This window comes from Arachis hypogaea, chromosome 19, assembly GCF_003086295.3.
Source record: "Arachis hypogaea cultivar Tifrunner chromosome 19, arahy.Tifrunner.gnm2.J5K5, whole genome shotgun sequence".
NCBI lineage: Eukaryota > Viridiplantae > Streptophyta > Magnoliopsida > Fabales > Fabaceae > Arachis > Arachis hypogaea.
The window spans coordinates 15,499,929-15,560,876 of NC_092054.1; the positions used below are offsets into that span (position 1 = coordinate 15,499,929).

The 60,948-nt window shown below is 35.0% G+C and overlaps 2 protein-coding genes and 2 long non-coding RNA genes across 5 annotated transcripts; 2 read left to right on the top strand and 2 right to left on the bottom strand.

Annotated features, from left to right (window-relative positions):
* Nucleotides 1-13,322: 13,322 nt before the first annotated feature.
* On the bottom strand, nucleotides 13,323-17,202 carry LOC112776958 (NADH dehydrogenase [ubiquinone] 1 alpha subcomplex subunit 2). Its single transcript, XM_025821238.3, has 4 exons — nucleotides 16,935-17,202; nucleotides 15,800-15,892; nucleotides 15,561-15,667; nucleotides 13,323-13,809 (listed from the first exon to the last, which is right to left on the bottom strand). The coding sequence occupies exons 2-4, from the start codon at nucleotides 15,883-15,885 to the stop codon at nucleotides 13,706-13,708; spliced, it is 297 nt and encodes a 98-aa protein (XP_025677023.1). The 5' UTR covers nucleotides 15,886-15,892; nucleotides 16,935-17,202; the 3' UTR covers nucleotides 13,323-13,705.
* Nucleotides 17,203-17,817: 615 nt separating this feature from the next.
* LOC112777670 (zinc finger CCCH domain-containing protein 62) lies at nucleotides 17,818-21,657 on the bottom strand. 2 transcript variants are annotated; one of them, XM_025822067.3, is made up of 9 exons: nucleotides 21,349-21,657; nucleotides 21,157-21,248; nucleotides 20,341-20,455; nucleotides 20,190-20,251; nucleotides 19,686-19,737; nucleotides 19,310-19,421; nucleotides 18,883-18,981; nucleotides 18,650-18,777; nucleotides 17,818-18,553 (listed from the first exon to the last, which is right to left on the bottom strand). In XM_025822067.3, exons 1-9 carry the CDS (start codon nucleotides 21,501-21,503, stop codon nucleotides 18,052-18,054), a joined length of 1,317 nt encoding a protein of 438 aa, XP_025677852.1. In that variant the 5' UTR covers nucleotides 21,504-21,657; the 3' UTR covers nucleotides 17,818-18,051. The 2 variants fall into 2 exon arrangements, with proteins under 2 accessions (XP_025677852.1, XP_072083031.1); XM_072226930.1 differs by having other exon boundaries at nucleotides 19,253-19,421; nucleotides 21,349-21,639.
* Nucleotides 21,658-44,533: 22,876 nt separating this feature from the next.
* LOC112776685 (uncharacterized) lies at nucleotides 44,534-47,499 on the top strand. Its single transcript, XR_003190127.2, has 4 exons — nucleotides 44,534-44,698; nucleotides 44,791-44,844; nucleotides 44,922-45,078; nucleotides 47,221-47,499. It is a non-coding gene; the product is annotated as an uncharacterized lncRNA (long non-coding RNA).
* A 5,170-nt stretch (nucleotides 47,500-52,669) lies between these two features.
* LOC140182013 (uncharacterized) lies at nucleotides 52,670-55,636 on the top strand. Its single transcript, XR_011877810.1, has 4 exons — nucleotides 52,670-52,836; nucleotides 52,929-52,982; nucleotides 53,060-53,216; nucleotides 55,358-55,636. It is a non-coding gene; the product is annotated as an uncharacterized lncRNA (long non-coding RNA).
* The last annotated feature ends 5,312 nt before the right edge of the window (nucleotides 55,637-60,948 follow it).

Here is a 60,948-nt window from a genome sequence, read left to right on the forward strand (position 1 = left end):
TTTTTTAGCATATTTGGTAAATTTTTAGTAGTAAAAATAAAAGTATTAGAAAAAAAAAACATCTTTTTGAGAAGCTATAATTTACATCTTTTTTTAAAAGATCTTTCTTCTTAAAAAAAAGATATTTTTTACGTAATAAATAAAAAAATATTTTTACTTTTATATGGTTATACCCAAACATAATTGATATATAAAAAGATCTTTTTGCATGAGATATCTAAATATAAAATTATTTTTATTTTTCTATAAGATCGTTTAAAAAAAGATAACTTGAAAAAAGATATTTTCTTAAAAGTTTACCCAAATAAATCCTATAATAGACATTAATTTAAGAATTAAATTTAAATATTAATTAAGATATAAAATTATATTAGACTTTTTAATTTGGATAAATACAAACTAATTTTAAAAGCTGTCTCTTAAGTACTTTTAAAAACACTCATAAATTTTAAAAATTGTAAGCATAATGTTACGGTAAATTTTAGAAGGATAAATTTAACAGTATTTATATAGTTTTCTGGAGTGTTTGAGAATGCTCTAGATGGTTCCGAAACGTTCTAGAATATTTCCTAGAAGGTCCCGGAATACCCTAAAAGGTTCTAGAAGACTCTGGAAGGTCATAGAGTATTCTAGAAGAGTGTAGATGTATATAGAAGTATAAAGAGTGGTATGGAATAATCTAGAAATATTTAGAAAGTTGTGATAGGATAGATATTTGTAAAGAAGGTTCTGGATGATTAATCTGGACCGTTGATTATATTTAATCCTAACCATCCATTGAGGAGGTGGATGGCTATAAATAGGGGTGAGAGTTAGAGTTTGTGTATGTGTGAATCATTTGTAAGAAACACTTGAGCAATAAAGTGTTCTTCCACCAAAGCTTCATTTCTCTTGTGTTCTCTTGTATTCTTAGCTTTCTTGCTAAGTATTGAGGGTTAGGCTGACTTGATCTTAGCTCAAGAGGTTGAGTAAGTTCGAGTGCCGGTACAGTAGCGTTGGAGTGTGTCCAAGGCCGTACGTGACAATTTGGTATCAGAGCCTGGTTCGAGAGGGAGCACAAGTCGCTTGTGGGTATGGCTTCTAGTATCACCATGGAGCATGTTGAATCTCAAAGGGGAAGGAATGCTATTCCTTCTCAATAGGGAGGCAAGAAGGTCCGTTCTTCAAGTGAGTCTAGAGGTAAGGACTCTAACTTCTTAGAAGAGAGAGTTTCTATGTTGGAGAATGTTCTATCCTCTGTGGATGAGCGTTTCCAAAGGATAGAACATGATAAGGAGACCCTCGAGGCTCACGTGTTAGGAAAACTAGATGCTTTCAAAGAAAGCATGCTCCAAATTGAAGAGAAATTTGAGAATTCCTTAAAGCTATTTGAGGAAGTTCGAGTTTGGTTTGAGGAGGCAAAATCTCGACCAACCATTATGAGGGAGACGACAAAGATTGATCTCCCCAAGCCAAAGGAGTTCAAGGGCGTAAGGGACGCTCACAAGGTGGAGAACTTCCCATGGCAAATGGAGATGTACTTCGAAGGCCAAGGGGTGGTCGAAGAAGCAATAAAGGTACGCACTGCAGCTCTCTACCTTTCTGATAATGCTACTTTGTGGTGGAGGAGAAAGTGCGTAGATATGAAAAAGGGTACTTGCAACATAGACACATGGAAAGATTTCAAAAGGGAGTTGAAAAGATAATTCTTCCCTGAGAATGTGGTTTATGAAGCAAGGAAGAAGTTGAGGGAGTTGAAGCACAAGAGTATGATTAGCGACTACGTAAAGGAGTTCACTACTCTCACGCTTCAAATCCCCAACTTAGCATCAGAGGATGCATTTCTTCTTAATTGATGGACTCCAATCTTGGGCAAAGCAAGAACTACAAAGAAGGAATGTTAAGGATGTCGATGAGGCCATCGTGGTGGCCGAATCACTCATTGAGTATCATAGGGGAGACTTTAAACCCAAGTCTTCCTCCAAGCCTAGTTCTGCTAAAGGTAGGGGAGACAAGGGGAAGAGTTTCTCAACCAAGAAGAAAGGAAAATACTCTTCAAAGAAAGAGTACGAAGAAAAGAAGAAGGCTTTCGTGCCCAAAGGAGGATGTTTCGTGTGTAAGGGACCACACCAAATGAAGGATTGTCCCAAGCTAGGGACTTTGGCATCTATCGCCGAGGAACGAGAAGCTCAAACTCAAGTAACTGAGTGTGTTGGATCTATCCAACACATAAATGCTGTGAAGGGCAAAGAGGCAAGCACTGCAGAAAAGAAAGGCTTGATGTATGTCAAAGCCTTTATCAATGAAAAACCTGTCATGGCTATGATCGACACTGGTGCTACACACAACTTCATCACGCCTGATGAAGCAAAGAGGCTTGGGTTGAATATCACCGAAAAGAATGGCTAGTTCAAACCCGTGAATACCAAGGGTGAACCCCTTAAGGGAGTAGCAAAAGGGGTTGAGACGACTCTTAGTTCTTGGAAGGGCCTTGTGAATTTCTCAGTAGCACCCATGGACGATTTTAAAATAGTCATCGGGCTCGATTTGCAAAGGAAGGCAAATATAATACCTATGCCATACTACGACGTAGTATGCGTCATGGAGAAAGGGTCTCCATGCATGGTCCCTACAGTCTCTAAAGTTGGCGGACCATCGATACTTTCTGCTATGCAACTCAAGAAAGGGTTCAAGAAGGGAGAGATTACATATTTAGCTCTATTACAAGAGGAGTCAACATCCGAAAGAGAAGATGTCCCTCCCAAAATCAAGGAAGTCTTTGAAGAAAATAAGGATATAATGCCTCCCGAATTGCCAAAACAACTACCACCTAGGAGGAAGGTGGACCACAAGATTGAATCGGAGTCAGGAGCAAAGCCGCCCGCCTCAACATCGTATAGGATGGCACTGCCAGAACTCGAGGAGTTGAAGAAGTAACTCAAGGATTTGTTAGATGCTGGGTTCATCCGTCCATCGAAGGCATCTTATGGCGCACCAGTCTTGTTCCAAAAGAAGGATGATGGTTCATTGAGACTATGCATCGACTATCGAGCACTTAACAAGGTAACCATCAAGAACGAATATTCCATTCCTTTGATAGCCGATTTGTTTGATCAACTTGGTAGAGCCAAGTGGTTCTCAAAGCTAGATTTGAGGTCAAGATATCACTAAGTAAGAATTGCCGATGGTGATGAGCCTAAGACCACGTGTGTCACGAGGTATGGATCGTATGAGTGGTTGGTGATGCCTTTTGGCTTGACCAATGCTCCTGCGACCTTCTGTACCTTGATGAACGAGATCTTTCGACCTTACCTTGATCAGTTTGTAGTGGTCTACTTGGATGATATTGTTGTCTATAGTAATACCTTGGAGGAACATGTAGAACACTTACGAACCGTGTTCAAGATCTTGCGAGAGAATAACCTATATGTGAACAAGGAAAAGTGTTCCTTTGCAAGGGATGAAGTCCACTTCTTGGGACCCATCATTAAAGATGGAACTCTCTGTATGGATCAAGGAAAGGTGAAGGCTATCAAAGAGTGGGAGTCGCCAAATAAGGTATCTGAATTGCGGTCATTCATTGGGTTGGCTAATTACTATCGGAGGTTTATCAAGGGATACTCCGCCAAGGCTGCACCATTAACTGATATTCTCAAGAAGAGTCACTCTTGGAAATGGTCAAAGGAGTGTCAAAAGGCTTTTGATGAGTTGAAAGCTGCTATTACAGAAGGACCAGTACTAGCACTACCCGACTACTCAAAGGTATTTGAAGTCCACACTGATACTTCTAACTATGCTATTGGAGGGGTTCTGATGCAAAAAGGACATCCGATTGTCTTTGAGAGTCGCAAGTTGAATGATACAGAGAGGCGATACACTGTCCAAGAGAAGGAGATGAACGCGGTAGTGCATTGTCTGAGAACTTGGCGTCACTACTTGCTTGGTTCACACTTCATCGTCAAGACAGACAATATAACTATAAGCTACTTCCAAACTCAGAAGAAGTTAAGCCCTAAACAAGCTAGGTGGCAAGATTTCTTGGCTGAGTTTGATTTCGAATTTGAATACAAGTCAGGCAAGACTAATGTCGTAGCAGATGTGCTGAGTCGCAAGGCTGAGTTAGTGGTCATTTCTATGGTTGAAGGAGATATTATGCATACCATCAAGGAAAGGTTGCATCACGATCCATTAGCCAAGAAGTTGGTTGAGTTGGCTAGAGAAGGTAAGACCAAAAGATTTTGGTTAGAAAACGACCTTCTCTACACTAAAGGGAGAAGACTATACGTCCGTAAATGGAAAAATCTAAGAAAATTAGTGAGGGAATGCCACGACACCAAGTGGGCTGGTTACCAAAGTTAGCGAAGGACCTTGGTACTCATTGAATCTTCTTATTATTGGCCTCAAATGAGAGATAAAGTGGAGAGCTATGTGAAGACTTGTCTTGTGTGCTAACAAGATAAGATTGAAAACAAGACACCAAGCGGGTTGTTAGAACCTCTGCCTCCATCAGAGCAACCGTGGGAAAGTATCTCTCTAGATTTCATCTCTGCCTTACCGAAATCCGAGGGGTTTGGATCTATTCTCGTGGTAGTGATCGATTTTCGAAGTGCTACCTTTATACCTGCCCCTACTGACTGCACTGCAGAGGAAGCAGCACGACTATTCTTCAAGAATGTGGTGAAGTACTGTGGATTGCCTAAGAGCATCATTAGTGATCGAGATCCACACTTCATAGGACAACTATGGACAGAGCTGTTCAAACTCCTTGGGTCGGAGCTTCATTTCTCAACAAGCTTCCATCCTCAAACCGATGGGTAGATTGAGAGAGTGAACGCTTTACTTGAGTGTTACTTGAGCCATTTTGTAAGCGCTAATCAGAAGAATTGGACAAAATTTCTAGACATTGCTCAGTTCTCATACAATCTGCAAATGAGTGAGTCTACAGGGAAGAGCCCATTCGAGATTGTGACTGGACAACAGCCACTTACACCTCACTCTCTTTCTTCCTCTTACCCAGGGAAGAGCCCTGGAACTTATCATATGATTAAGTCATGGGAAGAACAAGCAGATGTCACTCGTTCTTACCTCGACAAAACTACCAAGAGAATGAAGAAATGAGCAAATAAGAAGAGGAGGCTTGCAAGCTATCAAGTGGGAGACAAGGTAATGATCAAACTTCTTCCACAACAATTCAAAGCCTTTTGCAAAGTTCATAAGGGTTTAATCCGCAAATACGAAAGACCATTTGAGATCATTGGACGTGTTGGGGAGGTTGCTTACAAAGTACAACTCCCTCCCTCTATGAAGATCCACCCGATCTTCCATGTGAGTATGCTTAAACCATATCATGGAGACGAAGACGAACCGAGTAGAGGTGACTCGAGTCGTGCTCCGCCTGTGGTGATTAGATCCTTTGATAAAGAAATCGAAGAGATCTTAGCTAATCGCATCGTGCGACGAAGAGGGGTACCACCAAGTATCCAATACTTGATCAAGTGGAAAGGGCTCCGATAACCGAAACTAGTTGGGAAACTCGTGAAGATCTGTGGCAATTCCAAGAACACCTAGGGCGCTATCATGAACAGAATGCGACGAGGATGTCTGCGCATTAGGTGGGGGAGAATGTCACGGTAATTTTTAGAAGGTTAAATTTAACGGTGTTTGTATAGTTTTCTGGAGTGTTTGAGAACGCTTTAGATGGTTCCGGAATGTTCTAGAATGTCCTAGAAGGTCCCGAAATACCCTAGATGGTTCTAGAAGACTCTGGAAGGTCATAGAGTATTCTAGAAGAGTGTAGATGTATATAGAAGTATAAAGAGTAGTATGAAATAATCTAGAAACATTTAGAAAGTTGTGGTAGGATAGATATTTGTAAAGAAGGTTCTGGATGATTAATTTGGACCGTTGATTAGATTTAATCCTAACCATCCATTGAGGAGGTGAATGGCTATAAATAGGAGTGAGAGTTAGAATTTGTGTATGTGTGAATCATTTGTAACAAACATTTGAGCAATAAAGTGTTCTTCCACCAAAGTTTCCTTTCTCTTGTGTTCTCTTATATTCTTAGCTTTCTTACTAAGTATTGAGGGTTAGGCTGACTTGGTCTTAATTAAAGAGGTTGAGTAAATCCGAGTGCCAATACGGTAGCATTTGAGTGTGTCCAAAACCATGACAACAAGCACATAAACTTTTTGATTTACCAAACCTAAAATGAAATACTTGTGCACAATTTTATCTTCGAAAAGTTTTAGTGAACCAAACCTGTGTTTGATTTATTATTTGCATCATTTAAATAAACGTTTATTGGCTTAGAATGATGCGTCTTTGTGTTTGAACATTTTTTATCAACATCGATCAATGTGAATTTGGGTTTTAAACAATCGTTTTCTCAATGTAAAGCTTTAAAAAACTTGTTTTGACACAGATTTTTTTCGTTGCTTACTATAAAGTAAGAATTAGTGTCTTTTTTGGTAAGTGTAAGAATTAGTGTCTTAACTTTCCAAATTTGACCTTCATCTATCGCAACTTACTCAACTTGTAACAGGTAGAAATCAGGAAGAACTTCTTTTAGTTTTCAATATATACACGCAAAGTGAAGATTTTTTTTTTATTTGGATCTTCTAAAATTTGAATTTCACTTTAAAGAGTAAAGTGTGATCTCTAATAATTTTTTTTTATATTTATTCTTGGTCCCATCTATAAAATTAATGGTAAAAGATCACACTTTACTTTCTAAAGTGAATTTCAAACGTTAGAGGAGCCAAATCCATTTTTTTTTTTTAAAGAAAAGCAAAGGTAAGAAAATACATCGAAGTTTTGTTCTAGTATTTAAAATTTAATAGTGAAAATAAAAATTATACAAGTATTATAAAAGTTAAATTTATATAATTTTGTGAAATACTAATATTCATATAATTATTTACATGCCTTGAAATATTAGATTTAAATTAAAATACATAAATTAATCCCGTTAGATGTATATTTTTTATAGTAAGTACCATTTTGACAATAATATTTTTTTAACAACGATTAAATACTGACTTTTTATTTTGTTAATTAAAAAATTATTTAATACACAATTAATTAATAATAATCGTATTTTTATAGAATATTTAAAATGTTTGATATATGAATAATATTTTTCTATATAAATCAAATAAAAAATATATAAAATTATGTCCTTTATATAGTAATTTTATGCTAAGAGTAATTTTAAAATTCTCATCCAAACAACATTCATTTTTCAATAAATCACATTCGTAATTGGTTAATTATATTTTCTCATTTCTAACAGGAAACATTGTTTTTTGACTTTTTTCCCCCCGACAAATTCTAATGCCCTCTCCAAAATAAATAAATAAATAAATAAATAAATAAAGAGTGTAATGCTCTTAAAAGTTAACTTATTATTATAAAAAAAATTAAAATATCTTTGTTGAATTTAAAAAATAATAACTTTATTTTTTACAATAATAAATATATATTTAATTGAATTTAAAAGCTCAAATACTATTTAATAAGTATTTTATTTGTGCTGCCAATGAATAATAGCTCAAATGACATAATCTCCTCATACTCAATTAAGAGGTTACAGGTTCGAGTCTCATATCTTTGGTTAAAAAAAAAAAGGTATTTTATTTGTGCTGACCATATAAAATTTTTGATATAGAAAAGACCTAGCCTTTCATCAACTCATATTGGGCAAACAATGAAGTAAGGTACTCCAAGTACATGAACCAAAATTAACCTACAATGTGGACCATAGATGCTAAAATCTACATATGCACTTAATTCGGATGTAGCACAAAAGTAAGAAGGAAAAGTGATTTTTTTTTTTATCTTTGGCACTAAAATTTTTTCATTAAATTGTGATGGTGAGAAAAGATCAACACTTTGGAGTAAAAAAAAAAAAAAATCAATAATCAATAGTACTGATGTGGTTGTTACAAATAAGGATAAAGTGCTACCAAAAAAAAAAAAAAGCAAACAACAAGGAGAGTAAGGACAACACACACTTTATTTATAGGTATTCAATCCGATTCAATTTGGTAAGACAAAATTGTCAATCTAGATCTATAAAGAGTAAAATAGGGTGCAGATCGGGTAAAGTGCGGGTTGAACCTTAATTCTATCCAACCAACTTGAACCATGTATATGTATATATTATATATTTATATAAAAATATATTTTAAGTGGATGTTGAACCAAAAACTTCTCACTAAATGCAAAAGATACTTAGTCATTAAGAGAAGATCAATAATTAATAATTTAATATGTTTTTTTTTTTACATAAAAGTCAGTTCTATTTTAAATTATCATCAAATTATATAATAATATTGCACCTTTTTAGTAACTTGCGCCTTGCGGGTAAAGTCGGGTACTCACGGATTAAGAATGGATAGGTTAGGGTCAGAATATTCTCAGCTCGCAGATAAATAGGGTTAGGGCTTGATCCAAATGCTACCATATCATACTCATTACCACTCCTAACACTCATATTCCTTTGCTACTGCAACTTTATTCCTTTGCGTTTTTGCACTTCTGCTATCCCTAACACTCTACTTTTAGGAGAAGAATACAACTACGTTCCTGTATTTTGTGCTCAGATTTTATTTGCAAGAAAAGCATTAATTTTTGGAAACAATATACCTATACAAAAAGAGTATAGGAAACATTTCAAGTGCATCGAGGAGTATCGGTGCACCAATTATTTTAACCGTTGATTTCAATTAATATATATTATATATATTTTTTATAATTCAGATCAACGGTTAAAATAACTGGTACACCGATACTCCCGGTGCACATGAAATATTTCCAAGAGTATATATTATGCCAAACTTTGAGGTTAAGAAAAGAGCACAAATTTAGTTCTTTTTAGAGCATTCTTGCTTTAGATCTTCTTCTTCATTATTTACTTGAATGTTATACTTTGCTAGTTTATTTTTCTTTGTTTCAAGAAAAAGGCTAATATGTGAATGATGAGTTTAGAAAATTTGAAATTATTGTGATGATCAAACATTGTTAAAAATATTAATTAGAAAAATTGTTTATTTGATTTTTGCTTCCAATTATTTGTTTAATGATTTTGTTTAGTGTACAGATTTTGATTATTGGGCTAAAAGTAACATAAGCCCAATATGTTGAGGAAATATTCAGCCTTTGTACAAAAAGAATTTTAAGCATTGTGGCTGAATTATTTTGCAAATATTATTTGGACCAAATATCATGTGAATAGTCTAAATTAATTTTTGTTGTGAGACTAACAAGCCTTGTTCCGAAATTGAAAGAAGAAAGAAAGTAGTGAAACATGCTTTCCACGGTTACCTTTTTCCATGGGTTATGGAATTCAAAGTTTAATTAAATTAAATGCATGCATTGGTAACAAGAAAGAGAAAATTCAAATTGATTTAATTGCATTAAATGTTCCACACGTTATTATACATAGGGGAATGGAAGTGGGATTTAATTTAGTTTAATTTCATTCATTGCTTCCAAAGTTTCTTCTTTCTTCTCTCTCCTCTCTCTCTTCTTCGGTCATGTCAACAGGAAGGAAGAAAGAAGAAGTTATCAGAAAAGCAGTGAAGCTATGAAGAAAGAAAAAAGGCTAGGGTAATGGCTTTAGCGAAAAGAAGATCTAAAGCATGGCGTGGCTGAGATTTTTGCCACAAAAGGCAAGATGTGAAGAAGAAGCCTCAAGATCTCCACGCCAAAAATAGAAGCAATCGGCCTTGGTCAGAGAAGAATATCTCTGTGGTGAAGTTCGTTTCCACTTTTGTTCATCCAAGACAGAAGGTAGCTACTGTAATTACATGGAGGAAGAAGCAAAAATAGAACAGATGGAGCTGTCAAGGATCAAGAGTTCATTAAGGGTCAGAATTCTTTCTTGGGGACAAAGTCAAGATGGAAGGCTCAGATTGATGAAGTTTGATGAGAAGGGATGAGAGAGAGGTACATGCATGTTGATTTGCTTGCGGTTTCCCTCTCTCTTCTCTCTGTCCAAACCGGTTGTATGTGATGGAGAAGATATTGGTAGCTTGGTTGAACTGGTTTCAACCTTGGAAGCTTCCCCTTCTATAATAAGGGTGAACGACCAAGGGTTGAAGTAAGGAGAGAAAGCACAAAGTTTTTGTTTTCTTTTCTTTAGTTTTGTCTGTTTGAGTCTCATGTTGAAAAAGGCAAACAGAGTGAGGTTTGTAAGAAAAAGTCAGTGAGAGAAAAAAGGCTGAAAGTGCAAAATTAAAGAAAAAACCATAGATGTCTAAGAGTTCCTTTGTACATCTGTGTTGTGTTTCATGATCCTGTGGGAATTCCCTTACAAGTTGGGTTAGCACTTTGCGGTTGAAAGCTTGGGAGTTGTCCAAGTCAAGTTTAGTTTTGGAGATAGATTCTAAACTTGTCCTGGATAGGAATGGGTAGTTCCTAGAGAAGAATTGGTGTATGTAATCAGTTGATTATAGTGAAATTTCGTCACTGTTGTGATGGAGACTAGATATAGGCGGTATTGCACTTAGCAGTTGAACCATGATACTTCTGGGTGTGATTCTCTCTTTCTCTTCTACTCCATTTCTGATTCTGTTGCGTAGGAGACAAAATTGAAAAATATCTCCTAATCGGTTACGAGACAAAAAGAAAAAGTCTCTTGACTTGTTATGAAACAAAAAGTAAAAATATCTTCTGAAACTATCTTAAAAGGCAGAAAGTTATACACAGCAAAAAGGGGCTAAAATTCAATCCCCTTCTCTTAGCCACCGATTACCATAAGTGAGAAATTTATAAAAGTCAATGAGAGAATAGGCAAAAAAGATATACTTGGAGAAGAAGTCATTGATTATGTCAAATCCTTTTAATATAATTTCTATTTTGTGTCATGAGTTTGACAGGTTCTCCTTGATAAGTTGAGAGAGTACTTAATAGAGAAATTTAAGTTAGGCTAACTTAGTAGTGACAAGCTTGGTTAAAAGCTTGTGTCTTTCATTAGTAGGATTACAAGAATCTTAGGGAGTTGGTAATTATAATTTTTCTGAAATTATAATGAAAATTCTATCATTATTATGGTGGAGAATGGATATAGATCACATTACTAAGTGGTTGAACTAGGATATACAGTGATGCAAGCTCTTCTTCTCTGCTCTATCTTTTATATTGTCATTATGAGACAAAAATAATTGTCTTATGCTAAATCATTTTAATAGACACTACAGTAACAAATTTTCAAATGTGTTTTGGTATTCCTTTTAAAAGAGGTCCTAAATTCAACCCCTTCTATAAATCATTAAAAATCTTCAATTAGTATCAAGAGACAAGGTCTCAAACATCGAGTCTAACAACTTGGATAAAAGATTCAAATGACCAATGTGAAATCAAATATGGTGACTTACACACTCATCGAAGGGTAATCCAAGAAAAGACCTCCATTCTTTAATAATAAAAGCTACACCTATTGAAAGAAAAGAATAAAAATATTTGTGTAATTCATGAATTACAACATTTAAAAGATAATCATGAATGTTCCTAGGGGTGTCCATGGATCGGATCGTATCCGCAGATCCGCGGTAAATATCCACATCCGATCCGAAAATTGCGGATACGATCCGATCCGCAAATTGATCGGATCGGATCGGATCTGATCCGCACCCTTTGCGGATCGGATCGCGGATATCTGCTCTACATCCGCGTATTCGATCCGCGGATCCGCACTATAATAATTAATAAATAAATAAATATATATATATTTGGTATTATATTTACTTGTTGTATGTTTTAATTTGTAATTATTATTTATATATTGTATTATTTTATTTTTGTTATTTAGAGAGAGTTTGATTAAAAATATTTTAGGAATAAATAAGTTTAAAAGTATGAAAGAAATATTTTTATCGAATTTTTTACATAGAAATATGATTAAAAAGAGAAGGTTTAATTATGCGGATATATCCGATATCCGATCCGATCCGATCCGCAAATGTGCGGATCGGATCGGATCGGCTCCGGCACTAAAAAGTGCGGATATCATATCAGATCCGATCCGATGAAAATTGTGCGGATCGGATCGAATTTTCGGCCATATCCGATCCGATCCGATCCGCGGACACCCCTAAATGTTCCAGACATTCCAAAGAAGACAAACAATGAAGGAGATGTGGTTCCAAAAGAAGAGAATAAGTGGGCTAATGAAAACAAGAAGAAAGTGGAGCTCAATGCAAAAACAATCAACATGATGCACTGTGCTATTAGTTTTGAAAATTTTCAAAAGATCTCAAAATGTAAAACAATAAAAGAGATTTGGGATAAATTCTAAATCACATATAAGGCACAAAACAAGTGAAAAAAACAAGGATTAATATGCTAAGAAAAGAGTATAAAATGTTATCTATGAAGGAAGCATTAATGAAATGTTTGAGAGATTTTTAATCATCTTCAACAACTTAGATGCTATGAAAATGACACATTTTAAACTAGTGTTAGAAAAAAAAAATTCTTAAAAACCTTACAAAAGAGTGGAAAACGAAAAGTACTGTCATAACCGAGAGTAACAACCTTGACAAAATAACCTATGATAAGTTGAGAAAAAAAATTTTAGCTTATGAAATCACACACTTTATCCAAGACACAAAAAAAGAGTGACTATAAAATTCAAAATAGAATCATTAGAAGATGATTTCATTTATCTAAAGACGAAATTGTGTTTTTCTTTTTTCATTGTTTGTCCAATGAGTCCAAGAAAGATAAGTCTTTTTAATATTAAAAAATTTTAATATATGGCTGTACAAATAAAACACTTATCAAATAATATTTAGATTTTTAAATTTAACTAAATATATGTTTGTAATCACAAAAAATATAGATGTTTTTTAAACTCAACAATTAGTAAAATTCTAAATTATAAAGTTCGAATTTTAAATTCTAAACCATTTATATAAAAAATATAATAAAAAATATTTAAGAATAATTTTTTTCTCTTATTTTAAAAAAAAGAGTGCTAGAAAGCCAACAAGTTTTGTGATTTGTAACCATCAATTAGCCATCATTAGTATTTTTAATGGTATGAAATTTCATCAAATAGTATGAAATTACTCACTTTTTTTTTTGCTGGTTAAATACTAAGCAGATTTTCATAAAAGTGCTGACCCCTAGACTTTTTCTTTTACATTAGTTGATTAATTTTTTTCTCCTTTATCCCCCCTTCCCACCTTTTTACCTTTTTGGAAGGAGTTTAGGGGAATTAGTTAATAAAAATAAGCAAGCCAAAAAGTCACAAAGAAAAATGAAAAATCCAAGAAAACAAAATATAAAGCAGTTTACACGAACCATTAAGAAAATGACTTAAATAAAGACTAAAATTTTGCACAAAAAGTTGCGAATATTTAGAATATTTTTCCCAAAAATATAAATTGGTCCATGCTTTGTTACACCAGATTATGAATACATGAAAATTTAAATATGAGTTCTTAATAAATCTCTCATCACAGGTGTGCTCAACATGCAGAACCCAGGACTATCAACCTAACAGGATGATACCTTCTTTTTCTTTTTCTTTTTTTCCCTGACAAGAACAGGATCATACTTGAAATGACTATAAGATACAGAGAGACAGACTGAGTCAGATAACATTACACTTTTAAAGGGGGAATACATCTAGCTTATTAAAAAACAAATGCAATCTTCAATTAGAAGTGCAGCATGAGAGCATTATTCAATTTCAGATGGCTGAGAAGGTGCAATATCAGGCTTTCAAGGACTCTCCGGCTTTCACTAAATCTTCAAGTGCCTTGGAGATCTGTGCCTCCGACAAGCCTTCCAGTTTGATTCCTTTCTCAACACCAAAATCTAACATAAAGCAACAAATTACAAAAAAAGGAGGGCTCAACTACGTAGATAATCATTTCAAAATATAAATAAAATAAAAAAATCATATTAGAAGAAAGTATCAAAGGCTCACTAATGATCGATATCATGACAGTAAATATGCAGTGTAATTAACCTGAAATGTGTGGATTTATTTCTTATACACATTTTATGTCAATGGAATCCTTAAGCACTCTTCAAGGTCCTCCAAAATCTGTAAATAATGGTAGGAATTTGTTATCTTTATCCCGTTTCTGAGTTATTATTATTATTATTATTATTATTATTCACACAAGGTATCAAGATGTCTTTGTATTGAATTGTCAGACTCTTCATTAGTTCTTATCTGTGGTGCACAATTTGGTGGAATGTGAGAAGACAATATATCAACTAGGATGTTATTGTCAAGATCCCCTTTAGTACAACAACAACAACGACAACGAAGTCTTATCCACTAGGTAGGATCAATTAGATGGATCAAATGACGTCATTGTGTCTTATTATATATCATGTTTATAGTAAGACCTTTTACACATCAATCTCCTTTAACCACCTCGTGTATGGTCTTCTTTTGGTACGATTAAACATTTTCAAAAATTTAGTATGCAATAGCAAGAAATAAGAAGAAATAATGAGATGTGAGAATAAAAGGTAGTAAGCAATGTGTTCCAACATAACAGAGCGCTAGTGGTTGAAGATCAAGGCAAATACTAAAGCAAGAGAAAAGAAATCATAACCTACATAAGATTCTTGACTCCTACCAAATATAGCTACCTTGTTCACTTAAGGCTTTTCCAAGTGTATAAATATAAAGACTAGAAGAGCATCTGATCAAAAGGGTAGACAAGATGAGAGATAGCTCCCTTAGTTAGGGACAGAAAAAGACCTAAAGAGACCATGAATAAGGTGATCGGAAGAAATCTGAGCTAAATAAGCTAATTCTGTATATGATTCATGACAGGCTGTAACTGCACCGTCTGATCCATGCAGTTGACACCCATATAGTGGATAAGGATTTATAGTTGTTGATCAATATTTAAGAAAAGAAAACAATATTTTATTTTCTTTCAGCAATTGTTCATATGGTATTTTTTTTTGAGCAACAATGTATAATTTCAGAACGGGGATAGATTTTGCAACTAGGAAGATGCAAATTTATTTTGTTTTATATCCAGTTTGCTGAAAATTGGAGCATCTCAGTTTTCAAAAGATGTAAAAACTCATCCCCATAAAATTATTCTCTCTCAAATGTGGTTATACATTATGTCAAAATGATAGGAAGGAGGGCGATTTGCAAATTGGGAACCAGTTCGCAGGAATGAGCTTACTCAGCCAGAGTGCTGAGTAAACCAACAGCTAGTTAATCAAGTAGGCCACGCATCACAAGATACGTAAATTGGAACGCAAGGAGAAATGACCACGAGTCCCAACTAAATGGAGGCAGTTCATTCACAGGAATGTTCTGCTGCTATCCAATCTGATCTATCAAATTCTTAAAAATTATGTCTCACATGATATGGAAGGAAGAAATCAGCAGCAATGAAGATCATTGCTAATTGTGATTGTAATTGGCTGTTCAGTGTGGATTCTACTGTTTCATTTGTTTTCATTCATTTCATCCTAGATATGCTTGTTCTGTTACATATTATTCTAAAAGTCAAAATTATTTTTTATTAATAATATGGTGACGAATTCAGATTAAACAGATAAGAACAGGACATAGATGGTGATACCATATCTTGCCCATAGTTGGGGTTCCGCTCCACTGCATTCACGGATCAGTATTGGCAATTTCGGGTTCAAAGTCTTAAGTTCCTTATAGTTCTTTTCCACAAATGTCCTAAGATAATGAAAAAAAGAACATTAATTGATACTCACCTATCTATAAGATGTAAGTAATCAAATCACACTAAGATATGTAAATAATAAAGTGGTGATATTTCCCCCCAAAAAAAGTGAATATAAATATAACCTTGCAGGTGAGCTTGCAGGTGACGACTGGCACATCAAAAACCTAAGCTCCCTTATGTTCTTTGAAAGATGTCCTCTCCATGCCATGGATTCCCTAGCTCAATTTAATAATTTATTTCAGATTTTTCCTCATCACGAGGCAATAAAGAAGGGAGGTAAAACTAAAACCCACAAACACAATGTAAGATAAACTAATACAGGTAGAACTGCCCAAAGTTGCAATGCTAAGCTACAAAGAATTGACAATCAATTAAAAGGCCCCAAAAGTATACACAAAATTCTACTACTTGGAAGTTGGAAACATACTTGCAGTGTTCTTTCATTGCACATAGATGTAAAAGTCTACATGCCAATATTATGAAGACTGATCTCAAAAACAAAAGTTCCAAAAGCAAGAGAATTTTAAAGTGTCTGAACCCCCAAGCATTCACCCAGACAACAACTAACTAAACTCGGGTTAAGATTTCATGATTATTATCATTTTCAGCCCAACCATTATTGAGTTTTCTCCCAATAAGCAAGCAATACTGAGCAATATGATCTAGCAGAAGTTCTACTGCCCAAATTTGGCCACTTATTTACTAGAATTTAAAAAACTTGAAAGAAGAAAGTAGAAACTGCATATTCAAATCATATTACAAAAGTACAACCCTATACCTAGACCCTGATTGCAGAATATCCTTGAAATTCAATAAAATCATAAACAAGAACCATGATAAAAATTTCATAAAAAAATACATAAATACTTGGGAAGACTTACAACAACAGATCCAAGGTAAAATTGGATACTTCTACACAATACTAATTTCTGGAGAACAATTACAGCGAAAAATTGGAATGTACTGATCCAGGGAAGAAAAAATAAAATGAAGCAGCATCTCCACAAACTATAATGAGAAAAAATTATAGACAAAAAAATTACAGATAAAGAAATTAATCAAATTATAGCTAACAAATCTTTGAAAATCAGTATGAAAATGACATTTATTCTTATCATATTCCAAAACCCCGTATCGAATCCTCTAGGTTTTGAACTTGATATCAGTATCAAGAAGCAGGGTTTTAGATTAGACATGTATGTATACAATAAGAAAATCAAACCAAAATTTTGAACAGTTAATGTGTAGTTAGTTTACCTGAATGTAATGACAAAGTTTGAATGGCGTTGTTGCGTAAGAAGCCACGAAGTGATGGATACTGTGATTGTGGTAACTAACTGGTTTCGCTTCACTTTTGGATGAAGAACCAAAGCTAACAGGAGGGTAGGCTTGTCATTTCCTTGACATTTATATTTGTTTTTCACTTTTTCTTAACGTATCTACTGGTTCGGACTTCTGAAACGTGTGGGTTTGGACTTTGGTGTATAATGTTTTTTCAAAACAATATTCTACTATATATTTCCATGACATTTATATTTGGTATTATTACTATTATAACTTTGCAAATTTAATAAATAAAAACATAGAATAAAATATTAGTATAAAATAAAATAAACAGCATTTTTATGTGAATTTTCTAAAACGAAATTGATTATATTTGTATTTTTATTGAGTATTTTGACTTTTCTACAAACAAATATTGTCCCGATTTAAATAGTGTAATATGTTATTTATTGAAATATGATAGTCGGAATTTGTTATTGACTACGTATTGTATTTTTTAAAATTAAAAATAGTAAAACAGATATTCACTTTTGACAAATTGTATTTTTAAAATATTAAAAAATAAAAAAACATTTTGCCATCGACGAATTCACTTTTCAAAAACTAAAAAAGATAATTCGTCATGGACAAATTGCCAATGCGCTGCCAAATTCACCTTTTAAAATTTACAATTCGCCAACAATGAATTCTATTTATTCTCATATTTTTAAAATCACCAACAATCTCCACTTTTCGATATTTTACCTCCCAATAATCATATGAATTTTTTTTTACTTAGAAGAATATCATCTTTCCAAGTATTATGATTTCGCCAACAAGAAAGAGTGACATTTTGATTAACATATGAATTAACTAATTTAAAAACAACACTCTATATACCACTTTTCATTGATTTAAACAATATTATTTGATAGTATCAAACACCTAACTCCACCTATGTTGCATAATCAATCTCAAGTCCGGATAAAACAGAAGGGTTACGTTAGGCTCTCGACAGGCAGCATAAAAGCTTAGTCGAATCTTCATGACATATATCAAAGATACATGATAGGACGCAAAAACATAGTTTGATCCATGTAGCTGACTTTATCTAGTGGATAAGACTTTGTTCTTGATTTGATAGTATCAAATCATGTACAAATTTGCAATTGTCCCCAAAATAGCACCGCCCACGAGCATAATATCTACATAGCTGCTTTTGCTTGTGGATTTCTCTGTTGTTCAGCAACGGAAGAAGGTGATTAGCACTAGTCAAAGGATTTCTTTGTGCAAACCTGTTTCTCTCACTAGGATGGTATTGGTATTGGTATTGCTCTTTTTGTTTGGAGTGGAGGTCACCAAGTTGAGCTTTAATGATTGGGTCAGATGAGTGCTTCCAATCTTGCTGGTTATTTACATGGTTAACACCAAAAGATGTCGATTCATTCGATCGTCTAGAACTAACGGACTTACCCCCCTGTTCAGTCACTACTGATGGGAATGGTGGTTTTTCTTGATTAATGGCAGATACAGCTGAACTCTTAGATGGGAATGCTGGTTTTTCTTGATTAATGGCATGAGGATGATGTATTACTGAATGCTTTCTGGAGACCCTGAATATTTGTAGAATGTAGAATGTAGAAAGGACATCACATAATTTTACAAACATAAACAAGAAGGCTTGAAAAGTCCAGAATTATTTAAGGTACCTGTTTTCCACAATTGCTTTTCTGTTCACTTTTTCTTGTACCCTTGCTTCTCTATCTTCCCGAGCAATAGATCCCCTCGAGTGTTTCTCCGTCAATATTTTCTGCCTTTCCCCTTCATCCTCCCATTTCTGAAGTGGAGAATAGAGACACATATGGTAATAAAGATTAAATGATGAGAGGAAGAAGGTTAAAAAAGAATGATGGGGGAAGAAGGTCTGTCAAACAATGAGAACCTGTCTCAAAGTCTTCAACCTATAAAGGTTTCGACCCTTAATCAATAGGGGATGAAGTGGAGGAAAAGGCTTTTCTCCTTTGCTCCATAGTACTTCAATCTACATCAGAAAGAAAAAAAGATGCACACATTGTTACTGGAAGGAAAAGGAAGAATGAATGGTTCAAAATGTTGAAAAAAAAAATAGTAGCTTAATTCATGAACTACGGGTTTAACAACTATGATAATAGCATTCTTCTACTTGGAAAATAACCTCGGCTTAAATCATTGATGACCAATGCCACCATAAAGTCAGCATCATGTAAGAACATTTTTCTTAGGGAATTTCTTAGGTGAAGAGTAGAATTGGGTGAACTAGGAAAAATTCTCACTAAAGAACAATCCTTTTCTTCATTGGACGGTACAATACACATTTCTCTTTTTCTTACTGTAAAAGTATGCTGCTGTTTGGCAGTGCCATAGCTTTCTTTCACTATGCGGCCTGCAACAGTCCTTTTACCACATGATGGACCGCTGGCACTTCTAGATGCTATGTTGAACCTGAGAAAACCAATTCTGATAAGGAAACAGGAAAAAGATGGCAGTAATTGTAACATCAACAAAACCAATAAGGCAACTATATGTACTTATGTGTCAAATTTAAAATAAATGAATAAATAAATGCTGTCTATTAGACGTATTGTATGCTTTCTTGTGTTGTAAGCAAGGTAGATCTTTATTATCAATCACACACTGAAAGTTATTTGAAAAAGGACAAAAGAAGTAAATAAAGAAACAGAAACAGAAACAGAACAGCTTACATACATTTCATAAACATTCTGCTCAAACAAAACAACATCCCCAGTGCATGCATCACCTGCATTACACTTTTCATTAGATTCTGAAGACCGTGATATTTAATTATTCAAGAACTATAAGAATATGAGTGGCATAACCACCATAGTTACAACTTTCCAGTCTATAGTGAATTATAGAAATTGTCTTTACATCCTCATTGACACTAGAATTGTAAAGTGTAAATTTCACCAACTGGTGAAAGGGAAAATATTGGAGTTGATGATGAGTAAAAAACATATACTTTTTAAAACAAAGTACTTAAGGGGCAAAAATGGAGGGGAAAACAAACATCTACAATGTTTCTTTTAATTTTTAAACATATTAGTGAGTATTATCATATTGTTACTTGTAAACATCCCTGACAAAAACGAATTCTACAAAGAGGTTTAAAATTTAAATCAACATATCTCACCAAAGAAAAAAAGTTCAACACAAATTTTTTTATTTTGAAAATTATTAGTATTCACTCACCTTTACAGTCCAATACAAAGCTAGAGGGTGGGTACTTTCTTTCCCCTCCACCATTTATGATCCTGGAAATATAGCAGAATCAGAAATGCCATGTGGTTTACCAAAGTAAGCAATTGTTTTATTTTAAATAATAATAATTATAATAACTTACTGCAGATGCTCCTTAATACGCTGGACAAGTACATCCTTATTTCCAGATAGCCTCAGACAATTCTTTCGCAAATACAATTTGCATTCGTCAACTTTCAATCTCTCTAGCATTCCCCCTGTCAGCCAACACAACAACAGAACATCAAGGAAATCTTTCAAAACTAATAACAACCCACCTCAGTGGCTAACAATTTAGCATTTCAACATCTCTTTGGCAGCTATTGGTTATTGTCCCGAGACAAAAGAGACAAGGGCATTGAGGACAAAGATATGTTTGGAGAAGGGAAACAAATCAACCAAATAATTCCGAAAAACCAATGAAAAACCTGAAACATGAATCCAATTAATTTAAAAACCAGTACAGAAAAAACCACAGCCCTTTCATTTAAATTCTGAATATGCCTCTCCCAAACTAAGTGCCATTAGAATTCTTTCCAGTTCCATATCTGACATCATAATCTCCAGAGCAGTCCCCTACTACCCTGTCCTTTCTTCGCTTGATCCACTCCCAGAATTTTCAAAATAATTTCTGCTCTTCCTAATAGAGGAACACAATAAACATATTCCAGGACTAATTTTAAGCTAATTTCATTATATCCAAGAGGAATGGAGACAGGAGGCATATCTCTACTATCTTTGCACAAGGGAGACTTGTTTTCACTACATGAGTAACTAATAATAGCTTAGGGTTTCATTGTCTGCCTACATTTCCTCTATTTTAATTTCGCTCATTTGATCATAAACATGAAGAAATCAAGAAACAAATCTCAAAATTATATATATGTATGACGGAAGAAATACTGAAATAGACACCAACCTTTGATTAACCTTTCAACCCTCTCAAAATTCGCTTCGTTAAAAGCAGGTGTTGTTATCTCTATCTCTTGTGGATTTGTACCATCAACAACTCTGAAAGCAAACACCAGATTAAGAGAAGCTTACCATCAACTTGCATATAGATTCTGAATCATGATTAGTTCAAACGGGAGAAGATCAGATAAATAAATACCTTGCTTTTGCCTTGTTCGTGGAAGGTGAGAGTGAGAGGTACGAGAACTTGTTCTCCGTTTCTTCATAACAAGGATCTCCTTCGAAATCGTCACAGTAGGAACCCTGGTCGCTGCTGAGTTCGTGTGGCTCCAAAGGTGAATGTTCGTTCGTCATTGATTCTGTTTCCTGCTTGAGGCTATTCGGTTCAGACTTCAGAGTTCAGAGTTCAGAGGGTTAATAACAATATATATGAATATGATTTCATGACCGTTGCCAGAAAGACTTCACAATTCTAGGAAGGAAAAATTCTAGGGGCATCAATTTTATCAAATTCTGGCATGTAACCATCAAAATCAAAGAAGAGTGAGTTATTGGATAAAATCTCACATTAATTTTACACCATTAAAAACTTCATTGATGGCTATTTGATGACTATAAATCCTAAAAGTTGCTGGCCCCGTAGCATTCCTCTTCTAGGAATAATAAATAGGACAACAATTTAATAGAATTAGGCGTAGAATGCGCTTGAAATTACAATTTTGTCTCCAATAAATATCGCCCGTCTCACCGAGGTTATTCGTAGATTGGAAGAAGTTAGTGTCTGTTTGGATTACAGGTTGTAGATTGTACAGAAGTTTATATAAAATTAATTTTGTAAATTTAATTTTGATAAAATTTAAATTTGTGTTAATGTGATTTATGTTTGACAATTTTTATATTAAAATAGATTATAGTAAAATAAATGTTATTTGAATTATACTATTTAAAATTATTTTTAAATAAAAAATTATTAAAAAAAATATCAATTTAAATAATTTTTATATTATCCTATCATTTTACTTTAGATATTTGAATAAATCTTATTAATTTATTTTATAATAAAATTAATATTTATTTACTGAATTAAAATAACATATAAAATTTGACAAAATATATTTTAACACATAAAAACACTAAAGAGAGTACTATATATTTTATAGGTTTAATTACTCTATTGATCTCTATAGTTTTGCGAAATTTTCAATTAGGTTTCTATATTTTTTTTTTCATTTTAATTGGGTCCATGCACCAATTTTTTTTTCAATTAGGTTCTTCTTGGTAGTAATTAGCTTAATTGTATAGGGACCCAACTAAAAAAAATTAGTGTAAGAACTCAAATAAAAAAAAGTATAAGGACTCAATTGAAAAAAAATTTGGTGCAGGGACCCAATTAAAAGGAAAAAAAGTATAGGAATCTAATTGAAAATTTTACAGAACTATAGGAACCAATAGAGTAATTAAACCTATTTTATAATGTCAAACAAAAAGAAAATGTTCTATAATCTTTTTAGTACCGTTAGTATTCTTTAATTTAGTATCATTTTGGACTATAAATTTTTATTATTCATGACTTTTTTGTTACTTATAATTAGTATATAATAAAACAAAAATAAAATACAATAAGAAGTACAATAAAAAAAATTTTATACAAACGTAGTATATAATAATTACAACCAACATATATCATATGAACAAAAAAATTACCATAAAAAATAAATAAAATTCATATGAGTAAAACCAAATAAAAAAATAAAAAATTTTATACACAATATAAATATAGTACAATAAAGATAGAAAAAATTTATATAAACAAAAAATAATAAAAATAAGAATTTATATTAACAATAAATAAAAAAATACAATAAAAAATAACATCAGAACACTAAAAAAATAACATCAGAACAAAAAAATTTAATATAACAAATATTTATCATATAAATAAAAAATATAATAAAAAACATAAAAATCAAAATATGAAAGAGAATACTAAAAGTAATAAAAAAAATTAAAATATTTACCTTGACAATGATTGAAACAAATCTTAAAGATTTTGATGAAAAAAAGTTTGAAACGAAGAACATACACAAAGAACTACTGTAAAAGTTATATAGTTATTTGCTTCTTTTTTATAGAAGAAAATGAAGGGGATGATTGGTAGAAAATGAATAAATTTCTCATCTAATTTCTCAACGGTGATCAGTCTTCTCCAACGTGAACGCAGAAGTTAGAATTTTTAGCTTCACGTGAACGTGAAAGCACTTTTGGGTTGAAAGTTCTAAAAAGCTGCTAAACATACAAATGGGACATTCAAGACACTCAAACGGGCTTCTCTCTTTTCCAAAATGAACCCTAAATACACCCTTAAAAGTTGAAAAGTTCACTCGAGTTTTTTTCCCCCAAAAATTAGGAGTGAGATTCGAACTTGAGATCTTAAGTAAGGATGAGGAGACTATATGTTATTTGAACTATAACTCGTTGTCAAAGACTCAAAGTTCACTCGAATTTTTAACTGACATTGAACTCAATCACTCATTATAATAAAATAATAGAATTAGCTAACGTGTCTAAAGTTAAACTCAATATAATAAAATAATGGAATTGAATAAACTATTATTTATATTCATAAATTTTGTACATGTTGATAAAAGTACCAATTAAACAAAGAAATTAACGTTGTATTTATAAAAGATGGATTCCATATGACAACAATTTTAGTTTTTTGTTGACTTTTTAATAAAGTTTTCAAATTATGCCCTTTACTTTCTTCTCAAAATTTCAAATTTTCACAATTTTTTCCACCACTAAATCTTCTCTGATTACCATTGTCTTTTCTCCCTTTCTCCACTGCCACTACTCACCGTCACCACTATTGCTGCCATCATCCTTACTCTCTGTCAATTGGTAGTATGCAACACTCAAAAACTCTCTTTTTTACCACCACCTCCCCTGATTTTAGAGTATTTGAGGACAAAATAATTACACAGGGGCTCGTAGAGATCCAAAAGCTCACTCTTCTTTGCCACGTCCATGTTGACCTTGAAGATGTTCGGGTTAGGTGCTGACCAGATGGCTGTGGTGCGAGATGGAGGCAGAGATTGACTCACCAGAGGAAGGCGCGATCTTGACATCGCCTACTCCATGGCCAACTACGTAAGGCAAGTTTGCTTCGTCGAAGAAAAGTCGGTTCCGCGCCAACCAAATGGCACGGAGATACTCTAACAGTAGCTCCTGTCCCAACTGATCGACGACGCTGTGGAATCTGTTGGAGTCATCGTTGGAGAGAGTCCATGGCATTGAGCTCTGGTTCCTCCTCTAGTTCATAATGTTGTGCTACTCCTTCTTTGAAGTTTCCATTGAAGACTTCCTTGCACACACACAAACGTGCAAAACGAGTGAAAAACATGCACACGTGCGAAACTTGTGAAAAATAAAAAAACTAAAATAAAAAAATCACAAAAAACACACACATGTGCGAAATGACCGAAAAACATGCATACGTGCTTAAAGAGCAAAAAACACAAAAAAACACACACACGCGTGCGAAACGAACGAAAAAACACACACAAAAAAATAATAATTAAAAAACACAAACGAGGGAAAAACACACACACGTGTGAAACGTGTGAAAAACAAAAAAAACACACACCAACACATGTACACACATGCGAAACGAGCGAAAAACACACAAAAAAATAAAAAACCACACACACGTGCGGAACGAGCGAAAAACACGTGCGAAAACGAGCGAAAAACACACACGTGCAAAAAGAGCGAAACACACACTTACACATGTGAAACGTGCGAAAAACATACACACATGCGAAATGACCGAAAAACACGCACACGTGCGAAAAACAAAAAAAAATATACACGTGCGAAACGAGCGAAAAACACACACGTGCGAGAGAGCAAAAAACACAAAAAATATACAGACACAGACACACACATGCGAAGCGAGCGAATAACACGCACACGTGCGAAACGAGCGAAAAAAAAAAACACACGCGGAAAACGAGCGAAAACACACACGTGCAAAATGAGCAAAAAACACAAAAAAACAAACAAACGTGCGAAACACGCACACGTGCGAAAGAAGCGACAAACACAAAAAAAATTAAAAATAAAACAAAATAAAAAAAAATCACAAAAAATACACACACGTGCGAAACGAGCGAAAAACACGCACACATGTGAAACAAGCGAAAAACAAAAAAACACACACATACACGCGCGCGTACGAAACGAGCGAAAAATACGTACAGGTGCGAAACGAGCAAAAAATACAAAAAACACACACGTGTAAAACGAGCGAAAAACACACACGTGCGAAACGAGCGAAAAATACGCACACATGCGAAACAAGAGAAACACACAGAAAACACACACAGACGTGCAAAACGAGAGAAAAACACACGCACGTGCGAAACGAGCAAAAAACATGCGCACGTGCGAAACAAGAGAGGAAAAAACACACGCACACACGTGTGAAACGAGCGAAAAATACACACACATTTTTTTATTTATTGCTCATTTTATTTTTTTGTGTTTTTCGCTCGTTTCGCGCTAATGCGTGTATTTCGCTCATTTCGCACGTGTGTGTTTTTTTCTCCTTTCACACGTGTGTCTATGTGTTTTTTTGTGTTTTTCGCTCTTTTTGCACGCGTATGTAATTTTACTTGTTTCAAACGTGTGTGGGTGTGTGTTATATCATCTCGAATTTTTGAAAATTGAATAATAAATTAATTATAATTTATTATTTTCTTAAAAAAAATATTTTTCTAAAAATAATTAAATTAAATTTATGATACTTTTAGTTTAAAATTTATTAAAATTTTTAAATAATTTTTATTATAATACAATATTTTTTAAAAAATATAAAAATTATTATTATTATTATCTTTATATTTATTATATGATCATTATTAAATTAATATTTATTTTTCTTTCCTTTTGGCCGAAACCATTACGGAAGCATAAACAGAGGAAAGGAAATGGGAACTCGGTGTATATATATATGAAAAAGTCTCAGTAGATTTTGTGGGTTTTAGCTATTAATTAGTCATTAATAATTTTTTAATAGTGTAAAATTATATTTAAGAATATAGAATCATTTAATTTTTTTTATGGTTAAGTATTGGCCAAAATTTAATAAAAATATTGACCCCTAACTTACTGTGGATCACATTTTTATTGCATTAATCATAATCATTCAAATATATGAATAACCATATGTGTATATATATGAAAAACCAAGACACCTAATCCTAACGTGGCGTGAAAGTAATATATATATATATATATATATGAAAAATCAAGACACCTAATCCTTTTTATCACATTTAATCATCATCACCCAGCTTTCTTTGGTTCCATTTCTCTTCGTTCACTAACGGTAAAAGTGAGAGACCGAAGCTGCATGGAGAAAACCGTAACCCCACTAAAATTTTCGACTTCGATTTTTTTGCAATCCGTAACTTCAATAAAAAATCTAATCCGGTAAAAGTGTTCGTATTTTCTCTTCTATACATTCAAGGACGGACCTACATTAATGGAAGAGGGGGCATTTGCCCCACAAGGTTTAAAAAAAACACTAATACTTATATATATATATATATATATATATATATATATCATTATATTATATTTATTTTAAAATAAAATATAAATATTTTTTATGTTTTATGTTAAAAAAAATATTTTATTAAACTTAACATTTAATAATAATTATATTGTTAAATTTGATTTAGCATAAAATAAAAAATTAAATAAATAAATAAACTCAAAAATAGTGATAATTAATTTTATTATATTAGTTAATTAGCTGATAATTAAATTAAGTTATATTAGCTTAGTTGTCCACTTAAGTAAGTATTGTGAGTTCGAATTTCGTCTCGTATATATAGTAACTCATTAGCCCTTTTAAATGAAATTCAAATTTTTTATAATTAATCCTTAATTTGTTGGGTATCGTAGGAACAAAAAAAAAATATCTATACCTAAATTTTATTATATTTTTGTCTCCACAACTAAATTTTTCAGGGTCCGTCACTGTATACATTGGTGTTATTTTTGTCTGGTAGAAGCTCACGGTGACATAGCTCATCTTCCCATTGAGTTCGGCCATTTGAGTTCTAGGAGGCACAGACGATTTCTGACGCTTTCCTCTTCAACAACTCAGTCAAAAAGCTTCTCCGGAGTTTTCGTTAATTTTGATTTTATACGGAGATAAGGGTTTTACTTTAAAATTAACAGTTTTTAATTTAAGAATGCCCAAAAGTATAGTAAATAATTGCAAATATGTTAATAATTATAATATTATTGAGATTAGATTTCTTTGCTGTGAATGATTGACTGTGATTTTGATTGATTTTGGTAATTAATTTGATTGATTCTGAATTGAGTACTAATTTGGATTGAGATAAGTTAAGGAATGATGGAAGTGAGGGAGTCGTGAGGGTGGTGAAGTCTATTTTTAAAAGGAGGTTCTGTCCGAATTCTTGTAAAAAAATATATACGAAAAAGTGATTTTATTTTGAAAACCTTACAAGCTTATTTTGAGAAATAACTCTATATTAGAAAAAGATTTGGTTTACATATTTACTCATATTGAGAAAAGGATTTTGTATTCAAAGTTTGAGTTATAAATTTATACTAAGGAGTGACTTGGGTTTGATTAAATAGCAAAAGAACTGAAAGGGAGCTGAATTTTATTAAAATGGAAAGTGGCTTAGCTTCAAAGAAAATGTTTTAATTACTAAAAAATTATTTGACATTTGAAAAGGTTGAGAAATGGTTTTGTTGGAACCTTGAAGGGTGGAAAAGTCCGAATTTTAGAGGAAATGCTGCAGAAATTTTTATAAAACTCCGAAACTTTGTTTAATTCATTATTCAAAAGAAAAATTGATTTAAGACTCATACTACTTGGTTTTCAATTTATCAAGAAAAGTACCATGTCTTAAGTTTAACCTATTAAGAAAAGATTCTTATTTTAAGTTATAATTTGAGTTTGGTTTATTAAGAAAAAGAGTTTTTATTAAACGTTAAGAAGTTTGACTACCTAGAAACTAATCGATTTAAGGTTATAATAGACGAATGAATATGTGGTGATGCGGAGGTGTGATTGATTATTTGGTGATGCGGAGGTAGGGTTAACTACTAAAAACGTCTCCGAATTATTGAAACGCTAACAAAAATACACCCGAATTTTATTATTGACAAAAATGCCTTTAAATAATTTAAAAATACAACAAAAATACCCAACAGTAAATAGTTATTTTTAAAAAACACCTTAGAGATTGAATTTTGATGCAATTTTTTGCAAGCATGATTAGAAAAATAAGATATTATTATTCTTAAAATTTGGTAATTTTTTTCTGAATATATTTTTTTTGTAAATTTTTAAAAGTATTATTGGTTGTTAACAAAAAAATTATATACTTAACAAAAAATTACAAAATTTTAAAGATAATAATATCTCATTTTTCTAATCATGCTTGTAAAAAATAGCATCAAAATTCAATCTCTAATGTTTTTTTTGAGAAAATACATATTTAATGTTAGATAATCTTGCAAAAAAACTAACATTAAATATGTATTTCTCAAAAAATACATTAGAAATTGAATTTTGATGCTATTTTTTGTAAACATGATTAAAAAAATGAGATATTATTATTTTTAAAATTTGGTAATTTTTTGTTAAGTATATATTTTTTTTGTGATTTTTTAAAAGTATTATTGGTTGTTAACAAAAAAATTATTAAAAATAATATACTTAACGAAAAATCACCAAATTTTAAGAATAATAATATCTCAATTTTATAATTATTCTTGCAAAAAATTGCATCAAAATTTAATCTCTAAGGCATTTTTTAAAAATATATATTTACTGTTGGGTATTTTTGTTGTGTTTTTAAATTATTTAAAGGTATTTTTGTCGATAATAAAATTCGAGTGTATTTTTGTCAGCGTTTAAATAATTCGAGGTCGTTTTTGGTGGTTAACCCATGTGTAATTAAGCGGTGATATGGAGGTACGTTTAATAATATACGTGATGCATAGGTGTGCGTACGTAATTGGTGATGTGGAGGCATAATAAAGAGAAAGAAAATGAGAAGCTATGTATGAAAGAGATAACTGGAATGGAAAGTGAATCATGAAAAGTGTATGATTGAATGAGCCTTGTACCAAAGTGCTAATGCGGAAGTGCCCGCTTGACTGATAGCCTGAGGTTGCTAATGCAGGAATGTCCGCATAACTGATAGCATATTGCTTGATTGAACAGGCCTTTGTGCCAAATTGCTAATGCAAAAGTGCCCGCCTAACTGATAGCCTAAGATTGCTAATGCGGGAATGTTCGCCTAACTGATAGCCTGTTTCTACCGTGATGCCAAGATATCCTAACTGACATACCCATGATGGTAATTGTGCCTGACTGACACGGTAAAGAGACCATATTCGGGGTTCGCCCCGAGTAACGTCGGGTTGCGGGTAGACAACTGATGTATGAGCTCATGGCCTGCATAGGAAAGACATTCATCATATGCATTTATATGAATTGCTTGAGTGTTCTGTGTGCTGTGCTATATTGTTTGTGAATTCCTTGTACTTAGTTTATGTGTGAACTGTTTATGTGCTTGTATTGCGTGTCTATTTGTGCTTGTTGGTTCCTGTATATGTCAAGGATTAAGATAGCCGAGAACTGATTACTGTAACTCGAAAACTGAGTGACGTAACTGGGATTTGTTTAAAGTAAGTTTTGACGAATTCTAATGGTAATTAATTTAAAATTATAAAGCAATTATTTGAAACTTATTTCCTTACTCTCATGGCATTCACTGTCCCTACTGAGAACATGCGAGGACGACGTTCTCACCCTCCTACAGATTTTTCTTTCAACAACAGGTTCAGAAATCCTTGGCATGGAGCCGCGACTGAACATCGGAGCTATATGTAAATATGTATCTGTATTTTCTGTAGTTGATTTAGCCTTAGACTTTTCCCTCACCATTTATTGTCTTTGATTTTTTTTGGAGGGGTAGGATTTGTATTTGAGAATCTTGGAATAAGTCTATGTATATATTGCTATGTGAGTATATATATTTTTGTGATTAAGAGTTTTAAAGTAAAGACCTTTCGATTTCTTGACTAAAATTGCGGTTCGTGTTCGTGAAGGCTCAATATTAAATAAAGATAGTATAAAATAAAAAGGTTTAGAGGTAAGTAACGCCTAAGCTTTTAGTACGATCATGAGGTGCTAAACGTTAGAGTGTTACATGTGTATTTTTCGCTCGTTTCGCACATGTGCGTATTTTTTGCTCATTTTGCATGTGTGTGTGTTTTTTGCTCATTTCGCACGTGCATATTTTTCGCTCGTTTTGCCCGTGTGTGTGTGTGTCTTTTTGTGATTATTTTATTTTTAATTTTTTTGTGTTTGTCGATCGTTTCACACACGTGCGCATGTTTCGCACATGTCTGTGTGTTTTCTTTGTGTTTTTTGATCGTTTTGCACGTATGTGTATTTTTCGCTCGTTTCCCACGCGTGTGGGTGTGTGTGTGAATGTTTTTTTTTGTGTTTTTATTTCGTTTTGCACGTGTGCATATTTTTCACTCATTTCGCACGTGTGCGTGTTTTTCGCTCATTTCACACGTGTGTGTATTTTTCGGTCGTTTCGTACGTGTGCGTGTTTTCACTCCTTTTGCACGTGTGTGTGTTTTTCGCTCGTTTCGCACGTGTGTGTGATTTTTTTCTGTTTTTCGCTCGTTTCGCACGTGAGCGTATTTTTCGCTCATTTCGCACATATGCGTATGTGTGCTTTTTTTGCTCATTTGTACGTGTGCGTGTTTTTCATTCATCTCACATGTTTGTGTGTTTTTAGCTCATCTCGTACGTGTGTGTGTGTGTTTTTCTTGTATTTTTCACTTGTTTCGCACGTGTGTGTGTTTTCGCTTGTTTCGTACGTGTGTGTTTTTTTGTGATTATTTTATTATATTTTTAATTTTTTTTGTTTTTTCCCGTTTTGCACGTGTGCGTGTTTTTTGCTTGCTTCGCACGTGTGTACATTTTTTTTGCAATTTTTTAAAATTTTTACTTTATTTTTTGTGTATTTTTCGCACGTTAGCGTGTTTGTCGCTCGTTTCGCACGTCTGCGTGTTTTTCGCTTGTTTCGCACGTGTGCGTGTTTTTCACTCGATTTGCACGTGTGTGTGTGTGTTGTGGGTGTGTTAACTTTTTCGTTCATTTTGCGCTTTTGTGTGCGTGTTTTTTCGCTCATTTCGCACGTGTGTGTGTTTTTTGCTCATTTCGCACGTGTGTGTTTTTCGCTCATTTCGTATGTGTGTGCGTGTTTTTTTGCTCGTTTTCACATGTGCGTATTTTTCGCTCCTTTCGCACGTGTGTGGTTTTTGTTCGTTTCGTATGTGTGTGTGTTTTTTTATGTTTTTCGTTCGTTTCGCACGTGTGTGTTTTTCGCTCGTTTCGCACGTGTGTCTAAGTGTTTTTGCTGTGTTTTTTGCTCATTTTGCAAGTGTTTTTTTTGTATTTTTCGCTCATTTCGCACGTGTGTGTGTTTTTCGCTCTTTTCCCACCTGTGTGTGGGGGTGTGTGTGTATATTTGTGTTTTCACTCATTTCGCACGTGTGCGAGTTTTTCACTCGTTTCACACGTGTGCATGTTTTTCGCTCGTTGTGCACGTGTGTGTGTTTTTCGTTCGTTTTGCACGTGTGTGTGTTTTCTTTTTCGTTCATTTCGCACCTCTGTGTGTGTGTTCTTTTTCACCCGTTTTGCACGTGTGCGTGTTTTTCTTTCCTAACGCACGTGTGTGTGTTTTTTCTCGTTCGCAGGTGTGCGTGTTTTTCACTCCTTTCGCATGTGTGTGTGTTTTTCACTCATTTCGTACGTATGTGTTTTTTGCTCGTTTCGCACATTTGTGTGTTTTTTTGTGTTTTTCGCTCATTTCGCACGTGTTTGTGGTTTTTGCTCGTTTCACACGTGTGTGGGTGTGTATTTTTTGTGTTTTTTGCTCATTTCGCACGTGTGCAAGTTTTTCACTCGTTTCACACGTGTGTATATTTTTCGCTCGTTTTTGCACGTGTGTGTTTTTCGTTCGTTTCGCACGTGTGGGTGTCGGTGTGTGCGTTTTCTTTTTCATTAATTTCACACCCCTGTGTGTGTGTTTTTTTGCCCGTTTTGCACGTGTGCGTATTTTTTTCTCTTTTCGCACATGTGCATGTTTTTCGCTCGTTTTGCACGTGTGTATTTTTCGCTCGTTTCGCACGTGTGTGTATTTTTTGCTCGTTTTGCACGTGTGCATCTTTTTTGCTTGTTCTGCACGTGTGGGTGTTTTTCGCTCGTTCTGCACGTGTGCGTGTGTTTTTGTGATTTTTTAATTTTTTTAATTTATTTTTTTATTTTTCTGTCTTTTTCGCTCGTTGGCGCACGAGTGCGTGTTTTTTGCTCATTTCGCACGTGTGTGTCTATGTGTTTTTCTCTCGTTTCGCACGTGTATGTGATTTTCGCTCGTTTCACACGTGTGTGGGTGTGTGTGTGTGTTTTTTTTTGTGTTTTTCGCTCGTTTCGCAGTATGCGTGTTTTTCGCTCGTTTTGCACGTGTGTGTTTTTTTGTGCTTTTCGCTCGTTTTGTACGTGTGCAAATTTTTCGCTCGTTTTGTACGTGTGTCTGTGTGTGCTTTTTGTGATTGTTTTATTTTATTTTATTTTTTATTTTTTTTCTGTTTTTTGCTCGTTTTGCACGTGTGTGTTTTTCGCTCTTTTTCACGTGTGTGTTTTTCGCTCTTTTCGTATGTGAGTGTATTTTTTGCTCGTTTCGCATGTATGCGTGTTTTTCGCTCGTTTCGCACGCGTGTATGTTTTTCACTCGTTTCACACGTGTGTGGGTGTGTGTGCGCGCGCTTTTTTTTTGTTTTTCGCTCGTTTCGCATGTGTGTGTGTTTTTCACTCATTTCACACGTGTGCGTGCTTTTTGCTCGTTTTGCACGTGTGTGTTTTCTTTTTCGCTCGTTTCGCACCTGTGTGTGTTTTTTTCGCTCGTTTCGCAGGTGTGCGTATTTTTCGCTCGTTTCGGACGTGTGCGTGTTTCTTCGCTCGTTTTGCAGGTGTGTGTGTTTTTCGCTCATTTTGTACATGTGTGTATGTGGGTGTGTGTGTTTCTTTTTCGCTCGTTTCGCACCTATGTGTATATGTGTTTTTTTGCTCGTTTCGGACGTGTGCGTGTTGTTCACTCATTTCGCACGTGTGTGTGTTTTTTGCTCATTTCGCACGTGTGTGCATTTTTTTCGCTCGTTTCGCACTTTCTCGTTTGCACATGTGTGTGTTTTTTACTCCTTTCGCACGTGTGTGTCTTTTTTGCTCGTTTAGCACATGTGTGTGTTTTTCTGTGTTTTTCGTTCGCGACACGTGTGTGTGTTTTTCGCTCGTTTTGCACATGTGTTTATTCTTTTTTTTGTCTTTTTCGCTCGTTTCGCACGTGTGCGTGTTTGTCGCTCGTTTCACACGTGCGGGTTTTTTCGCTCGTTTCGCTCGTGTCTGCGTGTTTTTTTCTTTGTTTTTGCTCGTTTCGCACATGTGTGTTTTTTGCTCGTTTAACACACGTGTGTCTATGTTTTATTTTTGTGTTTTTTGCTTGTTTTACACGTGTGTGATTTTCGCTTATATGTTGGTGTGTGTTTTTGCTCGTTTCGCATGTGTATGTATTTTTTGCTCGTTTCTCGTTTGTGTGTTTTTTTATTATTTATTTTTTTTGTGTTTTTCGCGCCCATATGTGTGTTTTTCGCTCGTTTCGTACGTGTGTGTTTTTGTATTTATTTTTTTATGTTTTTCGCTCATTTCGCACGTGTGTGTCTTTTTTTTTATTTTTTGCTCGTTTGCACGTGTGTGTGTGTGTGTGTGTGTTTTTCGTTTGTTTCGAACCTGTGAGTGTTTTTCTTTATTTAATTATTTTTTTGTATTTTTTGCTTGTTTCGCACATATGCGTTTTTTCACTCATATCACACGTTTGTGTGTTTTTCGCTCGTTTCGCACATGTGGGTGTTTTTATCGTTTCGCATGTGTGTTTTTTTTTATTTTTTTGTATTTTTCGCTCGTTTCGCAAGTGTGTGTGTTTTTCTTTGTGTTTTTTCCTCTTTTTGCACGTGTTCGTGTTTTTCTCTCGTTTCGTATGTATTACACGTGTGTGTGTTTCTTTTGTTTTTTCGCTCGTTTTGCATGTGTCAGTGTTTTCGCTCGTTTCGCACGTGTGTGTTTTTTATTTATTTTCTATATGTTTTTCGCTCATTTTGCAAGTGTGTGTGATTTTTTCTATTTTTTGCTCGTTTAGCACGTGTGTGTATTTTTTGCTCATTTCTCGTGTGTGTTTTTTTATTTTTTATTTCTTTGTGTTTTTCTCTCGTTTCGCACATATGTGTGTTTTTCGCACGTGTGTTTTTCGCTCGTTTCGCACGTGTGTTTTTTTCTATTTTTGGCCTGTTTTCGCACAAGTGTGTATTTTTCGCTATTTCTCTCATGTGCATGTTTTTTTTTATATTTTATATTTTTGTGTTTTCCGCTCATTTCGCACGTATGCGTGTTTTTCACTCATTTCGCACGTGTTTGTGTTTTTCGCTCGTTTTCGCATCTGTGCGTGTTTTCTGCTCATTTTCGCACGTGCGTGTTTTCGGCTCATTTTCGCATGTGTGCGTGTTTTTCACTCGTTTCGCACGTGTGCGTGTTTTTCGCTCGTTTCGCACATGTGTATTTTTTATCGTTTCGCACGTGTGTGCTTTTTTTATTTATTTTTTATCGCTGGTTTCGCACATATGCGTGTTTTTCGCTCGTTTCGCACACGTGTGGGTGTCTTTTTTCATTTTTGTGTTTTTCGCTTGTTTCGCACGGGGGTGTGTGGTTTTTTTTGTGTTTTTCGCCGTTTTGCGTGTGTGAGTATTTTTCGCTCGTTTCTCACGTGTGTGTTTTTGGCTCGTTTTGCACGTGTGTGCGTTTTTTTTTTTCACTCATTTCACCCGTGCGCATTTTTCGCTCGTTTCGCACGTATGCGTGTTTTTCGCTCATTTAGAACGTGTGTATCTTTCGCTCGTTTCGCATGTGTGTGTTTTTCGCCCATTTCGCACTTGTGCGTATTTTTCGCTCGTTTCGCATGAATGTATCTTTTTCGCTCGTTTCGCACGTGTGTGTGGTTTTTTTTGCGTTTTTCGCTCGTTTCCCACATGTATATGTGTGTGTTTTTTTTGTTTTTTGCTAGTTTCACACGTGTGTGTTATTCGCATGTGTGTATTTTTCGCCCGTTTCGCGTGTGTGTGTGTTTTAATTTTTTTGTTTTTTCACACGTTTTGCACGTATGCGTGTTTTTCGCTCATTTAGCTCGTGTGTGTGTTTTTCGATCGTTTTGCACGTGTGTGTTTTTCGATCGTTTCATATGTGTGTGTTTTTCGCTCATTTTCCACGCGCGTGTGTGTTTATCAAGGTTCAAAAAACCGGACCGGTCATCAAACCGCTCTAGTCACTAGTTCACTGGTTTACTACTCTAACCGGTTCAACCGGTGGTTCAACCAGAAAAACTGTTTTAGAATAGAATAATAAATAAATTATAAATACACATCCTAAAATATAATTATAGTCTGATATAAATCTTAAAATTCTTCAAAATTTAAAACACTACATAAAATATCATCAACCAAATACATATGATCTTATCAAAATCCAAACTCAAAAGTTAAAAAGTAATAAAGGCATATCTAAATATTAAATCCCAACATCATGGTTTATCAATCATCAAAATCCGCAAGAACTTGTTGCAAATCTGCTTCGGTGGGATGATCTTCACCTTCATTCCCACCTTGATCAGCAGAAGAATCAAGAGATGCAGCATAAAGACCACTACTACCACTGCCACTTTGATATAAATCAGCATCAATTTCACCTAATAAAATAGACATGTTATCATTATATTATAAACTAACATTCTAATAAATCATTAGAAACTAAATATACTATACTCACGCAATAAGTCATCCACATTACTAGGAAGATCAGGCTCTTTCTCTACAACCTCTTCAGTCACCCAAAAGTCAACTTGACTGATACTTTCATAATCAATTGGATCATATTGTGTCTTTTGCTTTCTTTTTTCTTTTTCCTTCCTAAAAAGTTAAATACAATATATGAAGATTTAATAATTTACAAATTTGTTATGATAAAGATTACAAATGAAACAATATAGTATTTCATGAAACATATATTGCCTCATCAATTGCATCCTCTACCTCATCACCACCCTCTTCACTAAAACTTACTTTTCTTTTCTTTTTGCTGGTCTGAATATCTTTCAACAAACTTTCTATCTATTTTTCCACATCATATGGAACTTTAGGACATTTTTTCACGTCTCCAGTAATCTTTGCTAGATGTTTCTTCATCCTGTGAATTCCACCTCCATTGAAAACTTGTAGACAAAATAAACATTGATATTGTGGTTTTCCATTCACCATTTGTAGAGCAACATATTTCCAAGCTAAATCTATTTTTCCCCTAAGGTTAGAAGAACCTTGTGACTGACTATCGTTAGCACTACGGGAATTAGGATTAGCAGCATCATTCGGAATAGGAGTATCGACAGGCATGTTATTATTCACAGAAGCATTGTTATCAGCTATTGCTTCTTGATTAATACTATCTTCCATAACTGAAATTAATAAAATATATATGAAATTAAAAAGTAAAAACAGCCACAAGCCCACAACACAACACAACACAATGAACATACACAGAAATTGAACAGTTCACAGATGAAGTTCCAGAAATTGAACAGTTCACAGATGAAGTTCCAGAAAATTAAACAAAAATCTAAGTTCAGTTCACAGAGGAAGTTGAGCTGCAAAATAGAAGACCAGCCAACTTAATTTTCAGATTTTTTATTTCTTATGCTGAGCAGCAAACAAAAATTGAGCCGAGGACCAAACACAAATTGACCAACAAATAGAAATTGTGCAACAAACAGGAATTGAGCTGCAAAATGGAAGACCAGCCAGTTAATTTTTGGATTATTAATTTTTTATGCTAACCAACAAACAGAAATTGAGCAGAGGAACGAAGAAGGAAGAAGATGAGCACTGAGCAGAGGAAGTTCACAGAGCAAGTTCACAGAAATTGAACAGTTCACATATGAAGTTCACAGAAAATTAAACAGAAATCTAAGTTCAGTTCACAGAGTATCAATTTCATGCATGTTTCTTATACTAAAGAAGATGAGCAGAGGCGAAGAACAAAGAAGATGAGCAGAGGACGAGTCACTCACCTGGGGTCGATGGAGGGCTACCGGTGTTGACTGTTGAGGACCGCGCGATGAGAGGGCTACTGCTTGCTGGTGTTGAGAAGATGAAGACGATGGAGATGGAGGGCTACTGGGTAGGAACCAGGCGACGGTGGAGATTGGAGGGTTACTGGGGCTGAGGATGGCGACACCAGGGGACGAAGGATGGCGACAGGGGGCTATGGTTCAGGGCGGCTAGGGTTCTCCATTGGAGATGATTCAGATGAATCATGAATGAATGGGGTCGGGGGAAGAAAGGGGGTGGGGTGCTCCACGAGCGGGTCGGGTCAGGTTCTTTTTTTATTTTTTTTAAAATCATAAAACAGCGTCGTTTAGCGTAACCGGCCGGTCACTGGTTTGGTCCAACCGGCCGGTTTTTGGCTGGTTCACTGGTTCTTGAGCGATTCTTCTTTGCACGGTTTTCAGACGAGGACCGGACCGTTTGTAGCGCCGGTTCACGGTTAAACCGGTCGAACCAGTTGGTCCGGTCCGGTTTTCAGAACCTTGGTGTTTATCATTTTTGTGTTTTTCGTTTGTTTCGCACGTGTGTGTGTTTTTCGCTCGTTTTGCATGTGTGTGAGCGTTTTTTTTGTGGTTTTCGCTCATTTCGTCGTGTTCGTATTTTTCGCTCATTTGACACTTGTGTGTTTGTTTTTTATTTATTTTTTTGTATTTTTCGCTCGTTTCACACGTGTGTGTGTGTGTTTTTTTTTTAGTTTTTCGCTCGTGTATGTGTTTTTTGCTTGTTTCGCAAGTGTGTGTATGTGTGTGTTTTTTATTCTTTTTTGTGTTTTTCACTTGTTTCGCACATGTGTGTGTTTTTTATCGTTTCGCACGTGTATGCTTTTTTTTTTGTTTATCGTTAGTTTCACACATGTGCGTGTTTTTTGCTCGTTTCGCACGTGTGTATATTTTTCGCTCGTTTCGCACGTATGTGAGTTTTTCGCTCGTTTTGCACGTGTGTGTGGTTTTTTTGTGTTTTTTGCTCGTTTCGCACGAGTGTGTGTGTTTATTTTAATTTCCTTGTATTTCACTCGTTTTGCACGTATGCGTGTTTTTCGCTCATTTAGCACGTGTGTGTGTGTTTTTCGCTCGTTTTGCATGTATGTGAGTTTTTCGCTCGTTTTGCACGTGTGTGTGGTTTTTTTTTGTGTTTTTTGCTTGTTTCTCACGTGTATGTGTGTGTGTGTGTTTTTTTTTTGTGTTTTTCGCTCCTTTCGCACATGTGCGTGTTTTTCGCTCGTTTCGCTCGTGTGTGTTTGTCTCTCGTTTCGCACGTGTGTATGTAATTTTTTTTGTTTTTCGCTCGTTTTGTACGTGTGTTTTTCACTCGTTTCGCAGCTGTGTCTCTGTGTGTTATTCTTTGTGTTTTTCGCTCTTTTCGCGCGTGTGCGTGTTTTTCGCTCGTTATGCACGTATGTGTGTTTTTTGGCTCATTTCGCACGTATGTGTGTGTGTGTGTTTTTTTTGAATTTTTTTTGTGTTTTCGCTCGTTCTGCACGTATGCATGTTTGTCGCTCATTTCGCACGTGTGTGTGTGTGTTTTTCGCTCGTTTCGCTCATGTGTGTTTTTTATCGTTTCGCACGTGTGTGTTTTTTGTGTTTTTCGCTGGTTTCGCACATGTGCTTGTTTTTCGTTCGTTTCGCACATGTGTGTTTTTCGTTCGTTTCGCACATGTGTGTTTTGGGTGTGTTTTTTTCATTTTTATGTTTTTCGCTAGTTTTGCAGGTGTGCGTGTTTTTCGCTCGTTTCTCACGGGGTGTGTGGTTTTTTTTATTTTTTGCTTGTTTTTCCCTTGTGTGTGTTGTTCGCTCGTTCCGCACGTGTGGGTATTTTTTTTGTGATTTTTGCTCTTTTTGCAAATGTGCGAGTTTTTCGTTCGATTTGCATTGGTGTGTTTTTCGCTCTTTTCGCACGCGTGTGTGTGCTTTTTTTGTGTTTTTCACTCATTTTGCCCGTGCGCATTTTTCGTTCGTTTCACACTTGTGTGTTTGTTTATTTATTTATTTATTTGTGTTTTTCACTTGTTTCGCATGTGAGAGTTTTTTAATTTTTTTTTTATTTTTCGCTCGTTTCGCACGTGCGTATTTTTCGCTCATTTCGCACGTGTGCGTGTTTTTCGCTCGTTTCGCATGAATGTATGTGTTTCGCTCGTTTCGCACGTGTGTGTGGTTTTTTTTGTGTTTTTCACTCGTTTCTCACGTGTATGTGTGTGTGTGTGTGTATTTTTTTGTATTTTTCGCTAGTTTCACACATGTGTGTTTTTCACTCGTTTCGCACGTGTGTGTATTTTATGCGTTTTTCGCTCGTTTCGCACGTGTATGTTTCTCGCTCATTTCGCACGTGTGTGTATGTGTGTGTTTTTTATTCTTTTTTGTGTTTTTTGCTTGTTTCGCACATGTGTGTGTTTTTTATCGTTTCCCACGTGTATGCTTTTTTTTGTTTTTTAGTTTATCGCTGGTTTCGCACGTGTGCGGGTTTTTCGCTCGTTTCGCACGCGTGTGGGTGTGTTTTTACATTTTTGTGTTTTTCGCTCGTTTCGCACGGGGTGTGTTATTTTTTCTGTTTCTTGCTCGTTTCGCGCGTGTGTGTGTTTTTTTCGCTCGTTTCTCACGTGTGTTTTTTTATTTAGTTTTGTTATTTTTTTCGCTTGTTTTGCACGTGTGTATGTGTTTTTTTGTATTTTTCGCTCGTTTCGCACGTGTGTGTTTTTTGCTTGTTTCGCATGTGTGTTGGTGTGTCTGTTTTTTATTATTTTTGTGTTTTTTGCTCGTTTCGTACGTATGCGTGTTTTCGCTCGTTTCGCACATGTGTGTGTTTTTTATCGTTTCGCACGTGTGTGCTCTTTTTTCTTTTTTTTCTTTTTGCGGGTTTCGCACATGTGCGTGTTTTTCGCTTGTTTGGCACGTGTGGGTGTGTTTTTTCATTTTTATGTTTTTCGCTCGTTTTGCACATGTGCGTGTTTTTCGCTCGTTTGTCACGGGGTGGGTGGTTTTTTTTATTTTTCGCTTGTTTTGCACTTGTGTGTGTTTTTCGCTCGTTCCGCACGTGTGGGTGTTTTTTTGTGATTTTTGCTCTTTTTGCACGTGTGCGAGTTTTTCGTTCGTTTCGCACGTGTGTGCGTGTTTTTTTTATGTGTTTTTCACTCATTTCGCCCGTGCAAATTTTTTGCTCGTTTCACACTTGTGTGTTTGTTTATTTATTTATTTGTATTTTTCGCTCGTTTCACACGTGTTTTTCGCCCGTTTCGCATGTGTGTGTTTTTTAATTTTTAATTTTTAATTTTTTATTTTTCACTCGTTTCGCACGTATGCGTGTTTTTCACTCATTTAGCACGTGTGTGTGCCTTTTGCTTGTTTCGCATGTGCGTGTTTTTTGCTCATTTCGCAAGTGTGCGTATTTTTCGCTCGTTTCGCACGTGTGTGGTTTTTTTTTGTGTTTTTCGCTCGTTTCTCACGTGCATGTGTGTGTTGTTTTTTTTTGTGTTTTTCACTAGTTTCACACGTGTGTATTTTTCGCTCGTTTCGCACGTGTGTGTATTTTTTGCTCTTTTCGCAAGTGTGTGTATGTGTGAGTTTTTATTTTTTTTTTGTCTTTTTCGCTCGTTTCGTATATGTGTGTGTTTTTTATCGTTTCGCACGTGTGCTTTTCTTTATTTTCTTTGTTTATTGCTGGTTTCATACATGTGCGTGTTTTTTGCTCATTTTGCACGCGTGAGGGTGTGTTTTTCATTTTTGTGTTTTTCGCTCGTTTAGCACGGGGTGTGTGGTTTTTGTTGTGTTTTTTGCTCGTTTTGCACGTGTGTGTCTTTTTCGCTCATTTCTCACGTGTGTGTTTTTTAATTTATTTTTGTTATCTTTTTCGCTCGTTTCGCACGCATGTGGGTGTATTTTTTTCATTTTTGTGTTTTTCGCTCGTTTCGCATGGGGGTGTGGTTTTTTTTATTTTTCGCTCGTTTTGTACTTGTGCATGTTTTTCGCTAGTTCTGCACGTGTGAGTGTTTTTTTGTGATTTTTGCTCTTTTTGCACGTGTGCATGTTTTTCGTTCGTTTCGCACGTGTGTGTTTTTCGCTCGTTTCGCACGTGTGTGTGCGTTTTTTTGTGTATTTTTCACTCATTTCGCCCGTGCAAATATTTTTTTCATTTCACACTTGTGTGTTTGTATATTTATTTTTTTTGTATTTTTCGCTCGTTTCACACGTGTGTGTTTTTTATTCGTTTCGCATGTGTGTGTTTTTTAATTTTTAATTTTTTTATTTTTCGCTCGTTTCGCACGTATGCGTGTTTTTCGCTCATTTAGCACGTGTGTGTGTCTTTTGCTCGTTTCGCACGTGTGTGTTTTTCGCTCGTTTCGCACGTGTATGTGTGTGTGTTTTTTTGTGTTTTTTGCTAGTTTCACACGTGTGTGTTTCTCGCTCGTTTCGAATGTATGTGTATTTTTTGCTCGTTTCGCACGTGTGTGTGTTTTTTTAATTTTTTTATTTTTGCTCGTTTTACACGTATGCGTGTTTTTCACTCTTTTAGCACGTGTGTGTTTTTTGCTCGTTTCGCACGTGTGTGTTTTTTGTGTGTTTTTCGCACATTTTGCACGTGTGCGTATTTTTCGCTCGTTTCGCATGTATGTGAGTTTTTCACTCGTTTTGCACGTGTGTGTGGTTTTTTTTTGTTTTTCGCTTGTTTCACACGTGTATGTGTGTGTATTTTTTTGCGTGTATTTCGCTCGTTTCACACGTGTGCGTGTTTTTCGCTCGTTTTACACTTCTTTGTGTTTGTCGCTCGTTTTGCACGTGTGTGTAATTTTTTTTGTTTTTTGCTCGTTTTGCACGTGTGTGTTTTTCGCTCGTTTTGCACCCGTGTTTGTGTGTTATTCTTTGTATTTTTCACTCTTTTCTCACGTGTGCGTGTTTTTCGCTTGTTTCGCATGTGTGTGTTTTTTGCTCATTTCGCACGTATGTGTGTGTGTGTTTTTTTATTTTTAATCTTTTTTGTGTTTTCGCTCGTTCTGCACGTATGCATGTTTTTCGCTCATTTTGCACGTGTGTGTGTTTTTCGCTCGTTTCGCTCATGTGTGTTTTTCATCGTTTCGCACGTGTGTTTTTTTGTATTTTTCGCTGGTTTCGCACATGTGCTTGTTTTTCGTTCGTTTCGCACATGTGTGTTTTTCGCTCGTTTCGCACGTATGCTTGTTTTTCACTCGTTTCTCACGGGATGGGCGTTTTTTTCTCGCTCGTTTTGCACTTGTGTGTTTTTCGCTTGTTCCGCACGTGTGGGTGTTTTTTTGAGATATTTGCTCTTTTGCGAGTTTTTCGTTCGTTTCGTACGTGTGTGTTTTTCGCTTGTTTCGCACGTATGTGTGCGTTTTTTTGTGTTTTTCACTCATTTCGCCCGTGCGCATTTGTCGCTCGTTTCACACTTGTGTGTTTGTTTATTTATTTATTTGTGTTTTTCGCTCGTTTCACACGTGTGTTTTCACTCGTTTCGCATGTTTGTGTTTTTTAATTTTTAATTTTTTTCGCTCGTTTCGCACGTATGCTGTTTTTCACTCATTTAGCACGTGTGTGTCTTTCGCTTGTTTCGCATGTGCGTGTTTTTCGCTCATTTCGCACGTGTGCGTTGTTTTTTTGTGTTTTTCGCTCGTTTCTCACGTGTATGTCTGTGTGTTTTTTGCTAGTTTCACACGTGTGTATTTTTCGCTCGTTTTGCACGTGTGTGTCTATTTTTTGCGTTTTTCGCTCGTTTCGCACGTGTGTGTTTTTCGCTCGTTTCGCAAGTGTGTGTATGGGTGTGTTTTTATATTCCTTTTTGTCTTTTTCGCTCATTTCGCACATGTGTGTGTTTTTTATCGTTTCGCACATGTGCTTTTTTTTTATTTTCTTTGTTTATCGTTGATTTTGCACATATGCGTGTTTTTCGCTCGTTTCGCACGCGCGTGGGTGTGCTTTTTATTTTTGTGTTTTTCACTCGTTTCGCACGGGGTGTGTGGTTTATTTTGTGTTTTTTGCTCGTTTCGCACGTGTGTGTTTTTCGCTCGTTTCGCACGTGTGTGTGTTTTTCGCTCGTTTCTCACGCGTGTGTTGTTTTATTTATTTTTGTTATCTTTTTCGCTCTTTTCGCACGCGTGTGGGTGTGTTTTTTCATTATGTTACACAGTTTTGCTCTAAAATATTATATTATGTTATTATGTTAGAAAATATTTTTATTTTTTTAAATGTTATTTTTTATAATGAATATATTATGAGTTATGTTGAATTATATTAAATTGATTATTTTATGATTATTATATTATAGTTTTTTTTTGTTAATTTATTCAAAAATTTTCAAAGAATATCCATAAATAATCGTGGGTATCTGCATTCACTAAGGGGATAATTAAATAGGGGGATTTGCAACGAAGATGGAGAGCGGACGGGGAATTTTTTTTTTAAACGGGAGCGAAGAACGGAAAAAGGGGTCCGCCGTACCCACACAAGTATCTATTACTATATCTAACTAACAACGAAAATTCAATTTGAGCCAATTTGAGATAGGACACATGAACTTTATCTGCATTGGGTTTTAAGACAATGAACTTAATTCGGATTTAGGATCCTAACAATAGACCTAGGTTGATCTTACTCACGTGAGTTAATATTTTGAGTCATTACTGTAATAAATACTATACTATTAAATATGATTATATATAGTATATATAAAAGTTAGGTATACTTCCAATAGATTTTATAATCAAACTAAAAAAAATCTAATTATTTTTTTTAATTTTAAATATTATTTACTATCTTAATGAAATTGTGAATAATATAATCACTCATATAATTAATGTAAACCCCGCTAAAATCAGTAAATTATTAGTTAGTAAATTGAATTTTAATTAGGAAAGTTAAAAATACAAAACTAATATCAAAATAGGATAGAGCTCATCGAAACGAGAATTTTGATACCAATTTCGATAATTTGGCCCAAAATCGGATCGGAAGGGCCGAACCGGTTGAACCGGGGCCCAAACCGGACCCATGGGTTCAACCGGGCCCCTAACATAAATGAAGCAGCAGCTTCATCTTCTCCATTTCACCACAGCAACGAAAAACACAGCAAGGGGGAGAAGAGAAGAAACCTAACCCTCACCATTCCTTCCAACTACCATAACTTCCTCATCCGGGCTCCGATTGCCGCACTGTTCGCGGCCACGCGCTCAGCGCGTCGAGCTCTACCTTTCTATCCAAACAATTTCTCTGGTAAGCCTTCTATTGAGTTCAGAATCTCTATCCCTCTTTCTTTGGTAAACTTGAAAACATATAGTGAATCTTGTCCAATTTTTGTGTTCCAGGTTCAAGTTAGCTTCCGGAACTTGTGGGCTCAAGCTATTGAGCATATGGGTATGGTAAGAACACCTTAACCCTAGCCCAATCTTGTTTTTGGTAATAGAAAACTGAATTGGAACATATATATGTGTATTAGGTGTAGTTTAAGAGGGTGTTTATGCATTGAACTTGAATTTGGATTACTTGGAGCTTTGTTGGTGACAAGGCTTGCTTTGGGGCTGTTTGATTGAGCTTGGAGGGGCTGTGATTTTATGTTGAGAAGCTGCCTTGGGTGAATTAAGTGATCGGCCAAGGTATGGTTTAAGTTTCGCACGTTTAATATTTACGGTGTTGTGAAAACTTAGGTTAGAGGAACCATAGAATAAGTTAGATTGTTTGTTGTATTTAATGATTAGCCTTGTAATGTTGTTAGAATATATTTGTTAGTGAATTTATATATTAGAATTATGAGGTGTGAAAGCTATTAATGGTGTGCTCTTATATTTATTTATGATGGATTAGAATTGGTGTTTGTTAATAAGGATGTAGAGTTGTGTTGTGGTGGTATTGTATATGCTGTAACTAATTATGTAATGATCGGAATTGCATGAGACCAAGTTTGGGATAAACTTGGGAATATAAGGAACTAAACTGAAAAATTTGGGACCTTTTTGTTAAATATACAATTTATGGCAAATTTTTAAAGTTAGGTTGTTAAATCTGTCCAGCAGCAGAAAAGATCAAACAGAGTAGCAACTTGTTTGTCTTGCTGCGACTTTTACGAGTTGAGTTTTGGAGCGAAACCAATTTTGTTATAAAATTTGACTAACTTTCTTTATTTCTATAAAATTTCAGAATTTTAAGAGTTGAGGATTGGGAGCTGTGAATTTTTGAATATTGGTGGTCAAAACTGAAAAGAAACAGATTTCAGCAAGCTATGCATCAACTTCCAATGCTTGTAACTCTTAGAATTAAATATAAATTGGGTTGCATTTAAGACACACTTGTTTCTGGATGAGCTAGGGGTTCTCAAATCAAAATTTAGCTTAATTGGAGTTTTGTAATAAAAGTTATTCCAATTGAAAGGTACTAAGCTTGTTGGTTTTTAAAACAGATTTTGTCTCATTTTTACTTAACTTCCAGGTAATGTAACTTTTTCATTAAAAATGGTATTGACTCAGAACCAATTGAGAAAGAAACCTGGATGAGTAAAGTTTAACTACATTAATTTTCAAAGTCATTGGATTTAACTTGGATTTTTTATTGAATTTTGAATATCACATGCTGCTGCTGTTTTTCTGGTTTTATGCACTGCAGAGCAGTCACGGTTTTTCCTTTATTCCTGAGGCTAGAAAAATCAGAAAATTATGATATTTAGTTTGTTAGAAAGCTTATTTCAATATGAACGCCTGGACATAAAGTTTGTGCAATTCCGAGTTCATTTGCTATATTAGAAACAGAAAAGAAAATAGAGTGTCGAGGATGTCTTAGTGATAGTCATGAGTTCGAGAAGTTAAAGTTCAATCCTCATGTGATGTGATTGATTTAATGTTAGAGTTGGGTTGATTTTAATATTATTCAATATTAAGAAGGATGAGAAGACTTTGATAAAAAGTTTGGTCAGGACCCGGAAAGGGTAATCAAGATGAATTATAAGGGAATGACGATGAAGAAATGTGAAAGGGAGGTTGTTAATAAAAGGAGTTAATATGCCATGGCTTGATGAATGATTAAATAATGATTATGACTATGAAATGGCTTATGAATAATGCTATCTGAGATACGAGTTCCCTGGGTAAGAGCCGTGGATCGCCATCACGTGTTCCAGGTTGAATCTCGATACTCTGTTGACCCTACGTCGTAAGGGTGACCGGGCACGTATAAATTCCCGGGTATGGATAGCCCCCATTGAGTGATTTTATGAAATATGAATGTGAACTCTATGCATAGACTCTTGGGGATGCGCGACGGGGGACAGTCTAAGGTTTTCGGACTTGTCAGGTTGGCTGGATAACCGACAGATGGGCCCCATCAGCCAAAGGACAGGCATGCATCATATGCATTTGTTTGTATTGATTGCTATGCATTTTTTTGGGTATGCCTAATTGATATATATTACCTGCTATTTGTTATACTTGCTATTTGTACTATTTGATCATTACTTGTGCGTGAACTTGTTTGGTTGCTTGTTTCTGTTACGTTCTGAATGATGAAAGGATGGAGGAAACGGAGGAAATGGTTTGGTGTTAGGTTAAGCTTGAACTTGAGTAAGTTAGGCAGATTTAGAATACCTACCCCTGTTTATGGCTTCTGTTTAGTACTTAAGTTGGATAATTGAATAACGGAGTTCTAGGATTACCTATGGCATTCTCAGGACCGTATTTCTTATGCGCGTGGCACTTTTACCATGCTGAGAACCTCCAGTTCTCATTCCATATTGTATTGTTGTTTTTCAGATGCAGGTCGAGAGGCTCCTCGCTAGACGTCTGGATCTTGGGAAGCGAAGTAGTCTTTGGGTGTATTTTGGTTTTTGGTTGTATATATGTATATATTTGTTTAGCTTACTCTCCAAGTAACTTGTGTATGCTGCTCCTCTTAGAGGATTAGGGAGAGATAGGAGTTTACTTTGATGTTTTGGTGTATTTTGGGGATACTTAAGTATGTTTATATGTATATATATATCCTCCGGCCAGCCTTAGCTTCGCAGGCTGAGTCAGGGGCTAGTTATGCTGTTACCTTGGCTTTCCTTTATCCTTCCGCTTATCTTTATCATGTTCCTATTAGGTCTCTTAGCATGCAAGTAATCCTATTCCTTGAGCGTTGCGCTTTTTATTTTGCGATTTTGTTTACCCGTTTTGTTTCAAGGCTCCTAGTATATTATTTCTTTCAGTATTATATGTATATCTTTACTGTTTAGAGGTCTGTTATACCACACTACCTCTGTTCTACGACTTAAGCGTAAAACACTGTGTAGTAGGGTGTTACATTATGGTATCAGAGCAGTTCGTTCCTATAGAGCCTGAGGACGGACTGATTATGCTTTTGTGCATTCTCTGTGTATGTGTTTATGTGATATTAGGATATCTAACTGATATATGTGGCATAAACGTTCCTGAGCATGCATTTGGGACTTAAAGCACTGAACTTGTGATATTGAGACTGATCAACTTGATATCACCTGTTTGCCTGAGGCATCAGGAAACACTCCTAATCCATAGACTTCATGGCTGCATTAGGCAATATGGCAGCAGCAATGCAAGCGACAGCTGAAGCCCTGGGAAACCAAATTAATAATGGAAACAATGGTAACAATGACGAGAATGGTCCAATGTCACTGCATTCCTTCCTGAAGGTTCACCCTCCAACTTTCAGAGGGACCTCGAATCCTACCGATGCCGATAACTGGATACAGGCCATTGAGCGGGCGTTACAGGCTCAGCAGGTTCCTGATGAACAGTGGGTTGAGTTTGGGACCTACCAGTTGCATGGTGAAGCTCAGCACTGGTGGCAGGGCATGAGGCGCATTCTGCAGCCTGATGGGATTGTGATATCTTGAGAGTTGTTCCGAGATGAATTCTATAAAAAATATTTCCCCACTTCAGTTAGAAATGCCAGAGAACTTGAACTGCTTCAGCTTAAACAGGGACAGATGACTATCACTGAGTACACTAGTAAATTTGAGGAATTGTGCCGCTTCTCACGCATCTGTCAGGGAGCTCCTGAGGACTTTGCTGAGTGGAAATGCATAAAGTATGAAGGAGGTCTTAGGAGTGACATTCAGAGCTTTGTGGCGCCTATGCAGATTCGGGTGTTTTCTGAGTTGGTAAATAGGAGCAGGGTGGTAGAGGATTGTGTTAGAAGGGCTGCAGCAGAAAAAGGGGGTCTGAGGATGCCATTCCAGAGGACCACAAGGAGAAATTTTGCACCCAGAGGCAGACAGTTCAAGCGTGGTAGCTTTGTTCCTCAGAATAATCAGGGGCAAGGCAACTCCAGGAGGCCGAATACCAATGCTAATCAGGGAAGGAGACAGGGTAAGCAGCCACAGCAGGATATGAGTTGCCACAGATGTGGAAAGTATCATTCAGGACAATGTAGGTTTGGGACTGGAGTCTGTTACTCCTGTGGGCAGCCGGGACACTTGGCTAGTAGTTGCCCAGAAAAGAAGAGATATGAGACAGGCAGGGTGCAGCAACCAGGAAGGGTATACACTACTTCCTCTATAGGCGCTGAGGGGTCAGAGGCATTGATCCGAGGTAAATGTGAGATGGCGGGTAAAACTTTGAATGCTTTGTTTGATTCTGGAGCTTCACATACTTTTATTGCATTTGAGAAGGCTGATGAGCTAGGATTGAAAATAGTAGTACTGGGGTATGATTTAAAGGTATATAATGCTACCCACGAGGCTATGGTGACTAGATTAGGGTGCCCCCAAGTTCCTTTTCGAGTACAAGGGCGTGATTTCGTGCATAACTTAATTTGTTTGATGATGACTGGTCTTGATCTCATTCTGGGATTGGACTGGTTATCCAAGAACCGCGTTCTATTAGATTGCTCGGCGAAAATAGTGTATTTCATGCCTGAAGACACTGAAGGGCCGGTTGGAGTGAATAACTACTACTTGAATTCCATGATGGTGAACTATTCTGGGGCTGAATGTCAGGGGATATTGTTGCTAGCTGCGGGTGTTTCGGGTGATGATCAAGATTTGGAACAAATCCCAGTTGTGTGTGAGTTTTCGGAGGTGTTCCCTGATGATATTGATGAATTTCCACCGAAACGGGAAGTTGAGTTTGCTATTGATTTAGTACCTGGGGCTGGACCAATCTCGAGTGCTCCTTACAGGATGTCGCCTATGGAAATGGCCGAATTGAAGTCTCAACTGGAGGATCTGTTGGGTAAGAATTTTATCCGACCAAGTGTATCTCCGTGGGGTGCGCCAGTATTATTGGTGAAGAAGAAAGATGGAACCATGCGCTTATGTGTTGACTATAGGTAGCTGAATAAGGTTACAGTGAAGAATAAATATCCGCTGCCAAGGATTGATGACCTGATGGACCAATTACAGGGAGCTGGCGTGTTCTCCAAGATTGATCTACGATCCGGATACCACCAGATAAGGGTTAGAGATGAGGATATCCCAAAGACTGCCTTCAGAACGCGCTATGGCCACTATGAATATACCGTGATGTCCTTCGGACTAACTAACGCTCCGGCGATATTCATGGATTACATGAACAGAATCTTCCATCCATATCTGGATAAGTTTGTTGTTGTGTTTATTGATGACATTCTTATCTATTCTAAGACCGAGGATGAGCATGCAGAACACTTGCGAACAGTGCTACAAATTTTGAAGGATAGGAAGTTGTATGCCAAGCTATCCAAGTGTGAGTTCTGGAAGTCTGAGGTGAAATTTCTTGGTCATGTGGTGAGTAAGCAAGGAATAGCAGTGGATCCTGCTAAGGTTGAGGCGGTGATGAATTGGGAGCGGCCAACTTTAGTGACGGAAATCAGGAGTTTCTTAGGCTTGGCGGGTTATTATCGAAGGTTCATTAAAGGGTTTTCACAACTCGCTTTACCCTTAACGAAGCTGACCAGGAAGGATGTTCCTTTTGTGTGGACTCTCGAGTGTGAGGAGAGTTTCCTTGCCTTAAAGCAGATATTGACTACCGCCCCTGTATTAGTGTTGCCTGAGCCGAGAGAACCATTTGAGGTGTACTGTGATGCGTCCTTGAAAGGTTTAGGATGCGTGTTGATGCAGCATCATAAGGTTGTAGCTTATGCCTCACGTTAGTTAAGACCTCATGAAAGAAACTATCCGACTCATGATTTGGAACTTGCAGCCGTTGTCTTTGCCTTGAAGATTTGGAGGCATTATCTCTATGGAGTAAAATTTCAAGTCTTCTCGGACCATAAGAGTCTGAAGTACCTGTTTGAACAAAAAGAATTGAATATGCGTCAGAGGAGGTGGATGGAACTTCTGAAGGATTATGACTTCGAGCTAAACTATCATTCGGAAAAGGCGAATGTAGTGGCGGATGCTTTGAGTAGAAAATCCCTATGTGCTGCTTGGATGATGCTGAGAGAGGAAGAGTTGTTGAGAGCCTTCGAAGGATTGAAATTGGGAATCAGAGAAGAGTTTGGGACTTTATGCTTAAGCCAATTACAGATCTCAAGCGACTTCAAGGCTGAACTGATAAAGGCTCATCAGAACGACCAAGAATTGTATAAGATTTTGCCGGCGATTGAGAAAGGCAAGCAATGGAGAGTGTTAGAAGATAGAGATGGATTGTGGAGGTTCAAGGGCCGGATAATTGTGCCAGATGTTGGGGATTTGCGACATAACATATTGGAGGAAGCTCATAAGAGCGGGTTCTCCATTCATCCTGGAAGCACTAAGATGTACCAAGACTTAAAGATGATGTTCTGGTGGCCAGGAATGAAAATTGATGTGGCGTTACATGTTTCTAAATGCCTAACTTGTCAGAAAGTTAAGATCGAACACCAAAAGCCAGCAGGAACCCTTCAACCTTTGGAGATTCCACAGTGGAAATGGGAGAGCATTGCTATGGATTTTGTTTTGGGCTTACCAAGGACTCGGACCGGTTGTGATGCTATTTGGGTGGTTATAGACCGGTTGACCAAATCAGCTCATTTTCTGCCTATTCGGATAAGTTGTTCTATGGAGGAGTTGGCGCGCTTATATATAAAGGAGATTGTGAGGTTACATGGCGTACCTTCCACCATTGTATCGGATAGAGATCCTCGCTTTACATCACGGTTCTGGGGTGCATTTCAGCGAGCTTTTGGCACTCAATTGAGCTTAAGCACTGCCTATCATCCTCAGACGGATGGCCAATCAGAAAGAACAATCCAAACCTTGGAAGACATGTTAAGAGCTTGTGTTTTGGATCAACCGGCGAACTGGGATCGATATATGCCTCTGGTAGAATTTGCTTATAACAATAGCTATCATGCAAGTATTGGAATGGCTCCATATGAGGCTTTGTATGGAAGAAAATGCCAGTCTCCATTATGTTGGTACGAAGCAGGAGAAAAGAGCTTGATAGGACCAGAAATGGTAAGTGAAACCACTGAGCAAATAAAGAGAATTCGGAGTCGAATGCTTGAAGCTCAAAGCCGTCAGAAGAGCTATGCTGACCGAAGACGGAAGCCCTTAGAATTCGAGGAAGGAGAACACGTCTTCTTGAAGGTTACTCCGACCACTGGAATAGGGAGGTCCATCAAAACCAAGAAGTTAAATCCCCGTTACATTGGGCCATTCGAAATCCTGAACAGAATTGGACCAGTGGCATATAGGATCGCATTACCACCACATCTTTCAAACCTGCATGATGTGTTCCACGTATCGCAACTTCGTAAATATACTTTTGATCCTAGTCATGTCCTAGAGCCGGAATCAGTCCAAGTGAGAGAAGACCTGACGCTTCCAGTAACTCCGGTTAGGATTGATGATACCAGCACCAAACGTCTCCGCGGAAAGGAAGTTTCTTTGGTGAAAGTAGCTTGGAGTCGGGCAGGTATTGAAGAACATACCTGGGAGCTTGAATTAGAGATGCGAAAGGACTACCCACACCTCTTTTTAGGTAACTCCCTCTGAATTTTGAGCACAAAATTCCTAGTTAGGTGGGTAGGATGTAAACCCCGCTAAAATCAGTAAATTATTAGTTAGTAAATTGAATTTTAATTAGGAAAGTTAAAAATACAAAAATAATATCAAAATAGGATAGAGCTCATCGAAACGAGAATTTTGATACCAATTTCAATAATTTGGCCCAAAATCGGACCGGAAGGGCCGAACCGGTTGAACCGGGGCCCAAACCGGACCCATGGGTTCAACCGGGCCCCTAACATAAATGAAGCAGCAGCTTCATCTTCTCCATTTCACCACAGCAACGAAAAACACAGCAAGGGGGAGAAGAGAAGAAACCTAACCCTCACCATTCCTTCCAACTACCATAACTTCCTCATCCGGGCTCCGATTGCCGCACCGTTCGCGGCCACGCGCTCAACGCGTCGAGCTCTACCTTTCTATCCAAACAATTTCTCTGGTAAGCCTTCTATTGAGTTCAGAATCTCTATCCCTCTTTCTTTGGTAAACTTGAAAACATATAGTGAATCTTGTCCAATTTTTGTGGTCTAGGTTCAAGTTAGCTTCCGGAACTTGTGGGCTCAAGCTATTGAGCATATGGGTATGGTAAGAACACCCTAACCCTAGCCCAATCTTGTTTTTGGTAATAGAAAACTGAATTGGAACATATATGTGTGTATTAGGTGTAGTTTAAGAGGGTGTTTATGCATTGAACTTGAATTTGGATTACTTGGAGCTTTGTTGGTGACAAGGCTTGCTTTGGGGCTGTTTGATTGAGCTTGGAGGGGCTGTGATTTTATGTTGAGAAGCTTCCTTGGGTGAATTAAGTGATCGGCCAAGGTATGGTTTAAGTTTCGCACGTTTAATATTTACGGTGTTGTGAAAACTTAGGTTAGAGGAACCATAGAATAAGTTGGATTGTTTGTTGTATTTAATGATTAGCCTTGTAATGTTGTTAGAATATATTTGTTAGTGAATTTATATATTAGAATTATGAGGTGTGAAAGCTATTAATGGTGTGCTCTTATATTTATTTATGATGGATTAGAATTGGTGTTTGTTAATAAGGATGTAGAGTTGTGTTGTGGTGGTATTGTATATGCTGTAACTAATTATGTAATGATCGGAATTGCATGAGACCAAGTTTGGGATAAACTTGGGAATATAAGGAACTAAACTGAAAAATTTGGGACCTTTTTGTTAAATATACAATTTATGGAAAATTTTTAAAGTTAGGTTGTTAAATCTGTCCAGCAGCAGAAAAGATCAAACAGAGTAGCAACTTGTTTGTCTTGCTGCGACTTTTACGAGTTGAGTTTTGGAGCGAAACCAATTTTGTTATAAAATTTGATTAACTTTCTTTATTTCTATAAAATTTCAGAATTTTAAGAGTTGAGGATTGGGAGCTGTGAATTTTTGAATATTGGTGGTCAAAACTGAAAAGAAACAGATTTCAGCAAGCTATGCATCAACTTCCAATGCTTGTAACTCTTAGAATTAAATATAAATTGGGTTGCAACCAAGACACACTTGTTTTTGGATGAGCTAGAGGTTCTCAAATCAAAATTTAGCTTAATTGGAGTTTTGTAATAAAAGTTATTCCAATTGAAAGGTACTAAGCTTGTTGGTTTTTAAAACAGATTTTGTCTCATTTTTACTTAACTTCCAGGTAATGTAACTTTTTCATTAAAAATGGTATTGACTCAGAACCAATTGAGAAAGAAACCTGGATGAGTAAAGTTTAACTACATTAATTTTCAAAGTCATTGGATTTAACTTGGATTTTTTATTGAATTTTGAATATCACATACTGCTGCTGTTTTTTTGGTTTTATGCACTGCAGAGCAGTCACGGTTTTTCCTTTATTCCTGAGGCTAGAAAAATCAGAAAATTATGATATTTAGTTTGTTAGAAATCTTATTTCAATATGAACGCCTGGACATAAAGTTTGTGCAATTCCGAGTTCATTTGCTATATTAGAAACAGAAAAGAAAATAGAGTGTCGAGGATGTCTTAGTGATAGTCATGAGTTCGAGAAGTTAAAGTTCAATCCTCGTGTGATGTGATTGATTTAATGTTAGAGTTGGGTTGATTTTAATATTATTCAATATTAAGAAGGATGAGAAGAGTTTGATAAAAAGTTTGGTCAGGACCCGGAAAGGGTAATCAAGATGAATTATAAGGGAATGACGATGAAGAATGTGAAAGTGAGGTTGTTAATAAAAGGAGTTAATATGCCATGGCTTGATGAATGATTAAATAATGATTATGACTATGAAATGGCTTATGAATAATGCTATCTGAGATACGAGTTCCCTGGGTAAGAGCCGTGGCTCGCCATCACGTGTTCCAGGTTGAATCTCGATACTCTGTTGACCCTACGTCGTAAGGGTGACCGGGCACGTATAAATTTCCGGGTATGGATAGCCCCCATTGAGTGATTTTATGAAATATGAATGTGAACTCTATGCATAGACTCTTGGGGATGCGCGACGGGGGACAGTCTAAGGTTTTCGGACTTGTCGGGTTGGCTGGATAATCGACAGATGGGCTCCATCAGCCATAGGACAGGCATGCATCATATGCATTTGTTTGTATTGATTGCTATGCATTTTTTTGGGTATGCCTAATTGATATATATTACCTGCTATTTGTTATATTTGCTATTTGTACTATTTGATCATTACTTGTGCGTGAACTTGTTTGGTTGCTTGTTTCTGTTACATTCTGAATGATGAAAGGATGGAGGAAACGGAGGAAATGGTTTGGTGTTAGGTTAAGATTGAACTTGAGTAAGTTAGGCAGATTTAGAATACCTACCCCTGTTTATGGCTTCTGTTTAGTACTTAAGTTGGATAATTGAATAACGGAGTTCTAGGATTACCTATGGCATTCTCAGGACCGTATTTCTTATGCGCGTGGCACTTTTACCATGCTGAGAACCTCCGGTTCTCATTCCATATTGTATTATTGTTTTTCAGATGCAGGTCGAGAGGCTCCTCGCTAGACGTCTGGATCTTGGGAAGCGAAGTAGTCCTTGGGTGTATTTTGGTTTTTGGTTGTATATATGTATATATTTGTTTAGCTTACTCTCCAAGTAACTTGTGTATGCTGCTCCTCTTAGAGGATTAGGGAGAGATAGGAGTTTACTTTGATGTTTTGGTGTATTTTGGGGATACTTAAGTATGTTTATATGTATATATATATCCTCCGGCCAGCCTTAGCTTCGCAGGCTGAGTCAGGGGCTAGTTATGCTGTTACCTTGGCTTTCCTTTATCCTTCTGCTTATCTTTATCATGTTCCTATTAGGTCTCTTAGCATGCAAGTAATCCTATTCCTTGAGCGTTGCGCTTTTTATTTTGCGATTTTGTTTACCCGTTTTGTTTCAAGGCTCCTAGTATATTATTTCTTTCAGTATTATATGTATATCTTTACTGTTTAGAGGTCTGTTATACCACACTACCTCTGTTCTACGACTTAAGCGTAAAACACTGTGTAGTAGGGTGTTACAATTAAAATAGTTCATCCTAATATATACATGACACTACATCTATCAAAGATTATTATATGTGATAAATTATTTCTTGATTTTTCTAAAGATAATTTATATGTAAATTAACTAATCTTTATAATATACAATCTATTGCATAATTTTTCTCCTCTTAATATGGATAAATTGATGAATTTAATATATAAAATATAATTTATATTATTTAACATAGGAAATAAATAACTTAAACCATTATCTAAAACAATAAATATAATAGTACAAATACCTATATATTTATTAGTATTAAAAAATATACAAATAATACAAAGATGATTTTTTTGGTAGAAAAACAATAATAAAGGTTATTAATTAAGTTAATTACATAATTAAAAAATTATGAATACTTTTTTAAATAATAATAAAAAATAATATCACTATTTTTACATACTACAAATTATATATTAGCTTTGTTAAAAAAATTAAATTATATATTAGATATTATTATTTGTGTACTAATATATATATAAAATCGATTATTAAGTTATAATTAATTTCTAACTTAATTTTTGGCAATTAAAATTTAAATGATTGAAATTATTAAATGCTGAATATTTTGCAACTAACTAATTTTGTTTTTGTTATTAAAATTTTAAAAAGAGTGAGTTGTTAATCAATTCTGAATTTAAATTTAAATTTAAATTTAAATTTGTGTAAGAAAATATTTTGAATTATTTTTACTAATCAGAATTAATTTTAAAATAAAAAATTATTTTATACATCATATTATAAGATAGTGTAGTCATTCATTTTTTTAATGACAATTATTGTCAAATAAAATGATATAAAAATAGAAAAAATATATTTACCAATCTAGGAATAATAATTTATTTTTTAATAGAATAAATTATATATTGAATAACAAAAGTTATTATAGTTTCTTTTTACACAAACTAATATACTCAACGACGGTGTTTTGGTAATATTACCAAGAAATATTAATCAATCTAATAGTTTTTGTAATGACATAAGTTTATAAGTTTAGAAACTTGAAAATTATGTCATAAAATATAAAATTTTAACCAGTAACAATGTTGATCATATTGTTTGACTTCCTAAATGAATATGATACCAATAAATAAAACTGTCACAATTAAATTTTAACAAAGACAAATCTTCATAAGTATTGCTGTCATCAATGAGAATTGTTCTACTCTCAAGACAAATACTATTTTCTTTCACTGTATTTTCCAATTCGGCAAGTTGAGAACTAATCGTCTACGGATTGAACCTCCATTTATTAAGGGTCTGCCACTAGCCAATGAGTTGTTACATACACAAGGCGGGATTCGAAACTCTAATACTTACTTAGGTAGACGAGTGAGATGACCACTCAACCAATCCAAATCAATTAAGATAAATATTAATTATTTTTAATAATTTTTACATTAAAAATAATTAAACTTTGATTTTAATTATAATTTTATAAAATATTTATAGTAATAATTATTATATATATTTTTTGTTTAATCTTTTTTAATGTAAAAATTTATATATTTTTACATATACTAGTTATACATAAAGAAAAAAAAGAAGAGTTAAAATAACAAGCTAAGAGCAATAAAAATGATGATTCTTATAATTTTGTGTGGTCATCTATATATAGTAGACCAGAAGACTATGATTATCTAACAAAATTAATTTGTATTTATTGCATTCAATTTGAATAAGTAAGAAATCATCTTATTTTAGTTTAGTCTTTAATTCAGATGATTTGAATTTGACTCAATACCAAGATTCAATTTTGCCGATTTTTTTTAAGTGACGATTTTTGCTATTACTTGAATCGGTACAATCAAAGGTTCCTGGTTCGACTGGTCCGATCAGTTTTTCGAATCTTGGTATTGAGCCAAATTTAAATTAATTGAATTAAGAACTAAATTTAAATAAGATAATTTTTTACTTATTCAAATTGAATGTAATAAATACAAATTAATTTTGTTAGATAATAATGGTCTTCTGGTCTTTTATATATATGGCCAAACAAAATTATAAGAAGTATCATGTTTATTGTTCTTGTTATTTCTACTCTTTTTTTTGTTTTTTTTTTCCTTTTGTTGAATTTTTTTTATGTATAAATATACTCAAAATGAGAAGGCATGTATGAGTATTTCATTGATTTTTTGTTTGACGAACTGTAGTTCGAAAATGTTCCAATTTAGACATTCTACTACTGCTGATGAAAGTTGGATTTGTAGTAATTTAGTGTGGACAGTGTACTTTTTATATTATTGGATAGAAGAATATTTGTTAAAATGAATATACTCATTGTAATGAATTTTCTTTGTTAATATTTTATTTTTTACCTAACAAACATCCATATTGAATATATTATTTTCATCAGAAGGCCTACATGATTGATTAATAATTCTGTGTAAAAATACTCTTGTGGTGACTAAGCACTATATCGTTAACTCGCTAACACTACTAAAAAACTAGTTATTACAGACAAATATTTCCAACAGATTTTATCTCACGGAAATACAGACAGAATTTGTGAGAAATTTTTTGTCGAAAAAAAAATTAGCATAAATTACAAACAAAAAAAGTGAATTCGCCGATCATTCTATCAAAAAAATTAATTTTTTTTCGTGAAAAATGATTACTAACAAAAAATTCGTCTGTAATTAAATGGACAAAAATACTTCATCATTTTATTAAATTATTACATATAAAAAATCTGTCAATAATTTAAAATATTCCATCAAAAATGTTGAATTAAACCTAACCTACTCCCTCTCTCTCTCCGTGGCAGCCCCCATTCAAACTGTTTCGAGCTCCATTTACAAATGAAACACGTTGAATCTGTTCTGTTCTGCTCTGTTCAAGTAATTTGTAATTCAATTAAATATTGTTTTGTTAGGCACTAAAAACCAGCAACTATGGTTCTGAACCTATGCTTCAAAATTGTGGAATTTCTATAAGCACTGGCTTTACTCAAGTGGATGGTCGTGTTCTGCCTTCGCCAAGGGTATTTAATATTTATTTTTGTCATTGTGCTCTTGAAACTTGTTTATTGTGTGTTGCCTTGTTGTTCTATTTGAACTTGTGACCTGAGGTTTTTTTATTTATGACTTGGAAGGTCACTTGTTCGAGAAATGATTTTTCTCATTTAGCAAATGCTCTAGTAACTTGTTTTTTTCTTGACTCCCACATGAAACTAAATGAAAGTCCTTTTTAAAAATCCTTTGTTTGGAATATGGATTTACATGGAAAAATTATCTTTTTGCTACTGTCATATCTAAATGCTAGGCTGCCTTTGATGAATTATAAATTATTTTAAAGTTCCCTTTGCTGTTTGTGGCGTGTTGGTATTATTTTTTGTTTCTTTTTTTTTTTACCTACCTAAGCAAATGATGTTAAGTTCTTGCTAGTAGTTATTCTTGTTTGAGGTTACTTGCTTGTTAGATTTACAGAGACAAATTCTCACAGACAACTATCTATGTAAACTTCATGTACGTTTGTGTTTGATTTTTATGTTACAGAAGAGGCAATTCGAAGATCTACTGCACAAGAGCAGGATGATATTCAAGCTTTGATGTTTGTTACCTTATTTATATATATAAAGGATTCTGTTATACTTGCTGTATTTGTTACCTTATTTCTGGTTTTGGAACCTTTTAAGTTATAACTCCATATTTATGATTTTGTCCTGTGAAATGTTAGCTCGTAGAGAAGTAGTAATTAGCGTATGTATCACATTCACAACTGTGGCGCTAACATTGCACTCTATCTGTTTGTATAAATGTCTCACCCAATAACTGAAAATTTTTTGCAGCAAAACCGTGTTATTTTTATTCTTGTAACAATTACAGCTTTTGATAAATGGAAACCAAGTCATTTGAGGAACCTTATTCCACCGACGATGAGGTCTACTTGCAAAATGCAAGTGATGAAGATGATAATGACAGTACCTTTTCTTCCAGTTCCACCACCAAGTTACAGTTCAGGTCTTTTCTTCCTTGATATGTAGTATATACTTGTGAGAGTACTCAAGTGAATTCTTTGAGTGAAAAAAGCATTTGATCTTAATGGTAAAAAGTTGAGTCCTCATAGAATTACCGGAAGCTAGATGCAGATAATTAATACCAGAAAGGAAAAAATTGATATTATCAATGAGGGCAAGAAGTATGGAACCTGCAATAGGAACAGAAACAATGTGAAAAAAGAAGTTAAAAGAAAATGGATTTCTAAATCAAATTATATAAAAGTAATTAAAGAGCAGTGAGGAAAAATTCACTTACTTATCCCAAATTGAGTTTTTTGGAAATACATTGGGGTATTTTACTACTGGCTGCAATACAAATAATTGTTTAGATATATATACATAACATATAGAATAAGTAAAAAAAATTTAGACGTACAAAATATGACATTTATTCTCTCTCTCCACATTTACTCACACATATATAATACCTAAAAATATGATAATAATACCAATATTTCAGGAGAAAAAAAAAATAAAAAACCTTAAACAAGCTCTACCCCATTAATATGTGAAGAAAAGAGAATAACATTTACCTTCAAATTTAGTGGAATTTTATTCTTTGAAAACTTTTTGTTTCTTTAATTTGAAATTAAATGTGGTTAATTAATTTTTAAGATTAAAATAAATTTCCCTTTACTTACATTTGGTCATTTAGATCAAATGTTAATAACTTATGTCCGTAAAAAACAAGTTATGGTCATGTGAAAATTAAAGAAATATAAGGCAACAACAAATGTCACAAGTAATTCTTTTATTCTTATTTAGGAAAATTATTTATTTATTTATTTATTTCTTATTTTCTCTTCCAGATGCAAAAAAGAAATATATGAACTTGTAAAGAAGCGGTGAGAGGAGGCTGACAATGTCAATGAGGTAATCAATAACTTTTCCATGTGTGTCATCTCCAGGTCTATTTATTCATTCACTGTTGATTATTGTTTTATTGTTCATTGCCGATGGTCTTGCTGTTGCTGGGCAAGTTGATACCTCTCTGTTTACATAATGCACTATTTTTTACTTCATCCTACTTTCAATCA

Bases quoted from the DNA above. Each gene is read 5' to 3' on its own strand.
- LOC112776958 (XM_025821238.3), bottom strand. From the start codon at position 15,885: ATGGCATGGAGAGGACATCTTTCAAAGAACATAAGGGAGCTTAGGTTT. The intron at 15,668-15,799 runs GTTATATTTATA...TCATTATCTTAG, and splicing joins CCTGCAAGCTCACCTGCAAG to GACATTTGTGGAAAAGAACT. The intron at 13,810-15,560 runs GTATCACCATCT...GCTTTATGTTAG, and splicing joins CCAACTATGGGCAAGATATG to ATTTTGGTGTTGAGAAAGGA.
- LOC112777670 (XM_072226930.1), bottom strand. From the start codon at position 21,503: ATGACGAACGAACATTCACCTTTGGAGCCACACGAACTCAGCAGCGAC. The intron at 20,252-20,340 runs GTAAGTTATTAT...CTATATTTCCAG, and splicing joins CGTATTAAGGAGCATCTGCA to GATCATAAATGGTGGAGGGG. The intron at 19,738-20,189 runs GTGAGTGAATAC...AGTGTAATGCAG, and splicing joins CTTTGTATTGGACTGTAAAG to GTGATGCATGCACTGGGGAT.